General features: G+C 39.3%; 4 protein-coding genes across 11 annotated transcripts; all 4 read right to left on the bottom strand.

Moving 5' to 3' along the window:
* Positions 1-22,587: 22,587 nt before the first annotated feature.
* LOC115779810 (ras-related protein Rap-1A-like) lies at positions 22,588-43,541 on the bottom strand. 8 transcript variants are annotated; one of them, XM_030728637.1, is made up of 8 exons: positions 43,434-43,541; positions 36,199-36,287; positions 33,878-33,946; positions 33,506-33,562; positions 32,250-32,390; positions 28,003-28,146; positions 27,583-27,714; positions 22,588-23,651 (listed from the first exon to the last, which is right to left on the bottom strand). In XM_030728637.1, the coding sequence occupies exons 2-7, from the start codon at positions 36,253-36,255 to the stop codon at positions 27,625-27,627; spliced, it is 558 nt and encodes a 185-aa protein (XP_030584497.1). In that variant the 5' UTR covers positions 36,256-36,287; positions 43,434-43,541; the 3' UTR covers positions 22,588-23,651; positions 27,583-27,624. The 8 variants fall into 8 exon arrangements, with proteins under 8 accessions (XP_030584497.1, XP_030584499.1, XP_030584498.1 ...); XM_030728639.1 differs by having other exon boundaries at positions 36,199-36,292; positions 43,434-43,519; XM_030728638.1 differs by lacking the exon at positions 43,434-43,541 and adding an exon at positions 43,181-43,321 and having other exon boundaries at positions 36,199-36,292.
* A 1,629-nt stretch (positions 43,542-45,170) lies between these two features.
* Positions 45,171-50,602, bottom strand: timm17a (translocase of inner mitochondrial membrane 17 homolog A (yeast)). The gene is made up of 6 exons (XM_030729254.1): positions 50,546-50,602; positions 48,650-48,749; positions 48,396-48,459; positions 47,906-48,034; positions 47,349-47,459; positions 45,171-46,033 (listed from the first exon to the last, which is right to left on the bottom strand). Exons 1-6 carry the CDS (start codon positions 50,569-50,571, stop codon positions 45,957-45,959), a joined length of 507 nt encoding a protein of 168 aa, XP_030585114.1. The 5' UTR covers positions 50,572-50,602; the 3' UTR covers positions 45,171-45,956.
* Positions 50,603-54,869: 4,267 nt separating this feature from the next.
* Positions 54,870-59,305, bottom strand: lmod1b (leiomodin 1b (smooth muscle)). The gene is made up of 4 exons (XM_030729631.1): positions 59,202-59,305; positions 58,758-59,065; positions 55,999-57,687; positions 54,870-55,921 (listed from the first exon to the last, which is right to left on the bottom strand). Exons 2-4 carry the CDS (start codon positions 59,028-59,030, stop codon positions 55,895-55,897), a joined length of 1,989 nt encoding a protein of 662 aa, XP_030585491.1. The 5' UTR covers positions 59,031-59,065; positions 59,202-59,305; the 3' UTR covers positions 54,870-55,894.
* Positions 59,306-62,408: 3,103 nt separating this feature from the next.
* Positions 62,409-71,472, bottom strand: shisa4 (shisa family member 4). Its single transcript, XM_030729026.1, has 5 exons — positions 71,173-71,472; positions 68,102-68,279; positions 66,805-66,941; positions 66,521-66,712; positions 62,409-65,247 (listed from the first exon to the last, which is right to left on the bottom strand). Exons 1-5 carry the CDS (start codon positions 71,237-71,239, stop codon positions 65,207-65,209), a joined length of 615 nt encoding a protein of 204 aa, XP_030584886.1. The 5' UTR covers positions 71,240-71,472; the 3' UTR covers positions 62,409-65,206.
* Between the last annotated feature and the right edge of the window lie 308 nt (positions 71,473-71,780).

The raw sequence follows: 71,780 nt of genomic DNA, 5'->3' as shown, positions 1-71,780 counted from the left end.
AGACTATTTGTGTCATGCTTTAGAGAGGGAAAAAAAAGGTTCCCTGGGGAAACTTCCACTTCTTCCATGTGGTCCTTCATCTCCTCACCCTTCATCCTGAAAGTTCAGCAAAGCAGCAGCCATTAAACTTTTAACATCAGACTTTTACAATTTTCTCAGTGCAACAAAATCCCTTTCCCTCCTCACATGAATATGCAAGAAGGCTTTCGTTTGCTTGAGCAATATGAAGGCAGACCCGGGCACGATTACACTGCCGGCTGAGAGCTGCTGTTGTGTAGCCTTACATCACATCATCTCCTGGTGCAGAAAAGCACATCACTGAAACACTAACCCATTAGGCTACAATCTCAGCTGGGTTTTTTTCTGTGTCATGGCTTCCTTTTCTGTGTCATCGCAGCTGAAATTCATGTGGTTATCCCCAAATGGGGGAGTCTCTCGACTTGCACCCAGAGATATTCATTTATGTGTCATGGCTGTAGCTGCTGGACATAACAGAAGTCCAACACCCTGCGACTGTGACAGGATTTTCCAAACAGCTCCTCTAAGTAGGTGACCCACTGACTGATGATGAATTTTACTATATTTATGTTCCATAGCCTTCTCAGGATATTTCTAATACTTTTGTTAATGTTTTTATACATCCAAAAATATTAAATTTAAGCTAAATGTAGATATAATGTTGCCCTACATGTCTGAATCTATTTCAGGGTATTTAAATAGTTAATCCACATTGCTGACATCTCACTGCAGTAAGCATGTAAGACGAACAGCCATGCTAATGGCTCTGTGAGGTTGTCAGCAGGTTTGCCATGTCTGTGGTTTCTCCAAAGTGTTACAGGAGCTGAATTTTTTGTTGGGCAGGAATATGAAAATTAAATGAACGTCTATAAATAAAAATCCACATATTGTGAGAGGAGTCACATGGGGATGACCCCTCCTACTTGCCACTCTGCTTGTTTCCTAGTTTTGTGTAGGAGGTGGGCTGAGTGGTAGAGATGCATCCAAACAGGAGAAACACCTGAAATGACTTCAGCTAGGCCTATATAAGAGGGCTGGCTGTGCTCTCTTCTCCACAACAAGCAGGTATGGAAGCTTGTTTCCGCCACTGAAAAAAAAAGAAAAGAAAAAATAACACATTTTGCCAACCATAAGTCAAAATTTCAGATTATCTCAATTTTGAGTTAGATATCTCAACATTTTTTAAAAACTGTTAATAACTATTAACTGAAGCACCTATTTGCGGTTATTTGATTATTCAGCAAACTTAAAATGTGACCTGTTGATATAGCAAGATGTAAAGTAAAGAGACAATCTGTTATAGGAATTTATCCTAAGGTTGGCGTCTGGGTTTGCCCTGAAATATGGGGGTCATTTTTATTTGGAGGGTTTAGGGGGAAAAAAGACGGGAGTGGATGAGGGACCAGCACACAGGTCCTTAACTGGATTCTAAACATAGACACTGAAGTTTTATTTTGTATGGAACTTACCAGTTATTAGGCCTACAACTACAAATATTCTGGATTAAAAGTCAGGCATACATTTGGGACCATAAGTTTTTAGACAATGACGCTTTTTTGCAGTTTTGTACACCACCTCAGCAGATTTTAAATCAGGCAATCAATATGTGATTAGGAATTATTGCCATTTTTATACATAGTCCACCATTTTCAGATGTTCAAAATAACATTACTTTAAATACTTTTAATACTTGGATGAAAATCCTTTGCTGTCAGTGACTGTCTGAAGTCCAGAACCCATGAACATCAAATGCACCAAATGCTATGTTTACTGCCTTGAGCCTTTACCACAGCCACCCTCAGCTGCTAATTGTTTTTGGGTCTCTCTGTCTTCAGTTTTGGCATCAGTAACTGAAAAGCATGCACTACTTGAGATCAGGTGACTGACTTGCCCATTGAAGAATATCCCATTTCTTTCATTTCTTTACCTTGAGAAACTCGCTGTTCAATTGGTTTTGTAGCATTCGGCTGAATCTGAGCAGAGAGTGTGGCCCTGTACACTTCAGAATTCATTCCATAACTTCCATCAGCAGTCACATCATCAATAAATACTAGCGGCCCGGTTCCACTGGCAGGTCATGCCATAACATTGCTTCCATCATGTTTGACACATGATGTGGTATGAGTCAGATCATGAGTTGTTTCTCTCCTTTGCCATACTTTTCTCTTTCTATCTGTCCAAAGAACTGTTTTCAGACTAGTGCAGGCTCTTTTAGATGTTTTCTGGCAAAGTCTAATCGGGCCTTCCTGTTGAATGTAACCAGTGGTTTGCGACTTGTGTAAACCTTCTGTGTTTACATTCATGAATGTGTCTCTTGGTTGTAGACTCTGACAATGATGTGCCTACCCCCTCAATAGTGACTTGGTTAAATGTTGTGAAATTGTTTTTCTTAGCAAAAAATGGAAATAGCAAGGAGAGCACGCGCTTACTTTGTCTTCTGTGGTCCTCCAGGCTTTTTGGTGTTGCTGAGCTGGTCAGTGCATTCATTCTTTTTAAGAATTTCTCTTTTTTTTTTTTGTTTATTGAGAATTGCAATGGAACACCATGAAATTCAAATTCAGCACTGGGAATCAACTCCAGAGCTAGTTAATTTGTCACAGAATAACGAGATCAGGCCATAAAACTGTTTATCAATCAATTGTCCAATTACTTTTAAGCCTCTGAAATTGGCTGTAATTCCTAAACAGTTAATGCAATACTTTTGCTGAGACATTTGTATTAAAGCTGAAAGTCTATACTTCAATCACATCTTGAATGTTTGTTAAACTCCTTGGTGGTGTTGCACAGAGACAAAATTACAAATGTTGTGTCATTGTCCAAATAATTATGGACCTAACTGCATAGCTGGGAGCAAAGAATGTCTGCGATACTTTTTAACAATTCGTGTAGATAAAGCAACCCAGGCAGCTGTAGCTGGCATAACAAAAAATAGGCAAACACATACTGTATAATTATCATGATTGGTCAAGTGATTTATGCATTTGACATCGACAAAATGAAAATCCTGTAGCTTATTGAATGGTGTGAAAAGCCCAGTTGATATGCTTTCCATATAGAAGAGGATCAATATCTCCTTGACAAACATTAACCACAATCCTGTAATGAGCTCTAATGAGGGAAAAACAACAAACAAACAAACAAAATTAAGGCCAGCTGCAAGCAGAAAGTAGGGGAACAGTCGATGAACATCACAGTGCTGTACTGTTGTGTGACTTGCTCAAAGGCACCACTGTGCCATGGGAGAGTGTTACTCATTCGTACGATCCCCCAGTTATTTCCAGTTGGTACACACACGTCACAAACACACTTTTTTCTAACCTTTAGGCTTTCGCTGCCCTATTTGAACAAGAAAATGAATCAGGAAATCAGTGCGCTGGCTCGTGGCTGTATTTAATTGAATATGTGAAATTTAAAGTGCCGTGTGTTTACTTTCCACCAGATTGCATCTACATAATAAAGTGCTCAGTGTCGCAAATAAACGAAGGAAAAAATAATGATAAATAAACTAGCGGCATTCATTTTGGCAACCATCTTACTTATCGTCTGACCCATTCATCGGGTCAGATTTTTACAGAGATGGATTATCTAATGTGAGAAAGCTGCAGGGTGAGGTGCTTTCCAATAATACCTCAATGTCATAGATACAGACATGAATCATGTTCCACTGGATCTCAGTTCCTACTTTGTCCTCAGCCATAATTAACCAGTGTTAGCACTAAAAAAAAAAAAAAAAAAAAAGCAGCATGTTAGCATTGGCATTGCAAACATTTAAGCAAATATCTTATTTGGTAAATATTCATACAAGAAATTTTTCCTTTTTTTAGAGGGATGTTTTATACAGAACCCTCAGTGAGCAAAAAAATAGGAACACGAGGCTACAACAAAGCACAATGATCGCATAAAAGTAGCTCATAGCCACAATGGATACCACTTTTCCTAAGACAGACCCCTCATACTCTATACATCACTCAAGCAGGTGAGCTAAAATCAAAATATTTCAGCTGTTCATGGCCTGAGATGCTCCCAGCTGCCATGTGTACGCATGCCTGTGTGCCTGTGTGAGAAAGAGAAAGTCAGAGAGAGCTTTGCTTCCATCGTGCCTGTGGCTCTTTGTCCTTGTGAATGTGCACGCACACAAACCTATGTATGTTTGGTGTGTGTGTGTGTGTGTGTGTGTGTGTGTGTGTGTGTGTGTGTGTGTGTTTTCACTACATGCCCATGCCAGTGTGCGTGTCAGTGGAGCCAGCCTGTCCCCAGGGGGCTCATAGTGTTACAGACTGTCCTACTGGTTTTATTAACCAGTTGTTGCTCGGGGCCACATGAAAACACAGTTCAGCGTGTTTTTAGCAGACAGAGCATCGCAGTGCCGTTGCTCTCCTGGGTTACTCTGGTTCAGATAATCTCTGTGTCCATCTTCATAGTCAACAAAAGGATGTATTCATATTGAAATTGTATGTTTCTCATGTCAGTCACATACAGCTGCTGTTACAGTATAAAGAGCCTATTACTTTGCTGGTGGACAAGGTACAGTCCCATTTCTTTAGCTGCCTATGAAATCTATGAAAAATGCCAAAGACAACACAGTTTGTTTAAATCAAGTCATTTAAACTTCTGGGATATTGATCTGGTCAATTAAGCAGCAGAGGAGGTTGTTAATCAATTTCAGCTAATTTAGTGTTAATGAAATTAACAACAGGTGCACTAGAGGGGCAACAATGAGACAAGCCCCAAAACAGGAATGCAGGAATGCTTTTACAGGTCAAGCCCACTGACATTTTTCCTTCCTCGTCTTTTCTGACTGTTCACTAGTTTTGCATTTGGCTAGGGTCAGTGTCACTACTGGTAGCATGAGGCCATACCTGGACCCTACAGAGGTTGCACAGGTGGTCCAGCTCTTCCAGGATGGCACATCAGTATGGTTTGCTGTGTCTCCGGGAGGATCGGTATCTGCTCATTTGTGCAAGGAAGATCAAGATAAGCACTGCCAGAGCCCGACAAAATGAGCTCCAGCAAGCCACTGGTACAAATGTCTATGGCCCAACAGTCAGAAACAGATCATGAGTGTGGCCTGAAGTCTGCTTTTAATACACTATTCAATGCACCATGCAGCATGACAATGATGATGCAGTAAAAGCTGTCCTTCAAGAAGCTGTTGGTAACATTTTTAAGGGTCTCCATGTTCCTTTTGGCTGAAAATTCAAACCCAATTAAATCCAAAGTTTCCAAAAAATTACTGGGATGAACAGGTTACGGTACAGGCTGTTTATTAGACATCTTAGTTACACAAAACACAGACAAAGACCAAAACACAGACAGTAACATAGTTAAGACTAAGATACACACACTGACAAAGACAATAAGAGAGAAACACAGAGGCAGAGAAAGATGCAGGAACAGAAAGAGTAGAAGGAGAGGACAGGACAGGGAAGAGCAAAAGTGAGTGAGCGAAGTTGAAAGGTAAGAAGTGAAAAAAGTGAGTAAAAAGGCTGAAAGAAATGAGAAGCCCAGACCAAGCACCTTGTTTTATACCCTTAAACATGGTAACTGCCCACTTGCCTTTGACCCATCCTTATTTACATAAAACAGACCAATCACCTTTGAACTCCACCATTTCCACTCCCCGCTCTACCAGCGGTTAATTAAAAAGACTTCTTCCCGTGTGAACCTACCTCCCCCAAAATACTCCCACAGACAGCAGTCCCAACTCCCACTCATTAGGGCAGTCTTATCTGAGTTTACAAAATTTATTAATTATATTAAATGAACACAGGTGAGTCTACAGTCCCAAATTTCAAGGGCACACTGTTCCAAGCGACTTGAACTCTATTAAAAGGTGATAAAGTGTTATGTCAAAAGTGAAGCTTCGAAATAGAGAGTAGAGTGGTTTTAGCAGGAGCCAAAAGTGAGGCCCTGACATCCAAGGAAGTAAATACAACAGGCCTTAGTTTTATGCTACTGAACTAAAGCACACAGTGCTCATTAATCCAGTGTGTGTGTGTGTGTGTGTGTGTGTGTGTGTGTGTGTGTGTGTGTGTGTGTGTGTGTGTGTGTGTGTGTGTGTGTGTGATTAATATAGGTACTAATAAATGATATGGAATACCAGTGTGTGTGAGTAACACAATTGGTGATAAATGATATAAAATAGTGACAGTAAAATACCAATATCAGAGTGATAAAAATTCCCAACAAAGCCTGGAGAGCTCTGAAGAATACTTAAAGAAATTACAAGAAAACTTGTTTAAGAGAGTTTGGAAGAATAAACGCAGTCATACCAAATGAACAGAAATAGAGTACAAACTCTATTTCTGCCTTAATACTGTATTTCAGTTTCTGTTTGCAAATGTTTCAGTAAATCTCTACACATTTTCCTAGCAAAATATAAAGAATTGAGGGGTGGTGCACAGTACTGTATGTAATGATATAATGTGGATTATATTTTACTGTATGTAATGATATAATGTCCAAATGGGATGATAAATACTTTAATTTAAGTAAGCTGATGATTTTCACTTCGGGGTTTTAACACAGGATTCTTACTTACAATACAATACAATATTTTAACATTGCAGTATTTCTGCTTTGACTCTGGTAATGGGTCTGTGTATTCATCATTATGTGCCTCACATTAGCCAGCATTTACAAAATAGGACACCTCATCACCAAAAACGATGCCCTCCTATTGTATGATTGATAATGCTTTTGTTTATTATCCTTCCTCCAGCCTCATTGTGTTTTTTTTAAATACCCTATTTATCATTGATAAAACTGTCTGATAGCATTTGTGGATTATATTTGAATGTGGTGGCAGATGGAGGGCTCTCATTGCTCATAATGTCTCCAGCAACACTGGAGGAGAGCGAGGCAATGGTAGCACAAGGTGCAGAGAGGACATGTGACAGTGTGTTATTAAAAAAAACCCTGTAGCTGCTACCATCCCCCCTCCAAGCTCCTCCAGCCTTGCTTGTCTGAATTTAATGGGGCCCGTCTTCTTCCTCACAGCTGTGACTGAGCTGTAACACTGCAAAATGAATGACAGACACACACATTGTTCCTCACCCACAGTGCTCCCTATTGTGCATACACGCTTGCAAAAATGTTGTGTCATTTTACCATTTTGAGCACCAAAATAATTAAGCCCCATATATGTTAATAATAATAATAGTACACTGACAGATGCAATTGTTGCTATTAACATGGTGTGCTAAACATGACAAGTCCTTTCAAAAAGTGACTGAATATATTTTTGCTGGCTGTCTGAAAAATGACTCCCATTATTCTCCAGGGAAACCAGACAAACATACAGGCACACACACACACACACACACACACACACACACACACACACACACACACACACACACACAGCACACCCAAAATGCTTGCATGTACACAAACACTCTAATAGACACATAAGTCAACTAAAACATTAATTAGACCCACAAAAAGTCCCAAACACACTCGCATGCGCATGTACAAGCACAGATTCACATTCATTAAACTCGATGAAAATATTCCCTTTGGTGAAGTAAAAGCAGAGCAGTGGCTGTTTATTTACAAAGCAGGAACTCAGACCATAAACCCGAAGCCCAGAGGCCCAGAGAAAATGATGAGGGGACTGTGTACCTCTTTGTTTTTCATCCAAACCTCTTTCAAGTTCACTCAAATTAGTCTTTAATGAGGTAAATACCAAACGAAGGTAGTAACACAGGCAAAGACTTCATTTTTTTTAAGAGGAATTGGATACTGCATTGCTCTCTTCTAAACACTGAGTTTAAACTCTGTTGGCGTTGGTGATGGTCCCAGTGGTATTTTGCTGTGCTCTGATGATTTTACCAGATGACACAGTTTCAAACAGCAGTGCATCTTCAGCAGACACACGTGCACACGCTGAAAGGAACAGAAGCATTCATATGCTTATCTGGGCCACCAAAGCCAAAAGGAAAATCCACCCAAGGAGAGAAATCAAGTCTTCTTTCATGGCCATCTTAGCCAATTTGCCTTTGTGAACATGAACAGCCCACTCGTTGCGAAACCGCAGCACAGGCACTAATCAAGGATTTCCCCCAGCAGAAACTAGAGCTGTTTTGTTCTTTGACATCCAAATGAGCTGTGCTCACAACTGAACTGTGTGAACCAGAAAATGCCCACGTCCCCTTAAATTGCCCTCAGTGTGTCCACAATCTTAGCAAACATCTCACTAAAATTTACCATCTAATTTTTAGCCTGGCATACAGTTTGGTCATGAAAGAGTAATGAGGCTCAGCTTAAAAAAAGAAGAAAAAAAAAGAATAGAATTTATGAATGAAGTATTTCAGGTTTGCATACAAACTAGTTGTTATGTTGTAACAATACAACCTTTAATAGGTTGCATTGAAACTTGGTACAGACAATTATGGCCTCAAAGGACAAATAAATTTAATTCTGACTAGCGCCACTGTAAAGTTAACATTTATGCCTTATAGTAAAATGTCCCAGCAGTTATTGGATGGATAGTCTTTGATTTGTTATGCTAACCAGCAATGTAACATAGTTCACATGCCAAAAATTGCCATCAGCATGTCCACATGCGTAATGTTATTATGTTAGTATGGTGGCATAACCTTGTGCCTTGTGGTCACATGGCTGTAGACCTGTAGCATGTAATAGAGTGGTTTTACAAAAAGCAACATATTTTAACGACAAGACCTCAACATAAAACCAGCTTCTGGCAACTAAACACCTTAACCTCAAGGTTTCTAATCACTACTGTGTTTACAGTACCAGTCAAAAGTTTCATACTGTAGAAGAATCAAAGAAAAACCTGCACCAACGCTTAAGCATTAATTGTGACATGTATTGACAATAGATATACTATGTGAATAAATCTCATTGTTCAGCCAGTTTCAGCTGTTCAAATGTTAAATGTCTCAGTAAAATATTCACCATTAAAATAAGATGCCATCAGTGCCTCTCTGCCAGAGTGAGTGAATGCAATAGAGCCTCTACTGCCTGCACAGGGCCCATATCTCACCATTATTATTAAGATAAAAACATAATAAGAGTCGACAGATTGATAGGAACACCTGGAAGCCAAAATCAGTTTTTGTCAACCTTCAAGCCTTGCAGGCGCACCAAACTGACATTAATTATAGGCTGTATATATAAGACGGACATAGCTACCAGGCATCACCCATTATTATGGACTTTGAGCTTCAAGTTTGGAATTTGACCACAGTCTAATTGTTGTGTTTGTTGTTGTTTTTAAACTGGATGTGACTATATTCTGATGAAAGGGCAGAGCTGAGGAGGTTTGTCGCACTAGCACTGGCTCACTAGCTCACTAGCTAGGTTAGCAAGGTCCAGCTATTATTCACTATAATATTAAATGGGATGCTAAAAACGAACAGAAAACCAGCATTTACTGCTAAGCATTCTTCCTAGTATTTACTGTTGGGCATTTACCCCAATACAGATTTTAAGATTTGGAGGTAAGGGTACTGCTTTGTTGTATGATCATTTGGATTTTCCCATTGGCTAGTGGGCTGGGGAGGATGGTTCAAAACAATGTATAATTGAAGAAACTGAATATATATTCAGGACCAGTGTCACACATGCAGTTTAAAAACTGTGACACTTAGCTCCTCATTGCTTCTAACACACAAGCAAATACTCTCAGACAGACATACACACAAACACACACTTTGCACAGCAGGGATCTTCAGAGATATTACACACACAGGGGGCCTGGTGTTGGCAAGTTTTCAATGCATAATCTTTAGACATTCAGACTCCATGCTGGGCTATCATAGCAAAAAGCTGGATGGCTATTAGTAACTGAGAGCTACAGTAGGACACCAGGGTACAATAAGTTATGCAATTCAGTGCAACAGCCCTGAAGCAAGGACTTCAAAGGTAAGGCTTATCCTGGTGAATATTTGCTGTGCCCGAGAGGCTATGAGTTTCCTGGTGATTTGTGGTGTTGCATTGAAAAATATCACATTTTAAATCAAACAATAATGGATGTGACTGAAATCCAGACTTTTAGCATTAATTCAAATGCTAACTATACCTGTTTATGAAATACAGCTACTTTTTTTATGTTGTCCCCAATTTTCATAGGCTAAAACAATAACTGAAAAATTGACTGATAGTTTTCTGGCAAGGGGAGTTCCCTGGTAATTTCATGACAAATGTGTTGGGCTGAAAATGGGGGACTGTGTAGCAGTGGATGCTGAGTATTGGTATAAACTGAAGTACTAGATACACACATTAAAGGGGATATATGCATTTTCTGCAGGAAATGTCCTTATATTAATATTTTGTCAGGTTTTTGAGGTTTCATTGATGAGTCTGGTTCTCGCTGAGGCATCTTCCTGTTAAAAGAGGAAATTTTCCTGTCGGGGGGGGGGGGGGGGGGGGGGGGGGCAGTTGGGGTTCTCTTTGTAATACTACAAACCTGACCATATTTATTTTCCACCCTGCTCAGTTTTTAGAAAGGGTGACTTTGATATTTTCATGGCAGACGGTAAAGATATTGTTCTCTTACTGTAGGTAGCTCCTTTGGGAATCTACTTAAAGAAAGTCTTATAGCACAATGTCTTCCTCACAAATGTACCTTTTAGGTGCTCATTCAGTGTAGCCTATTCTCTTCTTGACTTGTAGCTTTTCTTTCATGCAATTGTTTTGTTTTTGATGCCAAACCTGATCATGATGTGCCTCGTGTGATTTATTTATACAACACTGTATATCCTTGTAAAGTGACTCTGCAGGTTCATCTGTCAAAATCTTTCTCAGATCGTAGCTCCTGAGTAGCATACCAGGAGCGTTTTATCCAGTCTTTCCTGTACTGCAGGAAATTAGAGCCACTCAGACCACTAAACGCACACAACAGCTGTGAATACTCAGTTCTTGAGAGCCCCTTTTGAATGAAATATCAACCTGCACCATTTCAATAGGGCCCAGTGCTGCCTTTGAAAAGCTGGTTACTGTGTTCAATTAGCTATTGTTGGGGGGAAATGGGTGTTCGTGTGGGTGATATTTAGCTGTGGGTCTTTTGGTGTGTAATCATGCTCCAATAAGCCGTTCAGTATTTAGAGCAGTCATCTTTCTGTGTGTAGAGAACCACATGAGGACACAGTTATTATAGTTATTGTGTGTGTGGAGGAGTGGTGATGAGAACTCTGTGATGAGAAGCCAGTTGGCCGAAGCCTCCTCTCCCTCCCACCCTTTGACATGGGACACATGACTCTGGATTTAACGTAAATGAATTTCTTCAGTGTGATTATGAATTAATTAGTTTTGTTGTTCTGTTTCACAGTATGTTCCTTTGTTTTCTGCAGGAGTAACTTCATTTATAAAATAACAGTTTTGAAAACTTATCCTTAAATCTTGATTTAATATCTCACCAAAAGATAACATATAAAATGCTCCTTAGTGGTTACCATTAGAGTAGTAGTGAAGCCAGACATGCTAACATTTGCAGTTCAAGTTTTTTTAACTTGTGATCAGCACATAAAACTGGAGCATGTCATGGGCTCAAGCAGCATCCTTCAGGGCTAAAAAAATTAAGCCAATGCAGAAGTGCAAAAAATGCAGTTCTTGGAGTGGCTACTTGAAGTTGGCTGATGAACATTATAAAAGATGGATGTAGCTTCCAGGTCTGAAAGGTGAAGCCAATGTGGAAATGTCTTAAACCTGCATTCTTAAACCACCAGGAAGACAGAAACCTGCAAAAAGAATACAAGTCTCTGGGAATACATCTCCCTGCCAGGACCTTCACCTTCGAAAGCTGCCTTGTTAAAATGGCCAATTTAGTAGCATTAAAAATGATGCTTACAGCCTGATAATAACTTGCTTTAAAGTGAGTGGATTTTTGTTCTATAACTTACCCCTTAAGAGTCAGAGGCACACACACACAGGAAGCTGCAGGATCGCTACTGTTGTCTTTTGGAGATATTGTTATCTTACATATAATATGTGGGTACAGACAATCCAAGAAGTTAATTTTTGAGTTTTGGTGAGTGAAGTTCTCGTGTTGTATTAGTCTGTTACTTAGCATTAATTAAAAGCTATGTGTGTCTATGTGTTAAATCTGTACAGTTTGTGGATGCATGTTGCTGATAAAGATAGCTTGCTTTAATGGATAACTACCTTTTTTCCAAATCTGATCAGTTACATGCATGCATCCAGTGAAGCTTCAAAATGAAGAGTCCAAAACCAGTGGGTAATCATGTCCATCCTTTACATACAGTTTCTAGGAGTATTCTGGATAGCAAAAGGCAATATCTGTAAGTAATTAGAATATATTGATGAGTGTTTGAAATAGAAGAGTTGAAATGATTAAAACCGGCTTGTCACTGAAGTTATTGTTATTTAAAATATTTAAAAAATCTATTTTGCAATGCCCCTGATAGGCACATCAATAATACCTACAGTGTACATAGATAGCTGTTCATTGCATTATGCATTTGTTGTTTTTTTTTTGTTCTTATTTCACCAAAGGCATATTGTAATGGATGTCTCAGAAGCTGATTTTCTCGAGGCTGATTTATTTCCACTGTGCAATGTGGGCAGATTATGAAACCAAGCCAGCTCTCAATAAAACCCATTTTCCACAAGCAATGAATTTCATCAAATAGCAGAGCAGAAGAACAAAAAAAAAATAAAAATTCAAATATCCATCTGTACAGTCAAAGAGTCTACCTTGTGTTGAGCTGCAGCCGAATACAGAGCAGCCCAGGGAAGCCTCCACAATCCCTGGCAAGGTATTCATTATAGCCACAAACCTCCAAGTCAGCAGAAAAGGAGGAGGACACAATTGAGCAAGCAGCAATCTCCAATGGCTCTGATTTCATGCTCTATGTTGCATTTCCATGGTTGCAGAAACCTATACCTCTCAACCCCCACCTTTGTTTTTCCATTGTCCCACCATTTTTCCCCCTCAATGTCAGCCCACAAATGTGACTGGAGGCAACTGGCCATCGCACTCAGGAGGGTGAACCTCTCCAACGTGAGATGCCAAGAGGGTTGGTATAGGGTTTCATTACCAGATGAGAGCCTTTATTCACCAGCATGTGCCCTTAATGTGTTTTGATCCACAAGGAAAAATGCTCTTCTATCCCCATAATATAAAGTCGCATGATAATACGAGCTCCCCTCTGCTCTCTAGGGATTTTAAATCAGTGGCAGAGTGCTCTGCAGCTTTGACTCCAATTCAAGGTGGATAATGGCATCAAGAGTCAACGAATGCGGTCTGTTGTGTAGCAGTTTTTCTCCAGCATGCATTGTTATGTCGCCATCATAGTGTGTCACTTCAGTTTTTAGCCTTTTGTGTTCAAAGGACACGAGCAGCTGCTTCTCGAAAGCCGTGCATCTGCTTTGAGCATCACAATAAAAGCTCCCATTGCCTACTTGGTTACATGTGTGCGCCAATAATAAAATATGCACAGAAAGCCAGAAGCAAAAAGACTATATGCAAGAAATTATAGAATAACTACAAACTTTATTTTATTAATTTCACTAAGACTAAAAAAACACATTATTTGCAGTAAAAGCTACAGCATCACAGTTTCTGGCGTTCATAGCTCACATATCGCACTACTGTTTATTTTACACTAATACTCAAAATAACTCTTCACAAATTGGTATTCAGTTGTAGTATAACAAGTGTATAATGTATACATCCATCCATCCATTTTCTTCCACTTATAAGAATAAAATCTTACTCCTGTATATGGTCAGATACATAAAGATACATGAAAAGGATGTGAAAACACTCCTGATCAAAGACCCTGAATAAATGTGGGGACACATATTCAGGCCACTGACCTGAATATGTTTCTGGGGGTGAGGAAGGGGTTAGATTAGCAAAGAGGGAGACCATCAGAGACTCGGGCAATGGAGTAAATTGATATTGAAACATCACTAACACCTCTGCAGCCATCACCTCCTCTCTAATCACCAGGCACATAGCCATAAACACAGACAAATCAGCACACGCACACACACACACACACACACACACACACACACACACACACACACACACACACACACACACACATGCATACACACTCATTGTGTTGCAGACATGTGGGAGCTGGTGATCAGGAGGGAGAATGAGGTAATGATGAAAAAGCCAGAAGAGAAGAGAGCTTCCTCTAATGAGCTATTGACATTTTCAGATGATGAGTTAGGGATGATGTACTTAGCTGCTGGACCAAAAAAACATGAGCCTGTGATGTGCCTGGAGAAAATAGTAATGATTAACATTTAAAACAAAAAAGATGCCCCAAACACTGAAATTGAAAAAAATACAGGAGAGAAAAAAAATGATTAGGTTTTACACGACAATAGAAGTTAGGTAATTTTAGACACTTAATGGAGAGGAGAAATGAATCAGAGAATCATGGCTGCAAATCTCAATAACTCCACCAGGAAAAGTCAATGATAATATGGTGAACTTGACATGAATTAAGATACAAAATGGTACGCAGGTAAGATACATCAAAAATAACTGGACAATGATGGCAAATCTCATAAAAGAACTGTGTTTTATAGCAGGAAGTCTACATAGACACTGTACTTACTGTGTAATCTGTGTAAAATTCTGTTAATGAAGAAAGGTGAGCTTTGTACAAGTTACATTAAACTCAGCATACACACCACTAATTACAGTATGGCTTTATTTGTGTTCTTTTTTTAAAAAAAAAAAAAAACCCTTCTGAGTTTCGTGAGTCTGATGAATTGTTGAGCAAAAAAATTGTGTTTGTCCCAATGCATAATCAAGTGCTGAGGTGTGTTAGTTAATGACAGCCGATCCTCTGCTGGCTCAGTGACTGCAGAGCTGAAAACCTTCTCTGGCATTCACATCAGCACAAAAACTGTGCACCAGCAGCTTCATGGCATGGATTTCCGTGGTCATGTTGGTCCTGTGAGTGTAATATGTAAGTGGCCAGTACTTTAGTCCCTATATGAGCAAACAAAGAGTAGCACAAAATCCTATGTTGGGATAAAAGGCTTGCGCTCCTTGCAAATAAGTACTCAAAACTAAACACAGTTTTTTTTTTTTCTTTATTGCACTTCCTCAATTTCCTCAATTTCCAGTATGAAAGCAGAGAATGCAAATTCACATCATCCTACATCACCCACAAAGCACCATCAGACATTTTAATGGGAAATATATCAGGTTAAAATAAACCAGACTTTTTCTTTAACTTGTCATCTAGCTTGAGTGTCCAGTATTTTGGTTTATGAACCCATACTTCACTTTGTGTTAAGCTAATTAAAAGAAAAGGCAAACAAGAGTATACCAACAAGCTGAATTGTGATGTTAAAGATTTATCTGCTAAACTTCATCATGTTGGTACACTGACATTAGCCTTTCGCTCAAAAGATTTGTTATGTCCAAGTACAGTCTTACAGAACTGCTGACACAGCGACTATAGGAGGCTTGTTATGGGTTTGCTTTTGTGACCACAATTATTTGTGGTTATTCTTTTTCGGTCAAGGCCTGTAATTTAATCTTTTGCTGTATCCAAATGGTTGCATTTCTGAGTGGTCCTTCTCATTTCTTTGAACATCTGTAATAAAGAGTCACAAATGTTGCGCGGACATGTTGCAGTCTGTTCATAGAGGAGGAAGGAAGCAATAGCAATAAAAAACTTTACAGCATGAGTAAGCACATTTTCAAAGCTTTCACTGAAAACACAACTGGTTTAAGGATTGTGTTGCACTGATTTATGCTTGTGTTTTTGGAAAACTTGCCATGGATCCTTTTATGAATGATTTCACTCTCACTGCTAAACATTTGTACAAAACATTGTGTCTTAAAAGAAGATGTTTGTTTCACAGGCTAAAGATGCCAGAAATGTTAACACTCTAAATAAGGGTTGGATTTTTGCCTTCAAGTAATACAGCCATCTGTTTGTCTGTTGCGTGTGATAAAACCACTTTACAAAGGTGGCATAATGTGAGTCATTTTTCATTCACTGTCAGTTCAATAGTGATGCATCAGCTTAGTCTCCAGTCAGACACACAGCACTGCTGAGACCAAAGAGTAATTGACTGGAACTCAAGCCAACAGACACAGGAAGGTCCCTGAAGATCGGCTGCCACTCTGCTCCTTAAATACATTAACATTGATTTTTTTTTTCAATTTTTTTTTACTGTGCTCTTGTCATCACATACTGTACAGGCCATGGATCAGAATACTCCTTAGTTACTGGACCAAGAGGAGAATTTTATATATACATACACAGTACTGTGTAAAAGTCTTGAGCCATCCCACATTCCTTTACAATATATTTTGCTTCCAGGGAGCAATACATGATTTTTAAAGTGGTCTTGAGCCATAGTTCATTGGCTGCTTTTTCACTCATTTTCAGTCAAGTCCTTGTACCTGACCATTCTCAAAGGAATGTTTTCTAGTTTGCTAAGCCAGTGAATACTGACCTATGAATCATTCAAGCATTAAAAAAAGCACCAAACACAAGAGATGACCCAAGGCTGTTTCTGTATGTAACAGACAAGTTAGCACACTTTGACAACTTTGGGCACTTTATTAATTAGTGATTTTATATATATATATATATATATATATATATATATATAAGAGAGAGCTTATCACTGGCTTATGGAGTGATGATTCCAAATTTAACCTTTTTGGCTCAAATCATCATCGATATGTAAAGAGGAGGTTCAGCGGTAGAACAGTGCATATCTACAGCCAAGGTGGAGGCTCTGTCATGGTTTGGGGTTGCACGTCAGCCAGTGGTGTTGGAGATCTTGCCAAAATTGATGAAATTATGAATGCAGAAAAGTACCATCAGATTTTGATTTTGATGCAATACCATCTGTAAAAGAGTCCGTTTGCAGCTGCTTCATTTTTCATCATGACAGTGATCTCAAACATACTGCTAATGCAGTAAAAGCATACCTGGATAGAAAAACACACAATGGAACACTTTCAGTCATGGATTGGCCTCCCAAGAGACTGGACCTCAGCATGAATGAAGCAGTGTGGGACCATCTTGATGGAGAAGGGAACAAAAGACAGCCAACATCCAAAGAGGAGCTTTGGATGTCTTTTAAGAAGCATGAAGAACTATTCTTGAAGACTACTTAAAGAAATTACAAGAAAGTTTACCTAAGAGAGTTTAACTTTCAAACTCAATAGAAACAAATGCTGATTTTCCATTTTTCTATCAAAATATAGAGAAATGAGAGCTGGTTCATGATTTTTGCACAGTACTACACATATAATATTGTTAACCTTTAACAAAAAACTACCAAAAATCTATAAATAACAGTTATGGGGCTTTTTGTTTTAGTTGCCAGGCCACAGTTAGTTAAATCTCACCTAATCAGATCTGCAGAGATAATACCAAAGGACGTGTTTTACTTTCAGCCTTCTCCTTTGATGTTATTGAGTCATGAATATTAAAATTACAGTAAGCCATAACAGATACAACTCCCAATACATAAATAAAGATAAAGATAACATTGTTTCAAGAACAGACATTATACAGTAGACACAGGTACACCATAGGGAGAAATATCATACATTTTCAATTAGGTGCTGCTGATCATGACAACTGAAGCCCTTCATTTTAATTACAAAACTCTGATTGCAATCACAGTCAGGCAGACTATCCATGCTAATAGAAATAGAAATATTATACATATAACAGTGTGTGGACGGAAATAAAGCAAAGCCAAGATGTGACGTAAGGTTAAAAAATAAAAACAGATAAGAAAGGCACTTTTTGAATTTTCTCTAGACACTTGTGTGTATCATTGCAAAATCATATGCAAAACAACAAAAATAAAAATCACAGTTAAAAAAGGGTACATCCTTCTTAAATCATGTGGCATTTAAGATAATTATCTGTGCATCAAAACAGCATCAATATGCATTATCAAAGTAAATATATTACAGACAGGAAATGGCAGATGATGAATCCTTGGAGGGCAGACATAACCTTGCACTCCAAACTGTCAATATTCCCCTGACAGTAAAGCTCATGTTCACTCCCTCTACAGAAAATGCATTAGACAGAGACGATATCCCGGACTCGTGCCTTCAATCTATTGCACACAACCACTAATCTGTTAATTGATCTGGTGAGGGGAAAGGAGAAGTGTGTGTGTGTGCGCGCGCGCGTGCATGTGCATGTGTATGTGTGTGTAGGGGATATGGTGCTGAGGGATGACATGACTGAATAAATATATAATCTTTCATAATGGGTTCAGGGACCTTGAGTAGATGAGAGCTTTCTTTTGTTTGGAGTCCACGTTTAAGAATTCATCCAAGCCAATTATTTCCTAGCAATCTCAGAGAGCTGCAATTACACAGATCCAAAACAGGGAAGATGATAAACAATATGGAATAATTTCACTTCTAAATGAAAAGGTGTTGCAACATCAGTGACAAAGAGTGGTGACCAGATTCCTTCAAAATGTGGCACAAAGAGTACACTTATGTGGGACACGCTGCTTAAAGTCTGACTTTAAAAACATATGTAAGCTGTTGCAAACAGTAAGCATGGATGAATATACAGCATCTCATTTGAGTGCAACTCCATCCTTAGGTAAAATCCATGAGCCTAAAAGGAAACTAGAATTGCTTCCTCCTTGCCTCAGCCAGCATTTTTTTTTTTTTTTTTTTTTTGCAGCGTTTCCTTTTCTTTATGGTAGTTTACATCAGATTCATTGGAAACTGCATAACTTGCAAATCAGTGATGTCTTGAAATTTACCCTGGTGGTTGCGGTATACAGTGGGTACAGCAACAGACAGGGACATGTCATCTGTGTTTGACCCACAATGAGAGCCTTCCCTGCTTTCATCACAGCTGCTGGATAAAAGTAAGACTTTAGAAAAGTGCTGAATTTAGAAAAAATCTAGAGCCATTCAAAGCATGGGAATAAGTAGGAATAAGGCTTAAAAATGCTGTGTAGTCCAACATGCAGAGGGACACCTGGTCACCCTACATCAAAATGAAGCACCGCTTGAATGATCATGAACTATTTTAACATTATCTATGAATCAGTTTTCTTTACTGCTTATCCCAATCAGGGTCATGACAGATGACATATTATTATTTTTAATTACATATTACTTTAAAAGAAAAAGGTATCAGATGAATCTTTGAATCTTTGAACTCGGGGGATCAAAGTTACCATTACGTCTTTTTCACAGCAGACATTTTTACACATAACACATTTTTCTGCATCACACTGTCCTCATTCACAGGAGAGGTGTATTTATCGTGGCTGCATTACAGGTAAGGGAGCTCCCGCTGCTGTGTTTACTGATTCATTCCCATGCTTGCAGAGCTGTTACTAATTTCATCTGGACTTTCCCCACTGTGAAACGTCAAATCTCTGCTGTGAAAAACGTCGACAGTTCAGGGAATAATTTCATTTAAAACTTCAAATGTCAACCTGATGGTGGTGCTGGATAAAGGGGGGATGGGAGGGGTCGAAAATGCAACAAGGATTGATTATCTGGCAGTCACGAGTGTGTACGTGTCAAAGTTTTTAGCCCATCTCCCAAGTAGGCTACATATTGAAATATTTCATCCAATAAATGCAAACTTTGACCTACCAGGGATGCTACTGGAGTGAAAACTCAGCTGGAAATTCAAAGGGACGACACTAATGACTGAATATTTCCTTCAAAAAAGTACGAGGCAATAATATGCTGAATAATATATATAATAATAATATATATATATATATATATATATATATATATATATATATATATATATATATATATATATATATATATATATATATATATATATATATATATATATATATATATATATCAATAATCTCTCAGTCTTCAAGAGAAGGTCTCCACATGACTCTTGCTCTGAAGAATAAAGGATGTTAAATGAAATGAAAATCAGCCGTTTTGTTTATGGCTATTACGTTACCATATTTTTCCAGGTTCTCAAAGTAATACGCTATGAGGATGATCATATTTTTTAGGCATCAGAGAGTGCTTTGATTTTCCTCAAGCCCACCTGGTACCAAAGAGTCTTATTTTTCCAAGGGGAGCCGGAGAAGTTGAAGAAACCTCAGACCAGAGAGTCAGGAGGATGACAGCGAGCATTATTTCACAGGGAGGATAATGAATGCAAAAGTGTTTTTGATATTACTCCGCTTCTCAGCCACTAAGGGGATTAGGAGGCTGATGAAAGCTGTGGTGTAGGTGATAAGAGTCAAAAACAAGAAGAAGTGAGTCATATGCTCTAATCCTTTCACCACCATCCTCACCAGCAGACTTTTAGCATCCTCCTCTGCTTGACACAGACGTCCCCCTTGGATATAAGGAGCTTAGATGATGCAGCAATTTTTTTTTTCTCCCCACTACAAGAAAATCTTGAAAGAGACTTTCAGTAATAGCTTGGCTGCTTCTTATTTGTTGACTTGTTTGTCAGGTATTTAATTTGAAGAATCTGCAAGAGAAGAAAGAAATCACTATACCACAGTGGTACTAGATGAATGCTCACCAAATTAGTTTATTTATCAACTATTTTGACCACAGGCTAATCATTAAATGTGGACCTGTTTTGCTTTCCCTCATTCCTCTATTACAATGGTGTATGTTCATACTAAACATGGCCAACATGAACCAAAAATCCAGCATTAAGACTGCTCCAAGTGCTTGGTCAATCAGAGGGGTTATCCTAATATGGTCATCTTAGACATCAAGCTCTGGGTGTGAGCACAGGACGCCACCCACCTGATGTTCAAACCGTCTGTTTAAGAGGGGCATCCAATCAGACAACAGCACAACGGCCTTAAAGCAAAGAGAGTTAAAACTGCTTGTTGCAGACAATTAATGATGGAGATGCAACAAGACCAAAAAAAGTACTATTTTAAACTGTGAATCATGCAAAGCTGCTCCTTTGTGCAAGGACGAACAGGATGAGCACTGCCAGAGCCCTACAAAATGACTTCTAGCAAGCCACTGGTGTAAATATCTCTGACCAAGCAATCAGAAACAGACTTCATGAGGGTGGCCTGAGGGCCCAGTGTCCTTTAGTGGGCCCCTGTGCTCACTTCCCAGTGCCAATGGTGGCAGGTCCACCACTGGCGCCCTGTGCTTTTCACAGATGAGAGCAGGTTTACCCTAAGCACGTGACAAACATTAAAGTGTCTGGAGAAGCCATCCTGCCTGTACCAACATTTAGCATAGGTGTTTGGGTCAGTGATGGTCTGGGGAGGTATCTGTATGTAAGTACGCACAGACCTCTACGGGCTAGGCAACAGCACTGACTGCCATTAGGTATCGGGATAAAATCCTTGGACCTATTGTCAAACCTTACGCTGGTGGGTCCCGGGTTCCTCGTGTGGCAAGAGTATGCGGGAGGTTTCTGGAAAATGAAGGAATTGATACCACTGTGAATGGCCCCCACGCTCACCTGACCTAAATCCAATAGAACACCTCTGGGACATTAGGTTTCGGTTCATCCGACACCACTAAGTTGCACCTCAGACTGTAGGAGCTCAGTGATGCCCTGGTCCAGATCTGGGAGGAGACCTCCCAGGACACCATCCATCTTTATGCCCCGACATGGTCAGGCATCCATACTACAAGCACACAAACTACTGAGTACTAGCCTGCTGCATTGTTTTTTCTTTTTGATTTGTGGGATGTTTTGGAATTCAGCCCCTCTGTCGGCTGATAATTTTCATTTCAATCGAACATCCTTCTGTTACCAGTCCTTACGAGTACAGATATCCAGCATTTTTTTTCCCACTGAGATCTGATGTGTTTTCTAAATGTTCCTTAATTCTTTTGTTTTTGAGCAGTATGTGAAAATGTAGAGCTGAAAATAAGGAAACTGGAAAAAGTGAGGGTCTTCACAATTTTCTAATATTTATGGATCAGAAGCTGTATTCACAATAGTTAAGAAAGGTCAGGCTGAAGTTTGCAATCACCTCAGCTCAACAAAGCAGTATGAACACGTATTTTCTTGTTAGAAAAACCCACATTTATTCTGTTTCACCTCCACTCAATGCATCTTAACTTTTCATCTTTTGTTATATTTATATCCCTGATCTTTACTTTGCACTGGAAATCAGTGAGATCACAGAAAATCCCATCTTTTAAAAACCAGGCTGTAGGAGCTCAGAGTAAAAGGTGTGAAAAATGGGCCATCCTTTCACTTCCTAATGTTCACAGCAGTGTGAAGAAGGATGTTGAAGATGCACTGTGTGCAGTTTGATTATCCGATTAAAAACAAAATTATGTTATAATGTACTGCTGCAGGCTTTCCATTGGTGTACTGAGACAGTTTCTATGAGGTATCCACTCCGTGTCATTCGTGTTCATATACTGACACCTAGTGGCCATTGAGAGTGAAGCAAATAGCATAATGGAATAATAGCGCAGTTTCACCACTCAAAATTAATAGGTAACCAACTACCACTACTAAAATATCCCCATACATTTTTTGTTCAATATAAAATTCCAAAAAAACAAAAAAAAATCTTTTAATCTCACATTTCCCAAATAAGTCAAATCCACTTTGAATAAAAGTTTAATTCACAAAAATACATTGACCAGTATAATGAAAATGTACTAAAATGTACTTTAATAATCCATAAAAGCCGGAACATCATTGACAGAAAAACACAAGAAGCATTATTAGAGTTGGTTTAGTATAATATATTTCAGCTTCAAGAGACATAGAAATCAATCCTTATTTTTCCCCATATTTCTTCTATAAAAGACCCATTTTTTTGAAGCATTATTATGCAAAAAAATGGCATTAGAATATATTATGGGAGTTATGAAATCCCGGTGACTGAGTATAAAATTAAGTCATATCAGAGAGAGATATCTGCAGAAGAGAAGTCCATGAACAAGAGGGCAAACAAAGAAAAAATTAATAAAAATAATAGTAATAATAATAATAATAATAATAATAATAATAATAATAATACATATCATAGACCTTGATCTATCATCACTGACATGACAGGCATGGAGAATAGGTGTATGGCTATAAAAGATTTCTCACTTTTCCACTTTGATTTCACTTGAAAACATCTACACGTAATAACTGATGCATTTTTTTCATGCTCTTTTTGAAGAATATTTATAATCATACAACTAAAGAGGTCAACTTCCATGTCTTTCAAATACAATATTGAAAAAGATGAAAAATACTGAATCCAAGTTCTAACTTTGTTTTCCTTCTTAAATGCTGTTATTTTCCTTATGTTAGACTGTCAAAAAATAAAAATAAGGGGCTGGCCACGTAGGCAGCTCATGGACATTTTATTTATTTATTATTAATTTTTTTTTTTTTTTTTTTTTTTAACGTTTAGAGGCTGCATTTTAATCAGATCATCATCAGTTTGTGGTGCTGTTGTTGGTGCAGAGGTGGACACTGTCCATTCAGTGTTCACACTTAGACACCGAGGAAGGTCCTCGGAGGCAAGAGATTAGAGTCTTCTCTCTCTTACTGTCTTTCTCTCTTTATTCTCTCTGATGTAGATCATCCTCATCTTTTATTGGAGCAGTTCGGTCAGCTGATTCACCGTTTATGGCTGATGGAGGAAGGGGAGGTCAGGGCTGTTGGAATGCTGGCACGTTCCAATCAGGGCAACAGTTCTTCATTACAGCATTTCTGCAAGACAGCACACTGTCAGTCCTTGCATACTCAACACAAACCCTCAGAAAGAAAATAGTGGCAGTGCCCTCTAATGACTACTGAATGACATTACAAGTGTTGCAATTTCATTAGAAAGAAAATGTAGAGGCATATAACATGTATTATACCACTTTAAAGTACAAGCACTGATCATTGCATGAATGCTGTGTATGAATCTAATCTTAAAGCTCTTAAAAACCCCACTTAAGCATTTTGTCCTACTTCTTTGCCTGCTTTTTTTGGACCCTTAATTCAAAGTTTAGCATTCTTAAACTTCTTAGGTTTTTTTTTTTTTTCCTCCATGTAAACCAAAGGCCTTGGAAAAGAGATCAAATGTTTTGCACAAAGCCTCTGGGAATAGTTGACAACTCTAGCCTGTCTAGTCTGAGAGCAGGAAGTGAAGCCAGCAGTTCAAGAGGAAGCCCAGAGAAATACTCCTGCACCATTTTCCTCAGAGATACTTTCAGTGCCAAAGGATTCAGAAAGCTGAGTGATCACCATTTTGTGACTTATGTCAGCTGATCAGAAGTTAGGAACAATCAAGGGATCTCTTGTGCCAAAAGTCGTGTGATGAGGTCTGTTAAACTTCTGCTTGGGATCTTTAAACACTGTTGAGGTGCCATTATAGCAGACTGATCTCTCAGTTCATGCTCATGCTGTGCAATAGCTACAGCAATTAAATCAATTCTGTCTGGTTGGACACTGAGCGCTGCTGGTGTGTAACACACCAACAGCAAAATTAGGGTTGAGCACATACAAAAATAAGGGGAGTATATGCAGGGTACTGCAAGGGCATGCCCAGGTGACTTGTGGAGTAGCAGGACTGTGGCTAATTTGTAGGCCACACTACCATCCAGTGGGGCAGTGAGGGCATTTGACTTGAGTGCAGAGGATCATGTTCAGAGCAGATATTTTGACTTTTACTAGCCATGGCATATTTGGCATTTCCAAACAGCACATTTTTCACTTCAGCTGGCATTTGAGAACATTTCCCACATATACTTATTGACAGAGCCACTGAGAATATTTTATACACCTTGTGATTAAAAGTTACGTCCCACAATAAGTGCAATAACAGACGCCCTGCAGTAATCTTTCTTATTGCAAATGTTCATGCGGTCTACTCTCATATTCCTATAATATGAGGGGGGGGGGGGGGGGGGGGGTGACTACAAAAACAAACAATCCAAAAAGTCAATATGCCATCAGTTTGCCATCATGTTAGATATCTGTTCCCTGAAAATCCCACTCCCAGTGAATACAGTGGCAGCTAAACCCAGAGATTCAAAGTTCATGAGCTCATGAGGTCAGCAAGCTGGAAAAAAGCCACAAACTGACATGTCCCATTAACTTTCTCTGTCCTGTCTGTGGCTGGCACTGTATCCCCTCTCTCTTGCAGCGTATGAGCTGGTGTGCTGTGAGCAGTGGAACAGCGAGGCTGAAATCCCGTTAGTGCTGGTTCATTGGGCTGGCCGGCGTGACAGTCGGGTAGGGTGGGGGTGCTGACGCCACCCTGGGGCATGCTAACAGAGGCCCCACTCTCACACACTGTGGACCTCTAACTGACCACACAGATGGGTTCAGACAAGGAACGCAGTGGGTGGTTTAGCAACCCTGATGTCTGGGCTGGCCACAATGGCACTGTCTGTTTCACTAATCTGGTTTTATCTGCAATATCAAAGTTTTATTCTCCCACCCTGGAAGTTAAAAGTAACCGAAGAAGGTAGATGTAAAATCTCTGCAGTTGGCTGTGTTACTTGTTGGTTTGGCAACATAAGGGTTTTTTTTTTCTGACAACATAGCTCAAAATATCAGCTAACAGATCATAAGTGCTTCACACTAACAAAAACACAAGGAAGGAGAGGAGGAAAAAAAGTGTTGCAAACTGTCACTTGTTTAACTACTCCCTTTTTAATTTCAAACAACAAAGAGGCCATATGAGCTGCATTTGCTCTTTTAACTGCTCATTTTCACAATATCACTCACCAACTAAGAAACTAAACTGTTTAAGCTTTTTTTGCAGTTATATGCATTGCTGTTAGAACAAAATATCACATATCCTTGTGTGTAATTTATTATTCATCTATACGCTTTATGGATGTCTGCACATTAGTTTTTGGTGTGTGTGTGTGTGTGTGTGGGGGTATGATTATGCCAATGCATTGCCACCGACAACTAAATGTATTGTTTTTTTTATGAAGAACTTATTTGTCCACAAAAAGGAGACTTCCCCTAAACATGTTCAAGGGTCAGAGTCCTGCTCAAGGACACTTCAGCTGTACTGACACCCAGCTTTCAGTTTTCAAGACTCCCCAATCACGTGCCATCCTGCAGCTCTTTCATCCCCGAGCCCAAACAGAATGCTGGAAAAAATTTGGGCAGCAACTGCTTCAAAAACAGGCAAAAACAGACTAAACCACTCATAAAAAGTGTTGTGTAAAAGCATTACATTATTTGCAACTTAACAAAAGCTAGCAACTCCATTGCATTTGTACAGCACCTGATCCGGATTCAACCTTGCCTAAAAGCTCTTAATCGTCACGCATCTACTTCTTTCACTTTTAGCGCACAATTACACCCATTTTAAAAATTATTCAAGACTACAAATGCAAGCAGGTACAATCAGTTTAGCCTTGAGAGAAAGTTAATGACACCATGCAAACTAGTTTGAAGCATTCTGAACAGTTTAGGCTTCACTACCTTCAAAGTTTGGAAAGAATGAGGCCCGACTCAGTTATCTCCATGTTTCACTCGTTTCAGTGTTATCAGGAGGTCATAAACATAAAGGCCAACTTATTTTAGGCTACTGACATCTAATGGAGGCTCCAGTCTGTTTTCATGTCATAGTCCAACCTATTACAAAGTTTAGTTATTGCCTGTGGCCATTCTAAAATTAAAAGACAAGATTCTCTATTTGGAAGGAAATCACAGAAATAAGCGCGACTGTTTTCAGACTTCCTCATTACCAGCATTTGGTCAAAATGTTTTTTTTTTTTTTTTTTTTAAAATGCTATAGAAAAAAGGTTTCAAAAGAAGAAGCTCTTTTGATTTGTCTGGGAAACAACATGCCGACAGATCAGGATTTCCCAGATATAACGAGCTGCTGCAGCTTGCTGAGGTCTGAAATTAAACTCGTTATCACAGAGTGACTCATTCATTCAACAGAAATGAAGATTTTAAATTAAAAAAAAAAAATACTTAAAGTATTTCACACTTCTAGAGGATGATTCACAGATGAATTTGTAGAAATATTTACTGGACCTGTGCGTCACCAGTATCAATTAAAAGTCAAGTTGTTTGCAGATTGTAAGAGAACTAATGAGAAAGCAGTGTGGCTTATCTGCTGTCACGTGAAATAGTTCTTCAGACAGTTTTAACCCAAGTACATCTCCTGGATCCAGTTAAATGAATCACAGGGAGCCCTGTCACGTGTTACCTCATGTTGCTTTCTATTACACAGACTGTAATTGTGTAATCTATTGTCTCTCCATAAACCCGCTGTTATAGCTGCAGCTGCCCAAAGGGGGGGTTCCCTCTCTGAATTGTACCTCTTAAGTTTCTACAGGTTCTTCAGAAGGGACAGTAACCACTGGTGACAATTTTTTTTTTTGGACTGTAAAATTAAATTTGATTTGACTTAACTGCATGCAAACAAACACACATGACTAAAACAATAACTGATGTATGCAGTACCATCTGAGACAGCAGAGGAAGATCAAGGCCATTACATAACACTAATCTGACAGCTTGTCTATGAATCATGAAGTTGTGAAGATGCCAGTTGCATGGGTATTTAAGACTAATGTGTTTTGAGATTGTACACACACACACACACACACACACACACACACACACACACACACACACACACACACACACACACACACACACACACACACACCCCTACCTGGCTCAGAGCTGCTGCAGGGGCTGGAGGGAGAAGGGGTCTTTAAAGCAGGACACAGTTGGATTTCTTTTTTGCCTTCTTCTTTTCCACTGGCGTTTTCCTATTTATCTGTCTGACCAAGTCATAGAAGATCTAAGAGCAAACAAAAATGTTGAAGTTGTGACTCTGTGGTACCTTTGAGTGGCCACACGTAGACTTATCACTAAATGGATTTGCGTCCATTTAGTTACACACAAAAGGTTTAACAGGATGTAGCCTGGAGAATCAAGTATAATCCGACCAAGCTCATAATTACCTACATCTTACATAAACCTTAGGTTACTTGTCCTAAATAAAATTCTGCTAATGGAAGTAGTACACATATATCCAACTTTTTAAAAATATATTTTGAGTTGTTACTGGAGGGGTCGTTGTACTCACATCAAGGACGTTGATCTTTGACTTCGCAGAGGACTCTAAAAAGGCACAGTGGTTCCACTGTCTGGCCAGGTTCTGGCCCTGCTCCTTTCCCACCACACGCTCATCCTCCAAGTCACACTTGTTCCCTACCAGGATCATCGGCACCTGCGGACAGGCAGGTCTGTGTGTGAATCATTCCCCATCATCTGGTATATGTTCTTTGTTCATGTATTTTATTTTTTACATGTAACAGAAACGGGTGTTTAGACTCCTTTAAATCCATCTTGCCTTACAGCTCAAATTCTACTCTGTTATGCAGCTGGCTGTTTTAGAAGCTATATTAAATTTGTATTACGCATGGCTGAAGGTGTAGTCCCAGGTTCACCTCAGGCACAAGTAATAGAACGACGCCTTCAAATGTGTGTGTGTGTGTGTGTGTGTGTGTGTGTGTGTGTGTGTGTGTGTGTGTGTGTGTGTGTGTGTGTGTGTGTGAGAGAGAGGGGGGGGGGGGGGGGGTTGTTTGTTTATAAAAAAAATTCCCTGAGGTAGAATAATCAGTGACAAATTTAAATAAATTCAGTGGTGTTTATGTCATGTAACATTAAAAAGCATATCATTATACTCAAACATTTTAGACCCGTATAGATACTGAAATCCCTTATACACTAGCACACATAGCTGTACCCCAACTGAAAATGTACCCCAACTGATATGATTTATTTTTTCTCATTTCACTCAGGCTGCCACATTTAAACTACAATAAAGCTAACCCTACAGGCGCAGGCCTTTTTACTGAAGCCACACCACTCATATAAGCACATATAAGCAAAGGGGTTAAATCTTTGGGTGGGCTGAGAGGTAGTAAAAAGCAATATTTGTACAACCGAAGTAAAAGAGTGAAGAGATGATTAACAGTCAATGAGTGTCCATTTCTAGCTGAAGCCTCAATTGGAGGGTCACAAAGATAATCAATAAAATAATATTGATTTCCTTCCCTGCTGGGAAGCAAATAAAATCATTTAGGTTACACAACAATGACCAGAGAGATTAAAGAATCAATATGAACTCACGAGGAAGTTGGTTTATTTTTAAAATTTTGTTTCTTTAAAATGGGAATAAGTTGAAAGCAAAGCTGAGGCCACAGTCATTAAAATAAAGTGCAGCTAGTTTTGGAATCTCCCAAACAAGCAACACTTCTTCTTTTGTTCTCTCAGTCAAATGTTTTAAACAACCAAGGTCAAAAATTAGAAAAAAAAAAAAAGAAAAGCCTGAGGAAGACAGAATATTCTGGGCAAAACGTCATCCCTGACTGTCAAAATAGGCAGAGTTGGTGCAGTCAGGGTGTCGGGATGCGTCTCATCCTGCCTGCTGTTTCCTGGTCGGCTATCTAGGGAGAATGCTGGCCCACAGGAAGTTATGACAGCCCCGCCCAGCCGGGATAACATCGCTTTCCTTCCTGAATGTTTTCGAACATTTCAGCTGGATTCCATGCTCCAGCTGCTCTCTGGAATTATATGACACAGAGAGACTGTGTGTGGATGTCTCTTAGCATTTATTCAGCGTGGACTGCATTTCAAAATTCAGACTTGGTTTAATAAACTAATCACTGTAAAACTATGTGATGATAGAAAAGGGATCAAGGCCCAGGTTTATGGAAGAGTTAAAGGATTTTGTCACAGGGTTCGTTCTCAGGATCTCTGGGTTTTTGTGATACAGCTTAGGAATCAACTAGTGGAAAGTTTTGCATGCAGCAGAAGAGGCGCCAATAATATATCAGCTGGGGAAGGCTATTTGTGGTGACAAATAAATCTATGCATGGGAAATCCTGCCTTCACTCTCTTCTTGGGGTCCAGAAATGTCCCCCAGACATGTCTTGTGGATATGGAAAAACTACATATTTGTAAGCAGTATGCTAACATGCACTCACAAAACCTTTTCCCACCCACAAGTCTACTTTTCAGGGGTTGTTGTTGAAGCAGTACCATCAGACAATGTAAGATATAGGATGAGTATTTCAAGGCTCTCCTTCCTTCTCTCTCTCTCGCACCCTTTCTATGGGGCAGACGACAGGAAACTGAGATGTTTAGATTAACCCCACAGAGGTTGGTGCTTGATGTTTGATATCTAAACAAGTCCTCACACTGAACTGCTGAATGACACTTCTCCCAGGGGTCCTGGGAGAACCGGTGGTATGCCCTCCTAACATAAACTCTTGAGTCAATCTGGTATAAAAAAAACGAATGGTGAGATGCCTGAAAGGATGGTGGTATGCAGGGATGAAAAAAAATGCTCAGCAGCACACAAGGAAGCATTAGCCTACTTGAAGAATCCACACAACCCAGAGAATCTTATTCAGATGTTATTAACATGCTACAGACAGGTCTTATCCCGCCAACAATGGCACACTGAAGATTGGATAACACTGAACAGGAGGGTATAAAATAGCAAAAATTAATAGAGTTAGTCCTTTAAAATGGAAGAGTACGTCACAAGCACGGAGTCAGGCATTAGCACCATCCTGTCACACAGGCAGTGATGGAAATGGCCCGGAAAAGTCATAAGACCTCTCTTACATAAGAACTGTGAAAGGAAATGGAGGAAGTGAGCTTTGAATTCACTAGTGGATGCTCACTTACTTTATTTTCACCACTAATGACTCTTCTAAAGAGATGGAATTTGACCCTACTGTGTTCAATGAACGTACGGCCATTAAAAGCCCTTTTAATTGAGCCTGGCAATATTAAATGCATCTGTACATTTTGCCCGCTTTGCAATAAATGGTGCATGGCAGAGCTGAGAATAAGAACAGCTGTAGCAGCAACAACAACAGTGTCTGCTTTAGCTCTGCAACCCCTTGATAGCTTTCACAAAATAAGAAATCTGCCTTCTTGGATGAAAAAAAGAAAACATGTCAAGCATTTCCTTCGGTCGTGCATTCCTGCAAGGGGCAAAAAAGGATAAACAGATATCACGGCTATCATAGGTAAGGGCTCAAATGACCAGTAGACTGATAGCTGGCAGAGTGGCCATAATAGCCAGATAAGCTGAACTCTTTAAACTGGATGATATTTTCAAAGGGAACACACTTCCAGAAGAAAAGGAACATCAGCTGTTTTCTTGCATGTCGAGGAGCCACTAGTCCTGCAATCCATCTGTTAGCCTGAGGCTAACCTCAGCTCCCAAACCATGGAAAGCCTAATGAAGAACCACAGCCTCACAACCCAGAGTTTTTGATGAGCTGAGGCTCTCCTTGCACATCATCCCTGACAGTCCAATCACCCACACAGAGTGCCAGACCGCATTAAGACCACAAAGCTGGCCATCAAACAGAGGGGGGAAAGAATGCAACAGAAGCTGAAAAGGCCAGTTAAAATAAAAGCAGCAGAATAATTGCACAGATATAGAGTAAGGCGCGTAAGAGGAAGACAAAAAAAAAAAAAAGAGAGCTACAAAAGTTCTGCTCCAGGCTAGAGAGGGGCTTTATAGATGGTTGACGGGGAACAGGGAGACGTGAGGAAGAAAAACCAAGAGGGTGGGCTATAGTATTCATTCCCTCAAGAGATCACCAAAAAAGGGCATCTTAGATCAGCTCGACCAGAGAGGGGATGGAGGGCTTACTCACTCCAGCAGCCCACAGTTTAACAGAGATATAGAAAACTGGAGACGTGCTGCTGACCAACAACCAAGGAAAATAATGAGATGACACATCCTCTTATTTGCTGTGTCGCTGTGAGGTACAACTGATGGAGAAAACCACACAGTATGCAGGGGGGTAAGAGAAAAAAAAAAAAAGTAAGGCTTTAACATCCAAAATAGTCCCCTCCTTTTCACTGGTCTCTTAGCTTAGTGAGCACCAGTGCTCTGTCTCTATGATAAACACTGATGAAACCACAAGGACACACACAATGTTAATATTAATCAGTACTCAGTTATGCAGAGTACACAAGTTTGCCACTGTTTACACTCTATAAACATAACTCAGTGACACTGATTATGTTATGTTAAGATAATACAAGTTTGTAATTAATGACATAACACAGAGTGATTACAGTGTTGAATAGTATCCATGGCAACAGTTTAATCAGGTCCCTGGAAAAATGTAGGCGGCTGAGCCCACGGACACAGGGCGTTAGGTCCAACTGTACTATTTGCCACTACTCTTGTTTACAACCCACATGATTAAACAAAATTTTAGCCACAAACTGAAGAAATTATGCATGCTTTATTAAACATGCTTGTAAGCTTATGTGAGTGTATGGTATACTTACATCCTCTGTGTCCTTTACTCGTAGAATCTGTTCTCTCAGGTCTTGGAGGTCATTGAAGGTGGACTGTGCTGTGATGGAGTATACCAGAGCAAAGCCTTGGCCATTCTTCATGTACAAGTCCCTCATTGCTGTGAACTGTTCCTATAGAGGGAAGGGGGGAGACGAGTTATGAGCTCTGCCACATAACTTCCAACATTTCACATAATTTATACAGATTTTTTTTTTTTTTTTTTAAACTGGTCAGTTCGATGCATCAGCTTGATGATTACAGTAATCTTCTCACACACAAACTTTGCAAGATGGTTGAGTCTGTATAATCAAATCATTTGTCAAGCAAAGGTGTGCTGGCTCTACATTATCTCTTTGGGATTTGGTCTATTTGTCATAATAAAAAAAATAATAAGCAATCTGAGGACATTACATTGTGCCTCAATGAAACTGAGCACCATTTTATTATTTAGAAATGTTTATAAACTGAATAATTATGGAGGAAATTTGGCTGGTCGAAGTCCCATTGGATACAAAAACAATATCATACTGTATTACAACTCTTGGATGTCTATCAGGTTTTTCAGCATGCGTGCACACACACACACAAATACAATGTGGGCCTAATGAAGACAAACTGCACACTAAAAAAAAAATATGTGTTGCTTGTGCACATCTCTAGGATAAGGCATCATACCACTGAAATATGAGGAGACGGCTCCTTTTAACCCTGAGGCTTCTACAAAGCAACACAAAATCTGTTTCTCAGTCACCAGTTCTCACAAATATTTCAGAGCTGCCATACAACCTGGGATTTTCTTGCAGAGGGGCACTTAACCAGGGGCCCAGAATGTCAGACTAATTTTAGATTGGTGAACAAAATATTCTAAAACCTTAAACATGGATACACCAAGAAATGCACCACAGAATCCCATAACTGGATGTCATTTCAGCTAATAAAAATCTCATCGAGCCCCCCCCCCCCCTTTTTTTTTCCTGTAATTGAGCCCGAGTAGCACTGACTAATAGCGTTTGAACAGGATTTGACTGAATGCAGTTAAACAGTGTGTGCGCAAAGCATCAACTACTGACTGAAATCAATTTAGCTTTTAAAAAACAAACAAAAAGAAACCAAATCATCAGACAATAGCTGATGGGTACTCTGATTGTTCTGAGTCAGCCCTATATTCACTCAAAATACACTGAGGAGAGTATAGACACAGCAAAGCTGGGTACTGACCGATTTCAACTGCAGTGAGTTTACTTACTGTGCCGGCTGTGTCGAGAATTTCAAGCATACATTGCTGTCCATCTACCTCCACTTGCTGTAAGAAAAAACATGCAACTTCGAGTAATTTCAGGTCAAACCAAACAGAACTCGTAGTTTAAAATTCTGTATACACTAAAGACTGAGAGATGCAGCTAACATCGTGGAAAAAAGATGAAAGTAACTATAAAGTAGAATAAAGTCAGGGGGAAAAAAAGACAAAGAATGAAAACCAGGAATCAGAAAGGAAACAGAGTGAAGAGGGGAGTTGAATGAGAAAATTCCCAAGCACAATAAAGATGTGAACCTGAGGAGCAGCTGCTAACAATCAGCTCATTTCAAGCCAGCGCTCTGCCTCTCACAGGACACTCACCTTTCTGTATGAGTCTTCTATTGTAGGGTCATATTTTTCCACAAAGATTCCTTGTACAAACTGAACTGTCTGTAAGAGAAGGCACGAAGAAAGCCAATGTCAAACGTCTGAAATGACAAATATAGTCAAAGTCTTCTAGTACTTTGGCCATCTATGACCATGAGGGTGTTCATGAAGTTCAGCTGAAATGGTGACAGACACATGATCAAAACCCGTGTACATAACACATTTTACTGGAACAGTTAAATCTGCACGCATCTGCACTCTGACCATTTTTTGCTTACAAAAACACATTCAGGTAGGTATGTTACAATCACCACGTCATTGGCCAGTGATGTTCTCTGAGCTCACCTGTTTGGAGCCTCGCATACTACAAAAGGCAGCACTGATTGCACATTTGGACACCAATTTGAGGTATATGGATGTGTAATTTTATGTTTCTGCTTAAAACTGATTTAGTTTATCAATGCCCAGAAGGCTCCATTGTCAAAGCCAGATTCCATCATGGCATTATTATCGATGTGGCTTAGGTATCAAAATTGTTCTATGCTCTATCTGCACAGGTTTCATTAAAAAAAAAAAAAAGACATGCACAGAAAACAATGGTAAATGATGACAAGATCCTTTCCACAGTAAACAACAATCTTATACATATAGAACACAATATTATAGGCCAGATCAGACTTTACCAAAAAGCATCTAGAAATCCAGTCTGGAAACAGAATTATTTGGCCAAATGAAACTGATCACTCAGTACGAGAATAATGTGAAGAAACAAGTATGGAAAAGGATTGGAATGAGGCATACAACTCCATCTGTGAAACCATGATGTCAGTCTAACTGCATTAGCATGCATAGCTTCCAATAGCAGTGACTCACTCTTGTTTACTGGTGATGTGACACAAGACAGAGGCAGCCAAATGAACTCTGAAGCATACAGAGATATACTGTCTGCTCAGATTCATTGACGGGACAGAGTTTCACAGTGCAGATGGCCAAAAATTGAAATCATACCGCAAATGCAACCAAGGAGATTTTGAAAGTTAAAAGAAGACAGTTATTCAGCAGTGCTCGAGGTAATTATCTCAACCCGATCATGCAAAGATTTTACATGCTGAAGACAAAACTAAAAGGCAGAAAAATCCACAAACAACTACAGTCAGCTGGAGCAAAGGCCTGCCAAAGCATCACAAAGAAAAAAAGCTGTCTGTGGAGATGTTCATGGGTTCCAGACTTAGGTAGTATTATAAATGAACATTTTATATAATAGTTATATTATTTTGTCCAATTACATCTGAAAAACAGAGGCCTGTGCATAAAAAAAAGGTTTAATGCAAACATTTCTGATCTTCAGTTGCTTTATTTCAAATATGATGAGGCATACAGAGCTAAAATTATGAAAATGTGTCTCCAAATATTTTCAGACCTAACTGTAACTGAAGCCCCTTTACACAAGAGCATTTTCAGGGGAAACAGTGTCGTTTTGCCGTTTTCGAAAAGGGACACGTTCAAATGGAAACGTTTAGAAACAATCTCCATTTACATGGAAACGCAAGACGTCGAAAACACTGCAGTTCCTATTGCCAGGCCACAAGTTGGTGGTATGGATATAGGAGCTGCAACCATAGTGAGCATGTGCCAGTGCCCCTGTTTTCAAAAAGTAGCATTTTCACCTGTTTACACTGAAACGGGAGGCTGAAGCGCATCAAAACTTTGGGTTTTCATCTGAAAACGTTCTCGTGTAAACGGGGTCTTATTAGATGTCCAAGCACTGGCTTAGTGGCAGGTTTACGTTTCTTTTTTTTCTCTCTCTCTCTCTTTTTTATTTGAGGAATTAACCTGACACCTGGTTGAAGTTAGCTGAGCAAAGCATACGAAGCATACATCACTGCTGTAAACTGATAGTATTAAAAATAAAAAATAAAAATTTCAATCGGCACTCATTTTGCTGGCCATAATTTCTACACCTACAAACACAGACTAGCTTTGAACTGACACGCTTTGAATCTTAAACAACAGATCATCTATTAAGATATATGCATGCAGCAAACAGCTGACATAAACAACACAGGCCTTGGAAACAGATTAAACACTCATCAGTAAACAAGCATGTTATCAATAAACCCTTTAAGGAAAAACAGTCAAAGGACAGTTTCATCTGTGCTCTATAATCCTCCATAATTAATCTTTTACCGCATAGTTTCCTTCAAAAGCTAGCAAAGCCTCTTGCTGTTTTATTATCTAAAAAGTCTTTAGGGAACACATGGCAGGGGTAATAGAGGCAAGGAGATGAAGGAAGAGGTTTGGAAGGCCATACTCACCAAAGCAGACTTGCCCACACCTCCAGAGCCTAACACCACTAGCTTGTATTCACGCATGGCGGGATTGCTTCACTGGACAGCCCAACAGTCTGCACTGGACAAACAGGGAAAAATTGAAATTGGACAAACAAAAAGGTGTGAAAAGACAGTGGGGGGAAAAAAGCAAGTTGTGCTAAGAGTAACTTTCTTTTCAAGAAAGAGATTTTTTTCCTGTCTGGTCTTTTGAGTTTTTCCCACTCCAGAAAGAGAGAATTCTAGTCATTCCTAGAGGATATAGAGGAGAAGCAGGACAACAATAGAGGGAACACCCATAAGCAGAGCTGCTTCAGGGTGGAGGAGGTGAAGAGTATGTGACCCCTCTCTAACAAAAACCAGCTGTGCTGTGTATGTGTAGGGGGAACCGAAGGGGAGATGATACACGGATCTGGCAGATATTCGTCGTAATGACACAATCATTTGGCTTTCACACACCAAAACACACCCTGCTTTCAGATTCATTAGTCACTCAGTCAGTTTTTGGTTTTGAAAAAATAGCAATATGATGGCAGTCTCTTTGGCTTATGACAGAAAACAGCTGAGAGGAGTGGAAAATGGAAATTGTGAAATCAAAAATATCCCTTTAAGGAACGAGGAGGTTACGAATCACTGGCACACACTGTGGCATAAAGTCAGATGGGTAGCCAACTGGGTCACTACAAGCTGGGATACAGACTCAGAAGGGTTTAGATGTAGCTAAGCAAAGTGGGGATTTCTGATTATCTACTGACACAACTTCATATCAAACAGTATCTCAGGGTTTTTCCTGGCTCAGAAAGGGCCTTTGATGGGTGTCTACGCACAGCAGTAAGCAAAAAAAACTCCATGTATATTGAAAGTAATCAGTCTGGTACCTTATTTGGCAGAAATCTTAGTTATTTTTGAACTTGCACACAAATCTCTCTATTATAATTAAGTACACTAAACCTATATTAACAAAAACTGGTTTAAAAAAAAAAAACATTTTAAGAAAGAGGGGATTTCCCAGTAATCTAAGAAACATTTTGTCTAACTAAAGTAAAAAAGAAAAAAAAAAAGGACATTCAGCATGAGATATAAACCATTTTCTTAATCAATACAAGCTGTAGTAAGCCTATATTTGGAGAACAATTAAAATATTTTAATTTCAGGTTTCTTCAAACACCCATCACCTGACTGCCAGATAAGGTTTTAATGAATCTAATGTGCATGCTGAAATTGGGTCCCAAGGACAACTTTATAGCCTCACTTAATCAACTCTTTTGCAAACATCAAAACCCCAATAATCAGCCGCTCTGGAAGCAGATGATCCTCTTCTGCACTGCTGTTTTTACAGGACACGCCAAAGAAATTCTCAGGGGGAGTGGTCAAAGGACCAAGGACCTCCAGCTTCAATCACAAACAGGGACCATGTGGGACAGGCTGGAGTGTGCATAATTCATATTCTCTAATCCTCTGCATTCAAAGAGAAGTTCTCCTTCCACAATTTTGGTGGTGGGGCAATGGGCGACAAGACAAAAAATTTTTTTTTCAAAATAACAGCGTTGCATGAGTGCTATGCAAACATGCAGCGCTATACCCTCAGCATTCAAGAACAAAGTCAAGTGCATGCACAGTGTCACAACTACAGATATACAATGTAGTACACACAATGTCACACTTAGATTTAGGCTAGACTTCACTTGTCAACAATGTGCACGTCATGTTTTCACTGTGGACGCTGTGGACTGACCCCTGCTAAGAAGGATGCCGTCAGTGGCTCGCTCTGTGACAGAGGCAGTTAGATTATTATGTGCCTTCTTCAGAGGTCGTTATGGAGAATGGCTCCTCCTCCAAAAAGCGCAGTCAAATTCCAACTACTTCCTCCCATCTTTAAACATCTCTGAAGGATATACAGTTAAAATAAACCTACTGTAAACATTTCAAACCTCAGTTTGCAGCCTATGGACCATATGTTTCTGTCCAACAGTTCCCAGAAAAATAATCAAATGTCATTTTTTAGCTTGAAATACCCATCTTTGGCATTTTACCACCTTTTTGAACACCAATTTTAATCATCCTTTCAAGCAAAATGACACCATCCTCAACTAACTAGATACTCATTTCGAAAGACTAGTCACTACCAGTCAGCCTGGTTTGGCACTTCTTGTCTCAAGTCTCATTAAGGACTGACTCAGTGGTCAGGTTGATGCTCAGAATCATTCAGCTGCCTTTCCAAAAAGTAACTCTTTCCAAAGTCTAACTCCAACTCCACTGTCTTGGACTACAGCTGGCAACAGCAGTCCTTGGTCTGCTTTGGAGAGCTGCTGTAAGCTGGAGAGACACTAACAAGAACATGCAGCAGGTGGAGAACTGGACTATGAGCCACTACACCGAGCTCATCAAGGCTGCAGAGCAGAACAAGGACTGCCAGCTGTAGTACAAGACCGTGGAGTTACAGTTCAACTGCAGCACAAGACTCACTGGAGAGGCAAAAGGAAAAAATAAATAAAAGTACTACTAGAACAAAAATCCACAGATTTGGATTCATAGGGATGTACATCTGCAGTTTTCAGTACTGTAATAATTACTTCTAATATTAGCAGAGGAACTCATTTCAGAAAAGATGAGGTGTCGCCACAGTTTTGTTTCCTATAAGAGTGTGCTGTTCACAAAGTTAAAAATAGTCTTCTCATTTGCTGGACTAGTTTAACATTACTGCTGATTTCTCTCCAATTTCACATCCCCTTTTTTCAGACAATGCAATGTTTTTTTCAGTAGACAATGGAAATATAAGGGCTACGCACCGGGTTTTAGGGTTTTTCACTTTATTTTCAATACTGGGAAGGAGTTAGGTTTAATATTACTGGCATTTTAAAAATTTTGTAACCACCTACCTAACTGGAAGCAGAACTGATAGAGCTATGGTTTCCCTTTTGTGTAACTGTGGGTGCTTACCACAGCAAAAATACAAATGTTTATAAAAAAAAAAGAAAAAGAAAAAAAAAGGGAGAGACAGACCCTCGTGTGATGGAAATAAAACTAGCTGAATTGCCGATGAGAACTGAAACCACACCCAACCACTAAAAGATTGATTTTACACCAACGGAGGGATATTCAACTATAAATACATTGCAAATTAAAAATAATTCAGAACGGGGCATAAAGTTGGGGAAGAGAGGCAATCTCATGGTTTGTCTTACTAAATAAGTCAAACCACAACTGTCAAACCCTTCATTTCAATCGCAGCCCGAACAGGGGATTTCCCCTCATATAGAACGTATTGTTGCTTTATCAAATGGGCAGAAATAGCAGTAAAATGCATAGACTTCTCTTAAGTAAGGTAACACAGACCCTTTTTCTTAACTATATGTGGACTAATCAAGAGTTGTTTTTTTTTGTTTTGTTGGTTTTTTTGGCCTGTTTTGAGCCAGGAAAAACCCTGTACACACCTCAAGTTTTGTACGGCTGTGACACAACATTGCCACACTGCAGAACCTGCCCTGAGCACCAGGCAAAGTACCTAAAACCCTCTTTGGTGGTAGTTACTCCTACATCTTCTGTCACCAGAACCACATTTTTGCAATATGATTTGCGCACACAGAATCTCACGGATGAAAACAGTACCAGCCAAATTACTACAGCTGGTAAACAGGGGCGACAGCCACCCAGGTACCACTTTCTCACTAATTAGCACTGCTGGCAGCACTGATTTAGTTCAGTTTTTTTTGTTTCAGCTCCTACCTTCAGGCAGGAGCTTCATAACCATCCATGCATGCGCAAACAGGCTGAAACATAGCTTTTCCCCAAAATCACAACAACATGTCAACAATTTATGTGTGGCATTTTACATTTTTATATACCTTTATTTATTGAATCATATTTTATAGCTCTATCAAAACTAATGCCCATGCACCATCATTAATTGTCTTTTTATAATTTGTTATACTTGAAAATAAATGAAGGTCTTAAATCTAGAATCTGTTTGCTTTCCTTAACTTTGATATAAATTATGAATGCCCGTGCCTGAAAACAGTCAGGTGGGATGCTGGTGAACTGATGCTGAAGCTCAACTACAAATGAGGGGCAATAAACCACTTTTAAAAGAAAGCACTGCCACTATTAAAGTCTTGGGAGAAGGACCAAATTTTTTAGCTTGTGTGTGTTTAATCATGCTAAAGAGTCGCTGGGCTTGGTGCCACCTTTTCCACCCCAAATGAACTTGTTGATTACAGCTCAGAGAAATTCAGCTTTAAATTTAATTAGCCAGCGACATGATTTTTGTTTCCTTCAGCCTCCAGCTACCTGCAGCCTGTTTTGCAAAAAGGTAACAAAATGAGTGAAAAGGATACTCTCATTCTGACACTTTGCCTGCATGACAACAGGGAAACTACACATAACACAAGCCTGCCAACACATTCACAATACCCACAAACACACACAAGGCCATTTAAGGACATCAGCCTTTAAAACCAAACCCCTCTCTTTCCACTGCCCTCAACTACACACTGTCATTCCCAAGAAAACAAACACACCACTGCTGTTAATCTGCTCTCGTAGTAACCCCAGCAAATAAGGAGCGGGAGAAGGCCAGATGCCACAAAAAACATGTTCCTCTATGACATCACTGCATCACTCACCCTCTACAGCCAAAGGTATGTATCCATCTAAGGCTGGGAATTGGATTAGGTGGCGCCGGTAGCAAGAGCATGCAGCGAATGCAAGTCTGGATAAACTAAAAAACTTAATTTAGAGAACAGGAGGCTGTTCAGCTAAAGTACAACCTCTCAGGACCCACAATTTCCTGATTTACTCAGACTAATCCAACAGCAATGAAGCTGTCACAGAAACTGACTCAGCAGGATGGGATGACTGACAGCTGCCCTGTGTATCCTCCACCCAGTGCAGATAGTGAACATGCACCACACATCCGCTGGTTATGTTAGCAGTGCCATACCAACTCTTGCGGGTTGTTGCTTGCTCGTCAACCTACATGTCAATTACAGGAGCTATGCTGTTAGACAAAAAAGAACAATCTACTTGTGGTTTAGGGTGAGATAACAGTTTCTCTTAGGGGTGTTTTTAATATGCTGACAAGTGCTTGACAGCACATTACCTCAACTAAAACTGCAGTTCACACCACATGAGCAGAGAAAAAACATTTTTTTAAATGGATATGTAGTAAACATAGAGGCTCCTGACAAAAAGTCATAAACTATGGTATAGATAGAGGAGGAACAGGTTTTACAGCAAAGTTATTTTCTACTAATGTCCAGATAATTCCTTGAAAACTTTGTAGATCTTTTTTTAGTCATTACAGCAGGGTACAAGGTACGAAGCAGCTGTAGTTCAAGACTGGGATGAAAGGAAAAAAAAAATATGAGACATCATATCAAACTTTATTCTTTACCCATGTTAAATGGCATTTTTGCCTTGGAAACTGCACTTATAACAGATTTCCACACCCTGCTATCTAACTAACTTGAAAATTAAGTGGAATTAATTAGTTTGAAGTGTATCAACTTTAACCTGTCTGTAATTTCCTATAATTACTGCCAAATTACATAGCTCTCTTTCAGAGACAGCCCCAGGAAATTAAGAATTTACAAGCTTGTAAAATAAACAGTTACCACCAGTGTAATAGCTGCCATGTTTTCACAGAGGTAACTGGAATAAAATATTTTCTTAAGAAAAACTTTGATAATGAACTAACATCATTCAAGAAATAGAGACTTCTGAGTAACTACACTTGTTACAATCTTCTCTTACAAAATAACATAAAATGAACCAGTGACCCCATAATCTAGTTATACATCTCTTTTTTTTTTTCTTATGCACTACAACCTTGCATGTCCCCATGAGTCAGAGCAAAACCGCAGTGAGGCACACAAACTTTTGTGACTTAATTATGACAAAGACCTGTAACTGACAAGCCTTGTCAGCCAAATGTATCTGTTACTGGGGCCCTGACCTGTAACCACATCCTCTTTCCTAAGCGCAAAAAGACTTCATGCTGATAGGATGGAAAAGGAGTAGCTACCTACTAAAATAACCTCTTCCAGTCTCTGTTCCTGTTCAAGAATCCTGACAGCAGGCTTGCTTGCTTGCTAAGAGGGAAGAGGAGGGGGGTTAATAATATGTGTGTCATCTTTAAACAGAGATTGAGGCAAATGAGTAATTTCAATAAACAAAAAGTGAAATAATGCACCTTTGAGGCAGTCAGCCTCTTTATAGCAAGGTCTAATTCATTAGGAAAGTAAGGACCTGTTATTAATAAAGCTGCCCTGTCGTGTGTTTACAGTTTAAAGGATGGGGCACACACCTTTCCTGCTTCACATCACACCCCCTGCAGCAGAAATGACATGCAATAGGCTGCCATGTAGCTGGGACTCAGACAAGAGAAAGTCATTTGAGCGCTTTGGTTATCTCACTGTGAATCTATCTAATTTGCTTAAGGCAGTGGCATATGCTTATCACTTCAGGTCATGCCAAGTCCCAGCAATCTGTGGCTCGGACTACAGCATACAGCAACACTGTCGATGTGTGATTATTACAACATCAGCTCCAGCAATATTAATCAAATTCTGGTCAAATCATAAGCCCGCTTACAGATAAACCCTTAAAATGCCATAATCTATAATCCACACGAGTGAGGCCGGCATCTGTCCGCAAGCAGTCGAGTTTCAAACCAGCAACTAGCCTAAGTCCCGTTATCAAGCTCGTTAGCAAAACGCCGCTAACTAGCTAGCTTTAACTGCCTACTGCGGGCCGCCGACACTTCACAAACCGCTAGCTGCGGCTCGCTAGCAGGGGAGCTAACTAGCTGACACATTCCCGACCTCTGCGCACTATCAAAACACAACCAGTCTGTCAGAAACCTGCTGTAATCAACCGTACCTTAGTATTAGCAAGTAAACCAAGACGTGGCAAGCTCTAAATCAAGCCGCATTACAGCGTATTTTCTCGGGAAAGCCACAGCTAACGTTACCTGCCCTTCCGTCTGGCCTTGACTAAAATGGGAGTGCACACTCCGGTATGTACTTGCGGACAATTCCTCTCCTTTATCCAGCGGAAAAAAAAAAAAAAAAAAAAAAAAACAGACACACACACAGGCACACACAGCGTGCACACTGAAGAATCAGCTAATCGCCACGCGAGCGTCGGCTGTACGTAGTCCCGTGCAAATGACTTATTATTCGACCGCATTTAGCACGTAGTAAAGTTTGGCTTTTTGCACTTACCGTATCTTGCTCGCTGTCTCCTCGCCACTCCGCAAGTGTCAGTTTGCCTCCGGCCTGTGCGCGCTGCAGACGTCACTCCCCGCTGTTTCTCATTTTTCTTAAAAGGGCATGACACATCGGCCGCGCGCCCCGCGTCATTTGCATGATAACGGGCTGCACGATAATGATAAGTACCAACACAAACACACATGTAACTGTTATATAGCAAATAACGTATATTGTAACATTAAGCAGTCCTCAAAGATGAGCACTTTGTAGTTGTGGAATCTGTGAAAAACTGCAAAAATGCAAACAAAATGAATAAAGTAAGCCAATTTTCTGTGCCAAATCATCACTATTCACTAATATTACAAACTTTGTAAGGTAAAGTCTAAATTAAGTCTCAAGAGCCCGCCCTTACGAAAATTCACCATGGTTTCCTGTGGTTTTTATGCAATAACCATGGTTTTACCATGGTTATTGCTTCAGGGGTGCCTGTACGAAACAGTTTGTGGTTCACTTTTGAATTGGTCTAGATTTTTGGGGGGGGAGATAAATGCTTGTGTTGTGGTGACATCAGAAGAGAGATCTAAATTTGCACAATGGTGAAAATGAAGATTTAATAATAGCCGGCTTGATTTGCTAAAGGACCGAAATGCAAATCGTGTAGTTTGACACGCTGAGCATGGAAAAGGCAGCACTGTCTAGCCATGCCCAGTGTCACTGAAGTGAAAAGGCAGCTTTTTTTTATGCAATAGCCGTGGTTTTACCATTGCATAAAAACCATAGGAAACCATAGTGAATTTTCGTAAGAGCCAAGAGGACACATAAAATTTGAGTATTTTTCTTTAAATGCTGTTAAAGCTGATTCTTAAAACTTCACCAGTCATATATTATTAGACTTCAATGTCTTTTTGACATGAGAAAATAGTCAACATCTCCTAGTTTCTTAGTTTATGCCATGGAAACCACTTGACACCAACCTAAAAAATAAAAAAAACTAAATAAGTTTATTTAAAAAAATACTTTTCAAAACAGGTTTCAGCTTCACTCACTTTTTTCTTTCTCATAAAGTCCAGTGAATATAAAAAATAACCCACTCCCTTTAATGACTGAGCCAATGTAAAGCTGACAGCTGACACAACAAATTAACAGTAAACTAATCACTTAAGCATGTTTTGTGTGCCACTGTTTCAACAAAAAAAAAAAGAAGCATTTCAGCTTCCCAAAACTGAATTATTTTGCTTAGGTAGGTCCACAAATTTGCTAACATTCACAATGAAATATTTAAGAGGCAGCATTATACAAGGTCTCCCTGTGCTTTCTCTTATCTTTATTTATTGTTCTGGGATTTTATCAGCTTCAGAACTTGGTTTGAGTGAAGTCTGAAACTGTGCCATGAGTAAACAAACCCTGATGTCAAATATCAAACAGCTGACATGCCGTGCAAGCTGAGTAATTGTCCCCCTTTAATGTCCAGTTTTTCATCCGGTGTCCACCTGTAAATGTGCAGCTCTGGCTTTAAAAGCGATAACTGGTGTGTTGACACACACATACAAGAATGTGAGAGGAAAACGCTTCCTTATGTGTCTTTGGTAAATACATCTTTAAAGAGTTAGCTGCACCATGCTGGGCAGGCAAAGAGGGCAAAGTGGAGGGGATTTTTTTGCGAGGAGTTCCCTCTAGTGGGGAACCAAAATCCCGCTCTCGTTTGTAATCTATAGCTTATAGATGTATTCATAAAGCTCCAGACAGACACAATTTACAACTTATTTCTTTAATGTACCAGAGTATAATCTGTCATACAGATTTAATACAGAATACATCAATCCCTTGCTTAAGGTCTCCATTAATATTAAATGTCTCTGCCTTAATTTGTCATTAGCAGGTTTTTCCTCACCTGTGCTCAATGTAAAACGACTGTCACATAAAATAGAACAATCTGACAACTCCTTACTATCAAAAATAAATAAATCACTGTAAAACAAACTAATCTTCCAGGAATGGCATTTGTGTCTGTGATAGATATTTGCCTTCATAACTCTGAAAAAAAAGAAAAGGCCGACCAAGTGTTGCTGGCCAACACAAGCATGACAAAAAAAAAAAAAGGCAAATAAAGATTAAAATAACTGAAAACTTTACTGTATGTACACAAAATTACTTCTGTTCCACGTATGACAATTTTTTTTTTTTATAGATTCAACACTATCTGAGCTTCTCTATCAGGATACATGCAGTCTCTACTGTATGTAAACAAAATAGAAAAGCACATCTCATCCTCACAACAACTCTCACCAGCTGTCTGTATTTTAAGTGAAACAGATGCACATGACAACCCTGACAATGACAAAAGGCAAATCAGTACATGGCTCCTGAAAGAAGGAAAATAGTGACATGTTTTGTCCTTCACTCCTCCAACAGTCTGTGAAGTTGTGTGCAGTTTCTACTGTTTGATGTGTGGTACTCTGCACTGCCATTACTTCTTTTTAACTTCAGCAAGGAATTCAAAAAAAGGCCTAGTAGATAAAGAGGTGGCGGCTCCTCTCACTGATATTGTCTGTAGTCTCCAAAGGGAGAGGTGGGCATGGGGGCAGGGGCAGGTTCCTCTGAAAACTGGGGTCCTAAAGAGGAAAAAACAAAATTCAGAGTGAGATGAGATCCAACCAGAAGCCCACAAGAACAAATTGATGAGTAATAAAAACTTCCAAAAGGTTCTCACTGACATATGCAGAGTGAGTAAATTAAAACTGATCAAAACTGTTTCAGATTAAGATTTGAAGGCTAGCAAATTAAGTATGACAATGTTGTTCAGTATTGTCCTACAATGCAAATAATATAAAGAAACTTGAAGAGCTGCACACAGTACCACTGATTGGAAACTGTTGGAGAACAGCCACAGAAATGCATTAAATAACAAGAAAATTGTTTGTTTTTTGTTTTGTTTTTTTAATGGAGAAACATTTCCCATTATTCTGTTTTAGTGGAACCAGCATTAACAGCATTTTTTTTTAATTAGCCTGTCAGGATGATGATTCAAATGCACTGTTGTACCAAACATATTTTCTTTTACAAGAAGAGCTCTATACATTTTCTATAGGCTACTCTTGTTAATGTTTGCATTTTTATTTTTTTATTTTATTTATGCCAGCAATTTTTTAAAATTATTATTTTAGTGAACTTTTATGGGATCTTTATCAGAAATCGCTGAACCTTTATGTGACATATTTTATGATTGGAATTTTTTGTTTTGTTTTGTTTATTTGTGTTTCATTTTTTCATTCTTGAAATCTTAGTTTGATCAGATTTGCGCATTTTATGGTGGAAAGCCCATTTTGTTTTTTTTGTTTTTTGTTTGTTTTTAACTTGAGTGCAAAAACATATGGCATCTTTGCTGTATATAAATTAGGTAAATACTGAATATTTAATAAGATCACATAAGTATTGAACAGATGTTTTAAATGCAGATATTCTGACTTGTTATTGAAGTAAAAGCACAGCTAAAAATATCAAGTGTTTACATATATTGTCCTAAACACAACACAACCATAAACAGAACTTGTTTCTCAGTTTGTAGAAAGAGGTGAGATTAGGCCTGGTGTTTATAATACATGCTACTGTGCACATGGTGATTTGGATGCAGTTTTCAGCAAAGCTTGTGAGCTGGTTGGGAAATGACTAACACTCCTACAGTACAGCCAACAAAGATAAACATATCAGGTGCTGGGCAACAAGAGGTGAAACTGCTGTAGAGTCAGTATTTTTTTCTTTGCCACAGTCATGTCATCTTTCAACTAAGTAGGCTTTTACATCTGATGATTTCTGGTGGTTACGTACATTTATATGTACAGTACATTCTCACAATTCCCACTCTTTACATAAAATATTCTTCAGTCTCTGTCAGTGAGTTTAATAAAAAGTCATAAAATTATCACTCACCAGTTGGAAACTGTGAAGAGGCAAACCGTGTAAGCAGGATTCCAGCACCTTCTATCAATGCCAGCAGGATACCTCCCATAGCTGCAGAGCCAACCATCGCTACTGGTCCATCTACCGAGAAATGGAGAGTGTTAATTAACTAAATGCACATGCCTCATATTTTTTGCACATAAAAGATAGATTAAACAACACTGAGATGCTACTGTATGTTAAAAATTAATCCACTAGTTTTAGATATAACTTAGTATGATATTTTTCAAATAAATTATGTAACACAGATGTTTTCATGCTATTTTCGACTGCTCCCTTATTCACAAGAGGTCACCACAGCACGCTGCACCATGCTTGCTTTGGCAGATTTTTTTAAACACCGGATGCCCTTCCTGATGCAATCCGAAAGGAATTTGTGTCTGCTCCCGGGATCGAACTCTTTAAAAAGTTTAGGTTCATGTCCAGGGAGGCTACCGGTCTGGTTGGTTTAAATGCAGCTCAATGCATATGAAAATATGTTTGCTATTTTTTATGAAGTATGTATAAGTTTTCTGTTAACTACTCACTTCTTGCGGCAAGAATAGCTCCTGTCATGGCCCCACTTGTTATTGAGTTCCATGGATCCTCCTTCCCTCGCACTTTTACTAAACCGCAGTCAATCATGGAGAAGAGGCCTCCCCATACTGCAAAGCTACCTGCAACACCCCAAATAAAAGACTTACATAAGTTGAAAAAGTAAGATATGCTTATCACTTTGTTAAGCAATCACCCACGTTATATATTTACACAATTGATTTCTACCAGTAACATACTTTAACAACAGGAAAAAAAAAAAACTTCTGCACATAGTTTATGCCTGTGGGCTCCAATAGCAGCTTATTTAAGTAAATGATAATTGAATTAATATGCAAAGCATCCATTTTTCCTGAAATTAACTTGTCACCTTTGGAAGAGTAGACACTGTACAACATGCTGCTGACTACAGCCCATGTTCTTTACAAAAAAAAAAAAAAAAAAAAAAAAAGACCTTTCAAACAGTTCAACATTTGTTCTTACCCCCGAGCTGTGGGGCTCTGGTCTTGATAGCAGTTAAGCTACCCCTCATTCTGTGGCTCATCCCCTACAAAAGAGTGACAAAAAACATGTATCAGTGGAAATTCACTGTCACAGGACAGGATTTTTTTTTTTACTTTCTTGGTTGGCCTTGGTGGCCTTGTGTGTGACACTGAACCTCAAGAACAGTACCTTGAATGGCAGCCTTAACTGACCACAGGCCACAAAATAGTGTTGATCAAAATGCCTGAACTTACCGAGGGTGCATTTCTGAAGCCTTTCACTGCCTGAAAAATCCCTCCTCCAATAGCCCCCATGGTGAAAGCTCCCCCACAGTCATCCACGATCCTCCAGGGGCTAAAAGCAGAATACAGCTATTTTAATTAAGCTAATAATGTCACAATATTTGAGATTTCTGATTGCATGTTCATAAAAATCTTAATGTACCCTGTAAATATGAATGAACCCAAAGATAAAGGAGCGAGCACTTGCTTATTATTGATAATATGGCAATAAGATATAATTAATCTGAATATCAACAGATATTCTAAAACTACCTAAAATCTATCTATACACATGCTGGGTCTTTGAGAGGGAGAAACAAGAGGCCAAGTTGAAGATTTTAAGACTGTCATTGGGAGTGACCAGGATGATCACGGAGTACATCAGAGGAACAACTGAGGTTGAGCCGTTTGGTGACAAAGTTAGAGGGACAAGGCTAAAAAGGTTTGGATATGTTGCAGAGGAGGGATATACTGGACAAAGGATGTTGAATATGGAGCAGCCAGGCAGGAGGAAAAGAGGAAGACCTAAGAGAAGATTCATGAATTTAGTGAAGGGCAAGATGCAGAGAGTTGGTGTGATAGAAGATGATGCTAGGGATAGGGTGAGATGGAGGGAGATGATGCTCCCTGGTAACCCCTTAAAAGAGCAGCCAGAAGAAAGAGGAAGCACGCACACTGGGTCTCTCTTGCTCGCTCTCCTACATTAATCACCACCTCTGACCCAGTGTAAAATATGAAGCATTACACAAGCGTTTTTTTTATACAGCATAAATGAGAATTTTACATCACATGACCACATTTAAATTTAGACAAGCACACTGCACATTATTTTCCATAAAAGCTGATTTAGAGCAAGCAGAATATGGCTGCATACAATATAATATGACTATTAGTCAAAACCAGGTAAATATATCAGTATACAATAATGTACATAAAACTGGGTCTTCTATTTAACTTAGTCAGTGACTAGTTCCCCATTCTTTTTACATTAAATAGATGCATTACAATACTATGTTCTTCTGTCCTATCTATAACAAAACAAGAATAACAGGAATTTGAAAAAAATGTGATCATATTCTAACAATGACGCTGAAGGGCAGTACCCCAATGTCATGTAGCTGTAACTTGGAAATCTATCACTACTTTACTCCTTCGTTATTAAAAGGTGGACAGAATAATAAAAGATATAAATGGGAGAAAAAGAAGAGAGAATCAGTCCAAACTTAATAAAAAATTTTGTTTCCCAGTTGTTCTAATTAAACCTAATCAAGGACAGTCATAAAGCACGATAGCAGACCACAGATTTTAAAAATAATAATGGTGACATAGTTTATTTTAAATCCTCATCGACAGTGTTAGAGTTAATAAACTATTAAGCTGAGTAAAAGCTTGTACTGGATTCGTCTCAAGGTAGCTGTGAAATCCTCAGGCTGCAGTAACACCGGTGCCTAATCTAGCTAGCTTGCTTGTGCGATACAACAAAATAATGAACTACTACAACTTTTCTCGAATAGCCACCACTACAAGTTTACTACAGGTATTCTATGCCTTTGTACAGCCTCAATTTGTGGAGTTAGTGAATTTAAAATCATAACATATGGGCGAAAAAACCGACAAGGTCACCAACAACGTGTTTTAGCCTTGCCGCTCCGGTGCTAACACGAACTCCCACATTCCTCTATGGGAAGTTAGCATTTCTGCTACAGACAACTAGCCGTCCGGTTTTGAGGTGTTTCGGGTCGTGTCACGTGATGTAAAATAAAAACAATGATACATGCTTAACACGACAAGCGTTTAACATGCAGCCCACTGCAGGACACACTGAAACACTGCGGAGAAGGGATGATAACGTTTAATTTTAGGACTCACCATGGCTCTCTAGCATACTCCTCCATTTTGTTCTTCGCTGTTCCGCCTGACGTAACGATTAGCGAAGACCTGACGTAACGCTACTATGGAGACAAGGTGATGCCTTAAAGGTACAATGTGCGCAAAGGTGAAACATGCGCTTCACAGATAGAGAGCTTAAAAAGTTATTACAGTATATGTAGTAAACGTATCTACAGAAATACCTTGCAAGAAATATCTTGTTATCTGAGGTGTACAGTAAATAATTAAAATTGTTCAAGGACTGTACCTATGTACAAGTCGAAGGTACTTTGTACTTTGCTTGAGTATTTACATGTTTTCTGTATATGTTTTCTTGTTTAACCTCTATATTATTATTATTATTATCATTGTTTGGATTTCCATAAGTCTAAATTTCGGGTTAGCATCGCTAAGTAGTGGGTGGACATCAGACTGCTCTAACTATAATTTTTTTTAGATATAAGCTGAAATTTTAGATAATAACTTGAAATTTTGGCTAAAAGTAAATCTTGTATATCTCTTGCTGCAGCTTTCGTAATAGCACTGTGGTAGATCATTGCATCATACAGAGTCTATGCTTTTATAAATACATGTTGCTGATTATAGTTTCATATTTATTTTTAAATAAATCACAGTAGGGTCGTCCCAGCATGTTTTTTTTTTTTGTTGTTGTTGTTGTTTTTTGCACTTTGAAACCTGAGGCAATATTTTAACATAAATATCCCAAAATAAAAACATCTGAAATTTTGACTGGACCTTCTTACCATTAAAATTAATCAGGATTAGTAATTTTTTGTATGAACTTAAAAAAAAAAAAAAAGAAAAATATTTGATATATGAGGCTAAATTTTCACAGCAATCATTATATATATCCTAATTTTAAAAAAATAAGATTTTCAGGCAAGTCAAGGTGGTTGCACAGAAAACTTTCTAAAAATGTCATGATTTGAGATGGAATTATTATTCATTCATTCATTATGTTGTGTTATGCTAATCTGTTATGTTTTATCTGTGAGAATGAACAACTCACCTACTGCAAACTAAATCTACCTAAGGGTACAAATAACCTAAATCTGCTTTTACTTAATTAAAAAAAAAAAACTGAGCATTTCCCCTACCACGGCTTTATTTTTTTTCTCAAGCTAAGAGCCAAATCCATTTTTGTAGAACACAGTAGTTAATTTATGGTCAAGATGTGCAACAGAAAAACCCCAAAAAAACCCAAACACAAAACTAAAAGACAGGCCAAATAACTGTTCAAGTTCTTCGGATGTGACACCATTTTGCCAAGGTCTGGTTTGCCAGAATTGACACCTTCAAGCTCAGCTGTAATTTGCAGGTGCCGACATGGACAAGCCAAAACATTTTTATGTTCAGATGAGACAATGATTGAGCTATTTGGCCACAATGACAATGTTTGGAGAAGTAAAGGTGAGGCTTTTAAACCTAAGAACACAATACCAACTGTCAAGTATGATGGTGATAGCATCATGCTACAGCTGGGTGTTCCAACAGAAACATGGGCCTCAAAGGTAGGCAGAGGTAACTGAAAACACAACTTTTATTAAAGGTTATTGAGAAATAGAAAAATACAAAAGTCAATGAGGAGAATGCAAACTGAATCTAACAACTGGCAGGGAGCATGCACGGCATGACTACGGAGGTCAAACAGGAGAGTTAAATAATTAAAGGGAGACTGAACTTTTTATACATAAGGAAGGTAATCGGGGGAATGGGAAACACGAGGGTGATGACACATTGTTGAAACAAATCAACAAACAGGAAGTCAAACAAACACAAGACCACCAGAATAAAACAGGAATAAATAACTGAAACACGAAACACAAGGAACCTTTAGGGAAGCACTGAGGGGACTAAATAACTCAGTGGATACAGACAGTTAGAACCACCAGTTCTGTCGGACAAGGATCAAACATTAAAACAGCCAAAAGGGCAACACAGGCCTTTTTCATGGCAGAAATTTTTAACTTCTCACAGTACAGAAAGCACAGGTGGAATTAATATTGGTTTGCTTCCATAAAGTGTCTCATTAAGGCAGACGTCACCAAAGTACTGCTGTCATTAATGGTGTAATAATTTAGTTTGTTGTGAATAATTCACTGGAATAAGGAGATGAACTAATGTGTCCAAGGAGGGTGTTTTTTTTTACAGCTAAATAAAGTTTATCATATTATAGATTTATGAAGTAATCCTTCCAAAGCAACAAATAATAAAGCTGTAAAAAAAAAAAAAAAAGCCAAAGAAAATACATGAGATTTAAGATGACACATGGTATTTGAGATGTCTGTTAATTCACAGTCTGATGACAAAATGAAGCAAAATCACAAACATGTGGCAAAAATATTGATACTAACAAATAAGACAGCCAGATTTGTCTATGACTGTTTTGACATTCCTGTCTAAAGAAGCAGTGATCAGATAAAGCTTTATTCAGAAGAATAATGGCAGAAAAACAAAAGCACACTCAATAAACTTTTTTTTTTTTTTTTTTTTTTTTTTACAGGTTCTGCAACACAAATAGAAATCATGATTGGGATGGGAGAAAAGCATACTCTGCTGTGCTTCCAGTCTTTTATTAGTAATAGCTGTGCAAGTTTCTTAGAGCCCCTCTGATGGCACTGAAAATCCGTAATCTCAACATTTTCATTCCTTCCCCTCTTTTTTGTTCTTCTGAGACCAGCACTACTGGTCAGAGGAGCAGCTACAGCTAAGAGACAGAAGGCTGGCCTGCTGCCCATTATTAGGAACGGGAAAGGAATGACTTACAGAGCAAGCCCTCATTGAGAAATGACCAAATATAGGCATTTAGTGGCTGCAGAGACTGAGGCAAGGCAACAGAGAGATAAACTGGCCTGGTGTTGCTGCTCTCTTCTTCTTCTTGATGATGGCTACCTTTCCAGCTGGTGGGTGGACATGAGACAGCTTCCAGTGTTTCTACACAGCTTTAAACACATTATATAAAGAGCAACAGATGGAGGAAAGGTTCTTCATGGTCGACTGCAAAAGCAAAGCTATGCATGATGGAGTTCTTCTTAAAACAAACTAACTTGCACAAAATGTTTTAAGAAAACATTCTATTCTGGGTCTGATATTTTGTGTCTGGTTTTTCTGCAAAAAGTACAACTGGCTTGCTTTTTTTTTTTTTAATTAATCCATAAAATGCATATACATAATGCATTTTTTTAAAAGATGCAAATTATGTTTGTTTCGATAGTTAAACTTCTTTCTAAAATTAACTCTTTCCAGGAAAGTTAATTTTATGCATATGACACTACAAAGGAACTCAGTGAAGATCTAAGAAGGAGAATTGTAGATCTGCACAGGTTAGGAAGTTCTCTTGAAACCATTTTAAACAACTACAGCTTCCAAGACGTGAGTTCAAACAATTGTACGTAAGTACAAGTTATTCGGATGTGTCACAAATTTACCAAGGTCTGGAAGAAGACCCACATTGTCACCCCTAGATAAGAGGAAACTGGTTAGGATGGAAACTGGTTAGGATGTTCAAAAACAACCCAGGAACCAGCAAGGCTCAGTCCATGCCATCATCATGGACTGAGAAGATGCTGGCCAAGACAGAAGCCCCTGCTCCAAAATAGAGGTCTTGAATGAAATTTACAGCTGCCCACATGGACAAACCAAATGGTGAAAAATTTTAATGGTCAGACAAGACAAAGACTGAGCAATTTGGCCACAATAGTATATTTAGAGTAAAGGTGAGGTTTTCAAACCTAAGAACATGGTACCAGTTGTCAAGCATGGTGGTGGTAGCATCATGCTCTGGGGCTGTTTTGCTGCCAGAAGTGCTGGTAAATTGCAGTAAGTGGCTGGAATAATGAAGAATCAAATCAACAGCTAGGTGGTTGAAACATGGATGCAACTGGGTGTTCCAACAGAACAATGATCCCAAACACGCATCAAAACTGGTTTTGGAATGGATAAAGCAGGCAAATATTAAGCTTATGGAATGGCCTTCCCAAAGCCTGGACCTCAGTGCTATTCAAAATCTGTGGGCCACACTTAAAAGCCAGATCCATACCAGCAAACCAGCCAATTAAAAAAAAAAAACAACTAATTCTGCCAAGAAGAGTCTCAAATATCCAGGCCACAAGCATATGTATATACACATAGACATATACATACATAAACATATGCACGTACATGCATAGATATATATGTGTATGTATGCATATATATATGTAAAATTAATGACATTATCATGTACATCATTTGATTTATTGTAGCAAAAATTATAATATAATAACAGATTATTAAAATATTCCAATCAGTTCTATCAGACCGGTAACGTTACACTTGCAAACATAGCAGAAACTTTTATTGAAAACATACAGGCTCTGTAAGAACGACGTGTAAGAAGACATGTATGTGCTTCATTGCAACACTCAGGTTTTTGTTAATCACATTAAATTTCCTTTAGAACTGACATTCACTTTAAAGTACCGCACTAATCAACAGTAGGGTTGATTTCATGGTCTTTAAGACATTTGGATGTAAAACCCAGGCTAGAACGATTCTGTAAAAAACACAACATCAGACGCTGAAACTTAACTTCCTGCATTTCCTGATAAAATGTCTGATGAAATTATTTCCGTTATAAAATTCATTCATCATCAGTCAGGATTACACTGGGCTGCTTTCCAAGCCTGCCTGAGATGTCTTGAGATTTGAGACACACAATCAAAGACCACCTTGACATTTTTTTTTTCTACCCACCCGGATTTTCTTTTCAGGCCACCACATTTGTTAATTCCCTGATATTTCTTCCATTTCTGGACTCCCAGTTTGATTTACAGATTTACAGCTGATAAGGTGGATTCCCTCTCCACAAATAAATAACTTGTCAAATTAATGTTCACTATATCAGTTACATACTTTTGAATATTAGAGTTTTACAGATTTATTTGAATCTCTGATTATCTCTTACACACTCCCCACACACTCACATTCAGATGCCTACACAAGCCAACATGTTATATTCATGTTATTGGCTTCATATTATCTAGTGCAAATAACCAGCAAAGCGTCAGTATGAACTGAAGGCAAACAGCCGCAAATCCACGGCACTCTCTGCAGAGAGCCCTTCATCACTCATTCTCCACAGAGTCCTTTTGGTCCAGTGTTTGTTGGGAGAACTCATAGTGAGAGCTAATTGTCCAATCATCTTATGTTTCACTGTCTTCATCTGTCCCACAGCACTGCACTTTAACTGGCCAGGGGAGTGTATATCATATATCCCCCAGAAAACCTGTGGTGAGATGTCTGTTCTCCCTCTCTCTTCTTCTTCACTTTATATTCCAACAGGAAATATTACTGCAGCCACTTTGGCACCGGCACCTGTGAGAAAAATAAAAAGTTAGTGACTAAAACACAACATAGGTGAGCTAACCTCTTTGTAAACCCTTGTCATGTACCTTCTTCAACTGTTTAATATTGCTTCCTCTGATGGAGGCAAGCAGTTGGTCCCTTGAGTTCTTACTACCGCCTGGGCGGTTTGCATCCAGCACAGGAGGTGGAGGAGGTGGAGGTCCACCCCCAGGAGGAGGTGGAGGTGGTGGTGGAGCTGGACCTCCAGCTCCTCTTCTTGGAGTGAGCTTTGGTGAAGGCACAGGTGAAGGGATGGGAGATGGTTTAGGGGAAGCTTTAGGAGAGCTCCTCAGAGACACACCACCACCACTCTTGGGCACCTCCAGTGTCCCCTTCTTCTCCCCATTGGCCTGGGCCTGCTTCTGCTCCTGCAGGCGTTTCTGCCTCTGCCTGTCCATGTTGCGACTCAGTATGTTTGTTGTGGTCATTCTAGGTCCTGCTAACTCAAAGTGGTAGCCCAGTTTGAGCAGGGTGGTGTTTTCTTTCAGGATCTTGACCATCTCCATCTCGGTCTTCCCTCCACAGATGTGCCGCTGGTTCTGAAAGCGCAACTCGGTCAGCGTGGAGTTGTATTGCAGTGCCTGTATGAGAGATAGGATGCCTTTCCCAGTGAGATGGTTGGAGTCGAGGTTAATGCTTGTAATAGTCTTGTTGCTGCGTAGTGTGCCAGCAATGGCATAAGCGACGTGGTCATCCGCACGGCAGTTAGCAAGAGCAAATGTCTTGACATGGGTGTTGTTGTGCAAAGCTTGTGCGAACTCGATGAGTGTTTTCGTCTTGATGACCTCGGAGTTGTTGACATTGAGCTCAGTGAGGGAGGGGTCATTGCTTCGCACCTGCTGCATGAGCTCATCAAACATGCTTGAATCTTCGTCCTCCTCCTCTGCCTCCTTTGCCTTGCTGTTGGGGCTGTTTTTGGCCACACAGTTGCCAAGTTTCCCACTTTCCTCAGCTTTCTTAACCTTACTGTCCTCTCTTTCCCTTTTCTCTTCTGGTTTCTTCTCAACAATAAATTTCTCCTTCACGTGGTCACTGTGGTTAACCAGCTCTTCTCTAGCTGTTCTTTTTTCTGTCTTGTCACGTTTTACCTCGCCCTTGTCAGAGGGTTGTTGTTCGAGTTTGACGTCAGGTTTGTTTTTGTCTTCAGATTTCTTCTCCTCTGCTTTAGGCTTCTTCTCTTCTGGTTTACACTCTTGAACCTGGCTCTCTGAGGCCTTGCTCTGTTTCTCCACCATTTTAGAGACAAGGCCTTGCGTCCTGATACTCTCTGTTTTTCTCTCCTTTTCCTTGCCCATATCTTTCTCACGTTTTTCTCGTAGCTTTGAGATAATGTCTTTGGTTTTGCTGTCATCTCTTTTCCTGCAGTCTTCCCTTCGGTCTTTCTCTTTGCTCTCATCCTTTTTTTCCTGTAACTTGGAGATCATGTCCTTTGTTTTGCTGCCTGTGCTCTCTCTGTTTTCTCTTCTGTCTCTCAGCCTGTTGTCCTCTTTGTCACGGACCTCTTCTCTCGTGTCACTCTCTCTCCTTTCCAGCTTTCTGTTTCTACTTGAACGCCAGCTCCAATCTTCTTTTGAACTTTCAGGACTTTTGCTGTTTCTGTCCTCCGCCTTGATATCTCTTTCACTCGAGACACTGGACTGTCGTCGCAGTCCGGCTTTCATGTCGTCATTCCCCTCCTGGCTGAGACCCATCTTCCTCAGGTACTCCTGCTTCCGGCTCTCTTTCTTCTGCTCACCCTACAGGAAGACAAATATGAGGAATGTGATTACATGGGCAATTTAACTTCTATGAGCATCGGCACGTCAAATGATGTCACACACAAAACAAAACAAATCACAGCAGATCTGGAGTAAAGCTTTTTTTTTTTTTTTTTTGCATTCAAGTCTTAAATAATTTATTGGCTATAGAGGACAGAAACTGTTTTAACAGACTTACGGTGCATATTGCATGACGTGTAGTATAAGTAAGTGTAAGTATAAGACGTACTGTATTCTTTCATAAAACAGCTCCTTATCCATCAGCTCACTGTAAACACACAGCTCCTCTTTGACACAATATGGCATGTGTGTTTACAGTCAGCAAAAGGACAAGGAACCATTTTTTTATAGCACAGGGATACATTTGCAGCAAGGAGCTCGCTAAGTGTTTGATTTGTGAGCCTCCATCTGTTTTGCTGTGCGAGACCCTGGCCCTGGCAGATGTATCCTTAAAAGGCAGCGAGCGTAGGAGCAATCAACCAAGGAATTCCACCAGGCCAGGATTAAGAAGCTCCGCAGAGCCACTGCTCCATCCACTGAAGTGTCTCTCTTTTAAGCACACGAACTGAAATCGTGCTCCCTGATGGACAAACTATTGACAAAAAAAACTGTCATAGCATTTCAGATGAAATATAGAAATGCCTCTCAGAGAGAGGCTTGTGCTTTCTCTGCTTGAGAGATGATGATTAAGGATAAAGAGTGGATGCAGGCAAGCCACAGAGGGGGGAACAATGCTTTTCCTGGCACAGAAGTCAACTCTGGGGACTACTATTTTTAAGCTGATGGGACTCAGGGTGCATGGGGTCCAGTTGCTTCAAGTGAAATGAAAAATAGACATGAAAGCTATCCAGGGTCTGTGAGTATTATGTAATGCTGTAATCTATCAGTCAGTTTGATTTTATAGCTCCTTTTAAGTCTGGTTATGTCTCAAAACTGATGGAAGGAGCTCAAAAGAAACATACGAAGAGAGTGATGCAGATCATACTTCATCACAAAACACTCACGAGTCATTCTTCTGTGTCAAACTCAAAACATATTTCCTTACAAACCTCAAGTGATGGTTCCCTCTGACTAAGCCTCCCTTTGCTGTCTCTCTGTGTCATTGCATCCCGGACATTGTTACTCATAGGTGGCTGCACAGGTTGGTTCTCCCCTTGGACGATGATCCCATCCTCTGGGTTAAGGTCTGGCACCTTCATCATGTCTGTCTTCAGCTCCTCTATTTCCTCGGGGGAGAGAGTCGACAACAGGTTGTCCAGGTCTGGGTCCTCACTGACTTGGCGACCTATACGGGTCAGGCCCTTCACCTTTCGCCTGGACATGTTTTCCTCGTCTTTGTTTTTGGGTTTGTCCTGGTCTGGAAAGGACATAAAGAGTTGATTTCTTTGGAGGTGCTGATGTTGTTAGCAAGTAAATCCCTTGATGTAAAATCAGATTACGAGATTAGTATTCCTATGTGTTGATGTCCTGCTGTCGTGTTGTGCCCCACTCACCAAAAAGCCACCAGAGGCATCAATCCTGGTGCAAAGAGGCTGGTCTCAGAGTCTTGCAGTGAGGGTTACAAGTGATGAACTGTGAGAGGCTCACATCATCAAAGTGGACTGTGAGGCTGGGACATTCTTTGAAATCCTGTGAAAGTGCATGTCCATATTTAGTTCAGGGTACACGCTCCTTTAAAGGTAATGGGAAGGGCTGAAGTTTACAGAGATGCCAAAGCGGGCTTACACAGACTTCCTATTACACATTCTGTATTTATATTGGAGCCCAGCTCAGTAATGTTTATACAGTCGCTTGAAAAGAAGAAAAAAAGAAAGTTTTGTAAGATCTCACTTTAAAAACCAGTGGGGATTACTAGTTTATTGTAGTCACACAGTCAATAAATTTTAGCTGCAATACAAAGCCCAATTCATAATAAAATATATATATATAATAAAATTAATAGAAATATAAATAATATTTTTTAAAATACATATTGTATACAGTACCAGTCAAAAGTTTGGACACACCTTCTCATTCAGTGGTTTTTCATTATTTAAAAATTGTCTGCATTGTAGATTAATACTAAAGTCATCCAAACTATGAAGAAATACATATGGAATTATTTAGTAAACAAAAAGTGTTTTATATTTTAGATTCTGCAAATTAGGCACCTCTTTCTCAGATGACAGCTTTGCACATCTTGGCATTTGAGGTACTCACCTGAAATGGCTTTCAGCTAACAGCTGTGCCTTGTTAAGATCGTCAAATTGGTCAAATTGCTGCAAAGAAGAAACTTCGAAGGAAGAACAACAAGAGGAAGAGAATGGCTTGGGCCAAGGAACAGAAGGAATGGACATTAGACCAGTGATAATCTGTCCTTTAGTCTGATGAGTCCAAATATGAGATTTCTGGTTCCAAACGCCATGTCTTTATAGGCTGCAGAATAGGTGAGCGGATGGGTCCTACATGAGTAGTACCCGATGCGAAGTATGGAGGAGGAAGTGTGATGGTATGGGAATGCTTTGCTGGTGACGCTGTTGGCAATTTATTCAAAATCCAAGCCACACTTAACCAGCATGGCTACCACAGGATTCTGCAGCTGGTTTGCACTTAGTGGAACCATCATTTGTTTTTCAACAGGACAATGACCCCAAACTCACCTCCAGGCTATGTAAGACTATTTGACCAAGAAAGAGGGTGAAGGAGTGTTGTGTTTTGGTTGATTCCTTATGTGTTCCTTCATAGTCTGGATGACTTAATGGATTGGATGTATTAATTTACAATGTAGAGGGGAAAAAACATTGAACGAGGTGTGTCCAAACATTTGACCGATACTGTATATAATATAAAATATTCTAATAATATATATTTTACTATAAATAAAAGTATCACTGCTCATTAGTGTTGTTATGCTGAACCACTTTAATGCCATCTCATATTGGCTTCGCTTATTTGTTATTAATTTATTGGAAGCCATTTTTATTCTGCTTTATTTTACTTTATAAAGACACTTTATTGTATTATGCACTCACTGGGTACACATTACAAGTACGTTCTTGGAACCCCATTTTGCTTTCAGAACTGCCTTATTTTTTTGAGACATAGATTCAACAAGGGGCTGGAAATATTCCTCAGAGATTTTGGTCCAGATCTGTTGGCTGTGCATCCATGATGTGAATCTCCTGTTCCGCCACATCCCAAAGGTGCTCTATCGAACCTTTTCAGTACAGTGAACTCAGTGCGTTGATCAAGCGGTTTGAGTTGATTTGTTATCCTGCAGGAAGCAGCCATCAGAAGACGCGTACACTGTTGTCATATAGGGATGGGTATGATGAGCAACAATACTCAAGTAGGCTTTGGTGTATAAATGATGCTCTGTTTGTACTAAAGGGCCCAAAGCATGCCCATCATGCCATGGCCAGCCTGAATGCTGATACAAGGCAGGATGGATCCATGCTTTGATGCTGGTTTCATCGGATTCTGACCCTGCCATCTGAATGTCAGAGCATAAATCAAGACTCATCAGATCAGGCAACATTTTTCTATTCTGCTACCAGTTTGAGTTACTGTTGCTTTTCTATCAGCTTGAAATATTCTGGTCATTCTCCTCTGACCTCTGGCATCAACAAGACCTATTCGCCCAGAGAACTGCTCACTGGATATTTTCTCTTTTTCTGACCATTCTCTAGAGATGGTTGTGTGGGGAAAATCCCAGTAGATCAGCAATTTCTGAGATACAGAGAAGCCCCTCTGGCACAAACAATCATGACACATTCAAAGTCACTTAAATTGCTTTTCGCCCTGATTCTGATGTTCAATTTGAACCTCAGCAGGTCGTCTTGACTACATCTACATGCATTGAGTTGCTATGTGATTGGCTGATTAGATATTTGAGTTAATGAGCAGTAATAAAGTGGCTGTGGGTATATTCAGCTATTTACATAGTTTTGTATTTTTTAAAATCTCAATTTTTAAAAACTTATGGTATTTTTATTTTTTACTCGAGCTCATCTTATTTTACTGAAATTTTTTAAATGGAGCTTTCTTTTGTGTAGGCTTTACCTTATTGATATCTTTGTCATGTATTTTATTTTGTTGACCTATGTTTATTCTACTTATGCTATTTTGTTATAGGTTATATATTTTTTAGTTTTGACTGCAGTAGAAAATGTACTGTTTTCTAATTTGTTTTATCCCAAAATAAATTTTTTTTTAAAAGCCCAATTTCAATACTAAAGTTAGGTTAAAAATTAAAATTGATTGTATTTTTAAATCAAAGAATAATGCTGGTATACACTCATCCAGTTTTTAAGTTCTCCAGTTATTATTAAATACATTTAAGCTGTCTGGAGGTGAATGTCGACATCTAGTGGCCAAAATCATGTTGACAAATACTGACCCTTTACTGCAGTGGTTCTCAAATCTAGGCCTCGTGGCCCAGTGTCCTGCAGGTTTTAGGTGTGTCTCTTCTTCAACACACCTGAGTCAAATATAGAAGTCAATAACAGGACTCTGGAGAACTTGACTGCATACTGAGAAGGTCATTAAACCATTTGATTCAGGTGTGTTGGATCAGGGACACACCTAAAACCTGCAGGACCCTGGGCCACGAGGCCTAGATTTGAGAACCACTGCTTTACTGTGTGTGAGTTATATATAGAAATCACACCTCTCAAAAACAAAGCTCTCTAATCACAAAAAGAAACACAGACAACCGTACATTACATTCCAAAGTTAAATTTTATGTTAATAGAAATAAACATTTTCCAGTCACTTTATTTTACAATGTCATACCATCCATATGACGACAGACATGAAGCCATATCTAGACGTGGAACCTGATGTCAGTAAAGTCATTAAAACACACTCATGGAGTTGGTTGATTTAGAAGCACAAATGAAGAGAAACATCATTGAGCAAATGTTATATCAAACTACTTATGAAAGCATCTTCACAAAGAAAATCCCAGCATCCTTCTTGTGCTTTACAAAGGCTCAACAAACCTGTACATGTGGACGTCGGCATCGCAATGAATAATTTATGCTGCAGACTAACATTATGTTTACGCTGTTTAATACACTACACCTTAAAAGACAAACCAGGGATCGCCTGTTAATAGGCATCATGTTTTTCAATTCAAACCTTTTACAGAATGTTCAGGGAAGCCCACGAAACTAAAGAAGATCACAGGTTACAGGCCCTGACCTCACGGGAGCCCAAACCTGCAAGTAAAATTTTGAAAGGGCAGTTTGACATTTTGTGAAATCCTCCTGTCTGCTTTCTTGCTGAATTAAGGCCAGATGAGGAGACTGTTAGAGCCACGAGCCAGTTAGGTGAACATACAAATCTACCGGACAACAGGAATGGTTAGGGCAAGCAACACAGGGGGCGACGAGCTGGGGTTACGGATGAGAATATATTGAGGTTACGATCAGGAGAAATTCATGCTGACAGTGGAAAACAGACTTCCCTGGAAACAGTGCCTGGCTTTGTCCACTGGTAACAAAATCCACCTGTCATCACCCCTACAACTCATGTACTAACATACATTTATTCTGTACAACATCCTGTTTTATACCTATGCTTCTGTACAGAGTTTTGCAAGTTTTAGTAGTTTTTTTTTTTTTTGCTTGTTTTTTTAAACTGAACTAGCTCTTTGTCCTGCTTCTAGTCTGATGCTGAGGTAGGCTACTGGCCTCTGTGTTTCACCTATAATTAATCACATGAGTGTAGAAAGATGTGACCTGATAAGAGTGTGGTGGATACCACATAAGTGCATTTCCTGACAGCTGGATCTTATTTTCTTTGCTACTTCAGGGCCACTAAATTTCACAAGAAATTTACTTTTTAACTACATATATTTTGCATTTATTTTATAACAGCATATAAGTTCATGTATTAAAATGAACTGAGCTACCCAGGAAGATATAAAGCAGTTAAAATGAGCAGCAACATCTGCGTCAAAGAAACCAAGAACTCTTTCTTAAAGAACACATTTTGAAGTCTTTTAGGTTTTTCTTTAAATCATCTTTATGCATTTAGCCAGCAAAAAATTAATATGACAACAGATAAATGTCATTGGTAACTTTATCCTTTTTTTTGCTGATTCAATGTAGTATCTTTTTCTAAAAACCAACCATTGTGGACAAAGTACATTTTATCACAAATACGTCGTCACTTGTGCATTCCTACTTTATTTTTTTAGTTAAAAAAAAAAAAAAAAAAAAAAAAAAAAAAAGCACTTCCTCCAATTTACATCTAACGCTCAGCAAGAAAGCAAACATATTCCTCAAAATGTCGAATGAGTCCTTTAAAGAGAGGTGCTCTTTCAGCAGTAGTCGTTTTTGGCTTTATAGCTTAGTCCAGAAGGTGAGAACCCATTCACAGTAAAAGGTAACTTAAATAGTAATAAATAGTAAATGGAAAGATGCCAAATGTCATATCTTATCGTACAATAAAAATACACAGTTTTAAAATAACTTGTTACAATATCATAAAATATTTAGTTGAAGAACAGATTTACAAAAATTTTTTTTTAAATAATCTCTTCTTTTCCATGGTTAGTTATTGTAAGGCGGGATGTTTTAATTGAGCAGCATGGCCTGCAATTCCCCTGACCTGATATGTTAGAAGAAACAGACACTGACATGGATTTCACTGTGAAACACCCTACCTGTCACTATGGAATTAATCTTTAGACTAATTTCTAATTGATTTAAATCCAAAATGGAAGCAGAAGAGGACAGGTAACTTTAACTGGGGAGCATGCTGACCATAAAGAAGGGTGTCACTAATAAACTACCTCGAAGTAATTACTCATGTCAGATATAAGAAAGACAAGCCACAGTTCAAACAAACAGATGACAAAGGGCTTCTTACAAAGAACTGGGAGAACCATTTAAATATATTAAGCCACCCACCTTAGATCCAAACATCCCCTCTGTAATCAAACATGGAACCCTTATTTTCTTTTTTTTGTTTTTTTTGTGCTTAGTTTGTGAAAGAAACATCAAAAATACAGACAAACACATGATGTTATCATAACTGGAGAACTTGGAGCAGTGATACAGATCACCTGGAATGCAACCATAGGCAGTTATAATATAATCAAACTTAAGGGTAGGATAAAAACCACTCTTTTGGCGACACCCTGTCCTTGAGGTGGGTGTCTAGAGGCAGAAGCCACCTTGCTTTAAGGATGTCACACCTGCCCAGAGGAGTCGAGCGTTAGGGTTGCAGGAAAGACTTTTATTTACATTAATACTGTGGAAAAGCAGGACGATGCTGTAAATGAACAACAAAAACTAAACTTAAAGTGCCTCCTGTTTTCTTTCACAGGCAACCCACTGCTAATCGAGCTGTAGCATTTATTTAAGGGTGAGAGTTTGTGTTTGACTGTGTCTGTATAGGTGTGTGTGTGTCTGTGTGTGGGAGAGAGAGTGCTGCTGCCTTCTACTGTTGAAACAGTCTATTCTCTCAGCTGCAGTTGTCTCCCACTGTGCGTGTGAAGATGAGCCCATCAGTGACCAGGATACTGAGGTGGAGAGTAAGGTGGTGGGGCTGAAAAACAAGTAAGAAAAGAAAGCATGCACACAGACACACACACACACACACAGACACACACACACAAAGTCAGCCCTTTGCTCCTAGTCTGAAAGTTTGGCTTTTGTTTGTTACAGTTTTCTGGACAGATTATACCTCTATTTTCCAAGGGAGCTCAGAGGTAGACATGTGTATGAGACAGACCGGAACCACACAAAATATACACGGTTGTAACACCAAAATACTGACAACTTTACTGCACGTAAAACCTCACAGGTAGTAGGAAAGGATAAGAGCCTCCAGGCATGCCAGTGGCTCTGAGAGTGTGGACTTTATACACAGAGATACAAGCCAGGGCTTTTTTTCTCCCTCTTTGTTTAGCTTGGTAATGTGCTTCCAGTGACTATGCTGCAGCAAACACAATGACTAATTGATGCTGTTGTAAATGTGGCTGATAATTCTATAAGTCTTTGGGGATTTAATGAGGCTGGATAAAAACATAAGTTATAACAATTCATAGTGAGAGGGAAGAAGAACATCCGTTCTATATTTCATGGGAACAGTTGCTGAAACATCAGCTTTATATTACAACTAGAGAAAAGAGAAAATACAGTGATTAACACAAGTCATCTGGAAAATTGTTCCAATCCGTTCAGAGGATTAGCAAAAGTTTTAATCTGCTAGGAGCATTAAGGGAAAAGTCACCAAATTTGGTAAGATTCATTAATAAAATAAAACACAATGTTGTTAATCAAAGTAGCAAACAGAGATGCTACGAATGTCAAACTAGTGGAGAGACTACACAGTCCTCGTTTGAGGGAGGAAACATCCCTAATCAAAGAGGACAATGTCCAATATAGAAGGCATCCCTTCACTGAAGAGCACAAAATCAATATATGTTAGAGACTTAAGTGCAGTTCACCCTAATATTTATATTAAGGAACATTATGGAGAGATCAGGTGATCACCCAAAGAATCATGAATATAGAAAGTAAATTTTATGCCTGTAGTTGTCTAAATATCTTACTGGAAGCACCAAAAAACCCCAATATCACTGCCCTTATCTCCCGGTAATACCATGAAAGCAGTGACTTCACTTTCCCCACAGTAAGTAAAACAACTGTACATTATGGCACATCATTTGTTGTTTTATGTGCAAAAGCAGTTTTTGGTCATGATTGTGTTGTAACACATATGGACATGAGCCTAATATCATAGCCAGGAAACACTGTAACCCAATTTCTACTCTGAGTTTACGAGCTCGCTCTGAGGGACGTTATGCTGGTCTTACCCTGGCTGTATGAAGGATCCACTGGGTGCGGTGGGTATGGTCCTGGTTGCATCATTGGGTACTGTGGGGGCATGCCAGAATACTGGGGTGCCATAGGGTAACCTACAGGTGGATACTCTGCGGGTCCAATTGGTTTACCATAAACATCATACATGGGCTCAACCGGGTAGCTGGCCATGGGGATCTGCTGGGCTGTGGGTCAAAGAAGATCACACATTTATGAAGGAAAATCCTTACTTCATGGTTGTCTGCACAAACGTGGACATAACAATGAGAGATCTTACCATCAAAAGGTGTCCTGCCCCTCTGCTGCCTTCTCTGGTAAAGATAACAGCAGGAGCACATGAAGCAGCAGACCATGGTTGCAATGATGGCCACAAACAGGAGGATGGAAGAGGCAATTCCAGCTAAAGTGGTGGGGCTGAGGAGAAGAAGAAAAAGAGTGGAGGAACTAAAGTACAAAGCATTCCCTTTCTTACTTTGATCATCCAGCCTCGTGTTGTTCCTCCCCCTCTACACTTCTAATTACAACTCAGTCTAGAGAGAGTTAAAGGAGAGGTGGCTGTGATGTGAAGCTTTTGATTTTGCAAAGACTGACTCTGACATCGCATCCCAGAAAATGTCATAGACTCTGCACTTCTCTGTCTCCACCAGATTCCATCACCTCATAATCTCAGTGAAGCAACAAAGCCCTCCATTTTCTCTCAGACTCTGCTGCCCACTGATCTGATCTCCCACCAGGCTTAATAAGCTGCAAGTTATCTGCTGGGTGCTAAAGAGTGCTGGATGGTTTCAAACGCTGTGGAGGAAAAACTGCCATGCCATGCAGCCTCTGGCAGGCATCAGTCCCCCCAGCAAAATGACTTCTTAGCACATTTGCTCCTAATGATTTTTTATTTTTTTTTTGCTGCTGTTGTTTCCATTTGCCTGTGGAGGGCACAGCTGTAATGTTATCAGCTGAGGAGGTCCTATTACTCTAACCAGGACTGTCTTCCCCTGCCGTCAGCAAGTTATCTTCACTTCTGTCTCATAACTGTTATTCACTGTAGACACTCACACAAAATGCAAATCAATTAGACAAATCATATAAATAAAATGTTATGATAAAAACCGAGGGAGGCAGCTAAATGCTTCAAATAAGTTAGTAAGGAGCAACAAACATCGAAATGAGGCAGAAGCAGACAGGCTTTAGTTTTTACTTGATGTTATTTATATATAATTGAGTGGAGCATAGTACAATGTTTAGCACTGTCACATCACAGCAAGAAGGTCCCAGGTTTGATTTTTCTTGGGGCCTTTCTGCATGGTCTTTGTGTGTTCTCGGATACCCTGCAAGTATAAAGATACGTTAGGTTAATTGGTATAGCCAGATTTTAATCTGGCTATAGGTGTGGGTGTCAGACTGCATGGTTGTCTGTCTCTCACTCAAGTTCCCTCCGAAACGGCAATGTGTGTGCTTCAAGGGGATAAAAGTCGCCTACAGTGATTGTGCTTGAGGCAAAAGCACAAACCCTGACTCTTGATGTCAAGTAAATGACTAAATAAGTGATGTATAACCCCCACTGCCGCATCTACACCCACCTGAACTGGAAAAGCATGCAGCGCTTCTGCTCCCTCTCCGTGATCATCTTGAAGGCGTCCAGGCAGCAGTAGCGTCGGTTGCAGTTCCCACAGCAGAATGTGATGAGAGGGCAGTCGAAGCCATTGTGCCAGGTGCCATTTTTATCCACGTACCACAGACAGTCCTCGTTCCCACTGACTGCAAAACAACAAGAGCAACGCAAAGTGAAAGGCAGGATGACACAACAGAGGAAGTGATCAAATGACCGGCTATGAAAAGTAGCAGAGAAATGAGGAAAACTGCAAGCTCTACTTGAGTTTGCTCTTTAAAGTGATTATTTTCCTTTTGATCTCTCCGTTCTGACACACTGTTGTTTGTTTTTTATCAAAGTCCTGTCTGTTAATTCACAGATCCTGCTCAGGTTTGCCTTGAGCAAAACATAAATATGCATTCTGAACATTTGCTGGCGCTTCTTTCTTACATTATTCTTATTCCAGACCAGTCACAATGCATTATTCAGCAGTTCCCTGTGGCAGCGGCTGAAAACTGATTCGGGCTCCAGTACTGGAAGGTACCCAGGAGCTTTAAAGGACCTGAATGACTGTAACAAAAGATCACTTTCACTGTTGGTAAATCTGACAGTTCTGTATCTGACTATGAAGTATATATAAAGCATTTATGAAATATTTGGCATTTTTTAACTAAAAAAGTAACCATAATAATTCATTTAATTTCAAAACAGTTATTAATTTTGCTAATTTGCAGCTTTTATCTGGGGGGGGGGGGGTCTGTGCACATCCACTTCAAAATCTGGATGCAAGAAATGTAAGTTTCATTTCTATGGTCTGTGGGCATGCTTCTGAAAGAATAAACATATTATAAGCTCTTAATTGAGATAAAAAGCACACACATGATTATGTTTTCCACATCGTATAATTGAAAGCAGCACTAAATTACAGGTCACAGTATGTTTGTGCAGGCTTCACTGCTTTCACTGCTTGGGTTTTTTTTTTCTTGCCTCAGAATTGGCCTTTGGGGGGGGTGACAACACACAGTTGGTTCACATACTGTAAAGGCCAAGAGTTTTATAACAAAGCTGCGCATTTTCACATCAGTGACGCCTATTAAACTTGAGTAAATGAAACACCAATTAACAAACCTGGGCTTAAAAAAAAATAAATACTTGAATGTAATATTGATTATAGTGATTTTCTTTCCTATGCAGGAAAAACCCTGAAAATGTCACGCATGTTACGTCATCCAGTGCAAGCTGCAGCCTGTATGTAAATAAGATGACACATTTACCCTGAGAGAGCTGCTTTTCCATGCTGGCCTGACTACATTAAACTAATGGAAACTTCACTAAAGGCTGTCTACAGGACAGTATCAAGCCAAGATTTGTATAGACTTGTCTCCTGAACCAGCTGACACTAAATTTGGTTCATGACCTTTGAGTGTTGGCACTGACAATACATTTTCTCCACTTTTATACAAGCCTTAATTTGAGAAAAAAAAATCTATTAGTGTTTGCTATTAGTATTGTTTAGATGCATACACTGCTGAGTGTGTGTGGCTCATCTCCAAACTACCATTTGGCACACTGTTCCAGCTCTAAACTTGCTGAGTAACAGCAGCAACCCCACTGCAGTAAATTCTACCTTCACTGTAGTTACAATGTTCAGTTTTTGTAAACCATTTAAAGAGGTTTTATTTAACCTTATGAGCTGAAGTTTAACACATCATACTGGTGCTGTTTTTATTTGATCATTTTGTCCATAGTTCACTGATACCCCACACACTGCAATTAGCACAAAAATAAACACTTAAATTGTTTATTTTATGCTTGAGTTTGGGTCATAGATGGTATAAAAAGACAGATGTAGCCACCCGCTATGAAGCCTCGCTGGGCATTTTTGATGTCACCATATCAGAAATCAGAAGTGATGAGCAAGGGGTGAAGCTGAGTGTGAAACTGCACCAGCTGAGCTAGACTGGGCTAGACTCTTGGAATGACCCTATTTTAACATCATGTTTTATTCAGCATGACCTGAATATAGCAATGAAGCTCAAACTCATCAGGAAAGTATTTACTGAGATCACAGAGCGAGGGAGCAAAGGCCTGCTTTTCCACATATTTCTATACAACCTAAACCTAATGAGTTGCCCGCTGCTGCCTATTCAAAATTTTGCAGGTTTAAGGCACTTCTACTTTGGCCTCACAGAACCAGAAGCTATGTCCATCTTTTATACTGTCCATGATCTGTATGTTACTTTAATGTTCCTTTTAAGTGTTTTTATAGCAAATCTGGGGAATGAATGAATGAATGAATGGTTTTTTTAATTAGCTTTCCAAAATTGTCTTTAACAAACTAGTCTGAAACTTTTTGTTGCAATAAAGTGGGATTTGAGCAAATTTTGAACCCCGGTTTATGCCACTCTGCTGGAGAAAGCATCTTTTCCACATACCACCCACCATATAAAACAATAGCAATATATCAGCATTTTATTCTGCATATAAAAAATCTGGAGGCTTGGCCTTCAACCAATGCAAAGACTCTGCATTAACTATACGTGGACTAGTCTTGCTTATAAGCAGTCACCCCTACAGACCAGGAACAACCTTGCAAATAACAGGTCAATATCAGCCAATAATATCGGCCAACTGACTTACATAAAGAGAAATAAGATTTTCACCTTAACAGTTACCTAACGGTAAGGTGCACATTAAAAAACTAGCTAGCTCATCGTTCACTTCAGTAGAATTAAACGAGGAACAACGATTCAGTACATATGTACATACATTACAGTGCGACTAGTTCCCGTAATAAAGGCATCAGCGAAAACTAAATGTGGCTGGACGCTAGTTGTTCAGGCCTAAAATAAACACCGAAGCTCCGGGCTAACAAGTAAACAGCCAAAAGCGGGGTGAAATCATGGTGACTGCAGCGCGGAGTGCGGGATAACCAGGAATGTTTAAAAAAAAAAAAAAAAAAAAAAAAAAAAAAAAAAAAAAAGAACGAAGGCAGGGATCATCCGTTCAACCGTTACCGTAAGCTAGCGGCGCGGCCTGGATGGAGAGCCATAATCTTACCCTGAGAAGTGCTGAGGACGACGGCGAGCACCGCCAAAGTCACCGAGATGAGGGGCATGTTTCCCATCCCCGTTTGATTTAACGCCGAGTTTTTTTTTTGTTTTGTTTTTTTTAAAGAGCGGGTGTTTTCATCGGTGTGGACGAGCAGAAAGAGCCGTGCTAACGGTCGTTCTCGGGCATTATCCTGGCTTGGGAACAGCACGGGAGACGGGACGTCTCTGACAGTCGGTAATTTATCCGTGGAAATGACACAGCGCGGTTGTGACGCCGTTCACCCGGGACGAGGGGTATGCTGCCTTCACGTACTGCTCGAAAAGTTAGAATTATTTCCCATCGCTCCACCATCGACGATTTGCCAAAAAGAAAAAAACAGTTTCACCAATGTAATAATATATATAATTGTAGCAGTGTTAAGTGAAAGAAGTAACAGGATCTTTTTACTCAACGAAAATGCACAAATACCCAGTAACAAGTACACGTCTTACATTGAAAATTTTAAGAGTATTAGCAGTAAAATATCAGACTTGGTCATTATACAAAGTGGTCTTTATCAAAATAATGCACACTATTTTAAAAGTCATACGCAAGATTATAATTAGTGATGCAAT

This window comes from Archocentrus centrarchus, chromosome 5 (genome assembly GCF_007364275.1).
Source record: "Archocentrus centrarchus isolate MPI-CPG fArcCen1 chromosome 5, fArcCen1, whole genome shotgun sequence".
NCBI classification, from domain to species: domain Eukaryota; kingdom Metazoa; phylum Chordata; class Actinopteri; order Cichliformes; family Cichlidae; genus Archocentrus; species Archocentrus centrarchus.
Note: the sequence above shows the minus strand (reverse complement) of the source record. Positions and strands in the feature narration are given on the sequence as shown.

Bases quoted from the DNA above. Each gene is read 5' to 3' on its own strand.
- LOC115779810 (XM_030728637.1), bottom strand. From the start codon at position 36,255: ATGCGTGAATACAAGCTAGTGGTGTTAGGCTCTGGAGGTGTGGGCAAG. The intron at 32,391-33,505 runs GTAAGTAAACTC...TTCCCTCTATAG, and splicing joins TTCTCGACACAGCCGGCACA to GAACAGTTCACAGCAATGAG. The intron at 28,147-32,249 runs GTAAGTATACCA...GCCTGTCCGCAG, and splicing joins GAGTAAAGGACACAGAGGAT to GTGCCGATGATCCTGGTAGG.
- shisa4 (XM_030729026.1), bottom strand. From the start codon at position 71,239: ATGGGAAACATGCCCCTCATCTCGGTGACTTTGGCGGTGCTCGCCGTC. The intron at 68,280-71,172 runs GTAAGATTATGG...GTTGTTTTGCAG, and splicing joins CGTCCTCAGCACTTCTCAGG to TCAGTGGGAACGAGGACTGT. The intron at 66,713-66,804 runs GTAAGATCTCTC...TTTGACCCACAG, and splicing joins GGGCAGGACACCTTTTGATG to CCCAGCAGATCCCCATGGCC.
- lmod1b (XM_030729631.1), bottom strand. From the start codon at position 59,030: ATGTCCAGGCGAAAGGTGAAGGGCCTGACCCGTATAGGTCGCCAAGTC. The intron at 57,688-58,757 runs GTTTGTAAGGAA...GTCTTCCTGTAG, and splicing joins AGAGGGAACCATCACTTGAG to GGTGAGCAGAAGAAAGAGAG. The intron at 55,922-55,998 runs GTACATGACAAG...TTTTTCTCACAG, and splicing joins ATATTAAACAGTTGAAGAAG to GTGCCGGTGCCAAAGTGGCT.
- timm17a (XM_030729254.1), bottom strand. From the start codon at position 50,571: ATGGAGGAGTATGCTAGAGAGCCATG. The intron at 48,750-50,545 runs GTGAGTCCTAAA...TTCTGCTTTTAG, and splicing joins GAGTATGCTAGAGAGCCATG to CCCCTGGAGGATCGTGGATG. The intron at 48,460-48,649 runs GTAAGTTCAGGC...ACTCTTTTGTAG, and splicing joins GCTTCAGAAATGCACCCTCG to GGGATGAGCCACAGAATGAG.